Source organism: Lactuca saligna, chromosome 2, assembly GCF_052625555.1.
Source record: "Lactuca saligna cultivar CGN05327 chromosome 2, ASM5262555v1, whole genome shotgun sequence".
In the NCBI taxonomy this organism is placed as follows: Eukaryota; Viridiplantae; Streptophyta; class Magnoliopsida; order Asterales; family Asteraceae; genus Lactuca; species Lactuca saligna.
The window spans coordinates 36653773-36725861 of record NC_136418.1 but is presented as its reverse complement, the minus strand read 5'-3'; the positions used below and the strand labels follow the sequence as shown (position 1 = coordinate 36725861).

General features: G+C 37.0%; 2 protein-coding genes and 1 non-coding gene across 6 annotated transcripts in view; 2 read left to right on the top strand and 1 right to left on the bottom strand.

The window, feature by feature from the left end:
* Positions 1-22351: 22351 nt before the first annotated feature.
* On the bottom strand, positions 22352-22434 carry TRNAL-UAA (transfer RNA leucine (anticodon UAA)). The gene has a single exon. It is a non-coding gene; the product is annotated as a tRNA-Leu (tRNA).
* Positions 22435-22510: 76 nt separating this feature from the next.
* Positions 22511-26713, top strand: LOC145030864 (splicing factor U2af small subunit B-like). Of its 3 annotated transcripts, XM_078979302.1 has the most exons (7): positions 22511-22881; positions 23612-23698; positions 23793-23874; positions 24085-24211; positions 25162-25568; positions 25743-25780; positions 26476-26713. In XM_078979302.1, the coding sequence occupies exons 1-5, from the start codon at positions 22645-22647 to the stop codon at positions 25562-25564; spliced, it is 936 nt and encodes a 311-aa protein (XP_078835428.1). In that variant the 5' UTR covers positions 22511-22644; the 3' UTR covers positions 25565-25568; positions 25743-25780; positions 26476-26713. The 3 variants fall into 3 exon arrangements, with proteins under 3 accessions (XP_078835428.1, XP_078835426.1, XP_078835427.1); XM_078979300.1 differs by lacking the exon at positions 25743-25780; XM_078979301.1 differs by lacking the exon at positions 25743-25780 and having other exon boundaries at positions 26401-26713.
* A 42827-nt stretch (positions 26714-69540) lies between these two features.
* The window catches only part of LOC145030863 (DNA glycosylase/AP lyase ROS1-like), an 11500-nt gene continuing 8951 nt past the window's right edge, over positions 69541-72089 (top strand). Inside the window, exons 1-2 of one of the 2 annotated variants that reach the window (XM_078979298.1) lie at positions 69541-69741; positions 70287-71841. In XM_078979298.1, coding sequence (XP_078835424.1) covers positions 70413-71841 — 1429 coding nt within the window. In that variant the 5' untranslated portion in view covers positions 69541-69741; positions 70287-70412. Of the gene's footprint in view, positions 69761-70286; positions 71842-72089 lie in introns of both variants that reach the window. The other variant, XM_078979299.1, reaches the window with a different exon arrangement.

Here is a 72089-nt window from a genome sequence, read left to right as displayed (position 1 = left end):
TAGGAAAACTGTTAGGGTTGTATTATAAATATATGCATGCATGTATGCGTATAGTAACGGTCATCACTCTCATTGATTATTTGTAAACCCTAAAATCCTCTACAGTTGATGTTCTTTATAGACCTCTTCTGAGGATTGTTTATCAAATCATTCGACACCTTTTGATCCATTTACTTGTTATTAATTGATTATCTAGTTGTTTCTCTACCTGTTTCATAGATCTAATCGATCTTCGAGTTTGTTTTAAACTCATCAACTAAGAGCTTAAAAATTAAGATGTGAGTTTTGGTTGAGTACGCTGAGCGTAAAATCTGGATACGCCTAGCGTAGCCAGGTGAGAACCCGTTTTTTTAGCTTTTGTGCTCTTATGCCCAGCGTAGGGCCTTGGTATGCCACACGTAAGGTCAAAAGCGTTGACCTTTGACTTTTTGACTTTTTGACCAAGTGTGCCTTTTGGTCAACTTGCGAGGGTTTTGGTCTTGGAAGGGGCAAAATGGTATTTTTCCCAAATTATAGATTAGACTTGGTGTGGGACTAGTTGAGTATGAAAAATTTACCTTAATTGTTAATTAGGGTTATTTGGTGCAATTAATAGGTGGAGTTTAGTTCCCACAGTTAAGGTCTTCTGTATAAGGTGAGACTTCTCACTATACTTACATGTGTGGTAGAATATATGTGTTGACCAGTCGGGAGTTATTTTTTGATATTGTGTTATGTGTTACTGTGTGTACTAAGACTTCAGGTAGTCTATAGGGTTAATGATAACCCGCAGGGCGTGTTGTTTGCCCACTGAGACTTCGGATAGTCTCTAGGGTTGCTGATAACCTATAGGGTGTGTTGTTTTCCCACTGAAACTTCGGGTAGTCTCCAGGGTTGCTAATAACCCATAGTTGTTTATTTCTGATGTGTTCTATGTGATATTTTGGGGGAAACTCACTAAGTTTTGTGCTTATGGTTTGTGGTTTAAATGTTTTCAGGTTTTCTTATATTAAAGGAAGGACATGGCTCAATTGCATCGCATCCATGTGAGATTTTTGCACATTATAACTTTTGATGATACCCTGATAAATGTTTTGAGTTAAATGGTTTATCTAAGTTTTTTGTAAATTGTGAAATTGATAATTACTTCATTTTTTAATGAAAAATTTAGGTTGAATTATGTGGCGTTACAACTATTGCTTTATTTCGCTCTTTGTAATCTGTGCACATCCTCATGCTTCCATCCTTATTCTTCACAAATAACATCGGAGCTTCCCAAGATGAATAACTATGTCTAATGAAAACTTTGTCCAAAAACTTCTGAAGTTGCATCATAAGCTCCTTCATCTTCGTCGGTACTAATAGGTATGGTGCTTTTTAATATCATGACGTTCTTGGTAACAAGTATATTCGAAACTCTACTTTGTCTATCAAGGGAAATCTAGGAAGATCATTGGGAAATACTTCTGGAGAGTCACACGCCACCGGTATCCTCTGCATCTCCTTATTTTCATCGATCACGAATTCTAGAGACAATGTACATCCATTGGGCTAACATTTTCTGGCTTTTATCATGGAGATGATTCCACAATTCACTCAGTGTTTGTCCCTGTACACCACAAATGATTTTCTAGGAGGATTCACTCTTACCATCTTCTTTCTACATAATATATCGGCATCGTTAGTACTAAGCCAATCCATTTCTAATACTATGTCAAAACCATTTAACTCAATGGGAAACACTTACTCGTGGAACTTATTCCCATTCAAGTCGATGATGATGTTCTTCATGTATTCGCTAACAGGTACAAATTTTCCACTCGCTACCTCGACTATTAAGGCATTATCTAGTCTATCTACAGACAGTGCTTGTCTTCTATCAAATTTACGAGAGATAAATGAGTAGTTTACTCCAGAATCAAACAAAATATTGACAGGAAGTTCATTTAATAGGAATATACCTGAAGTGACATCTGCTTCTTCATTTGTTACTTCCAGAGTCATCTAGAATGCTCTCGCATTTGGCGTCAACAGTAGATTTAGCTTTGCAACCTCCTTTTTTTTTCGAACAATCCTTCTGAATATGTCCATCTTCTCCACAGTTGTAGCATACTCTTTTGTTGAATGTGTACTCATTGGAGTAATGACCACTCCTCCTACATTTGTAACATGTCACTTCCTTACTGCATCTTCCAGAGTGCTTCTTCTTGCACTTCTCGCACCACTTCACTTCCTTGTTTCCCCCAAACTTCTTGTCATTGGGGCAAGCCTTCGAAAATCGGATCTTATTATTGGATCTTGAAGATCCCTCAAACTTCTTATTCTCTCCTAACTCAACTCTCTCCGGACCCTTCTCTCTTATTTGGGTCTCAACATTCTTATCTGTCTAGATGGCGACTTTCAAAGTGGTTTCCAGCTTCATCGTTGGACCGAAATCCACTAGTAGTCCACTAGCAAACTTGTTGATCTTGGAGAGTTAAATATGAGCGAAATAAGGAACCAACTTCATTTTCTCAATAAAACTTGCAGCATATTCGTTGAAACTCATCTTTCCCTTATTTAGGTTTTGGAATTCATTGTTAATCTCCAGAAGATCCCAATCTGAGTAGTACTGCATTTTCAGTTGCACAAGAAAGTCTACCCAAGACATCTTACTAGCTTCTCCCTCGGGCATGGTATCAGCCAACAACTTCCACCAACTTAAAACTCCATTTTTTAACTGTCTGGTCGCGATAATGGTATTCTTCTTGTTGCTACAGTCGCAACTCTCAAGCACCGTCTCCATCTCGGAGATCCAATCCATGATTTCCACCGGTGTTAGGCTTCCAGAAATACTTGGTGGCTTGGATGCCATGAAATCCTTGTACTTGCATCCACATCCATTGTTTCCTCTGTTGGGTTGGTTTCTTCTAACCACTCTTGGCTCAGCTTGGCTAACAGTTCGGTTGCAGTTTCCCTCCTCATATTGTTCTGCATTAAACTCAGGTTGTACAACAGGTACAATGGGTTCATCCCTATTATCACGTAACGTTTGTCTCATCTCATCCATTTGTTCGGCCATCATATTATGAATAATTGCTTGGATTCCGGTCATCGTGACAGGTTCAACTATTAGCACCACTCTAGGTGCACATTCAACTACACGGGGCTCAAGTTGTTGATTCCCATTACCGTTTCCTAGTCCATTTCGAGTTCTCACCATCTCGATCTATGCACCAAAGCAGGCGTTCAATGTACCGAGATGAGAGTTTATTATAGGAGGTCTTATTTATGTTTAGACGTATAAATTCTCCTTATCTCTCCAAAAAGTTACATGCCGATTCCAATACATAAATTGTTCATTTAGAATCCTAAACACATAAAATTTCCAAATCTAGGTCGGCAATAGACCTTAAATCAAACCAAGTAATATCAACCTAGATAGGCAACCTAATGCATGATATATTTCAAATCATTTAGCACACAACAGCAAACTAGGCATCTTATCCTAAAGTAAGATAATGATAGTGTCAATTCCGATATACTACCTAAATAAAATATAAACTCATCTCACGATCACCGCTTATCATTCTAAGTTTAAGTCTAGAAATCATCAATTATTCCTAGTTTACTTAAACTAATGCTCTGATACCAACTGTGACATCTCCATTTTCACGACCAATTAAAATTTTATTAATGCTTATTTAATTCAGAGTATAAAACTTATTGCATAATTTGTTCTCAAAACATGATAATATCATTATCAAAGCATTTACAAAGAAATGTATCGCATTTATTTTTAAAACCGTGGGATTGTTGGATTTGGTGTCTAAGCTCATATCTATATTTGGTATGTACTTGACCCAGTTGTAGCATGGTCCTTTTGAGTTGCCTTCACCAAAGTAACTTGACTGGATGAATAATGGAGAAAGAGGTTATTATGGTTTATTAATATATTATATGAATAATATATAAAAGGAGAAATCATGTTGTTTAATTAATATTGATCAATAATTAATTCAGAATTAATTTTGTAGTCAAAAGAGATTAATTAAATCAAGGGGATTGATACTGTAAGTATAAGATAGTTACAAGGTTGGGCTTAGGATCCATAAGGAAGCAATGGACGAATTCTATGTGGGAGTCCACATAGAAATCGTCCAAAGGGCTTTCTAGAAGGATCCTTTGGGTTGCTTAAGGACTAAGCAACTGGATTAGGGTTTTGACTGAAACCCTAACTGCTCGGCTATATCAGGAACCCTTGGGATAGCTAAAATCGGCCACTTGAACCCTATGAAGGATAGCTAGCCAATTTTGTGCCTCCTCCCTCTCTCTTTAAGATTATCCAATTGCTTTGGTGTTTGTGGTCTATTAGAGACATCACATGTGAGGTGCTGGGTTCTCAAAAGCTCAAGGCCATCATGCTACAATCAAAGGTAACATTATAGCTTGTTTATTAGATGTTGATTTCGATTTTTGTATGGTAGTATTAGGGTTTGTAAGCTTTGGATGATTATTGCATGTACAATTAGAAAAACCTAGATCCAAAGCTTTAGGGTTTGCATGTGCACCATAGGATTGATGTTTTGCTCAAAACCCAACAGTGGTATCAAAGCCTAGGTTGTTTTTCTTTTGTATTTAATGCATTGCTAATTTATTCAAAGCTGAAAATCAAAAAATTGTGCCTCTGCCTGATGAACTCGTCGAGTCACTTGATGAACTCGACGAGTCAGGGCTACTCGACGAGTCCAATTAGTGACTCGGCGAGTCGGGTCGTCCGTTGGCTGATTTTTCAGGATTTTGATTGAAATTGAATTAGGATAATCAACAAAAACGATTTTGACTGATAAAATTCGATTTTTTCAATATAATATTGATTGTCCTAATGCAATTGAAAGATAATTGTCATAAATAATTAAGATAATTACTTGTTTTATATGATAAAAATTAATTATTTGTATTTTGATTTGAATGATATTGTCAAGAAATAGATTAGGTCAAATTGTGTGATAAAGATTAATAATATGATTATTTAATTATTTTGAAATTTGATCTAAAAGATGTTTTGAAAAGTTTCAAAACTTACCCTCAAATTTTGAAATTTAAAATTTTAACTAAAAGTTTCAATTTTGAAATATTTAAATTCTAAACCCTAGAATTTTACAAGTTTAAAATTCAAACCCTTATATTATTATAATATTATAAGATTAATAATTATATATATGTATAAGATAAGCTAGTCTTACCGTTAGTAGGCTTCATTTACGAAGTCGATCTATAAGGGGGTATAAGGTTACTACCTATAGAATGATGGTTTAATGGGTGTCCACTCTCACCCATCGATTCCTTGATTGGTGGAGGGTCGTTAGCCGAACGGGTATGATAGGGCATCTAATACGTTATTAATAAGTATAATGATCAATAAAGTAACTAATGTTTTTTTATAAATTCTCAATCTTAGTTACTTTAGGAAAAATGATGTTATTCCATGAAATTACACTTTGCACCTTGCCAAGTCATTAGTGGAGCATGTGTGGATAACCGACACACTAATTTGGGACTAACAATGGTGGCAAAGGGTGGCTTGATGTTTATCATAGATCAATGGAGTGTGTATGGTTAACCGACACATTGACCAGGTGGTAAATGACATTGAGAGTACCAAGTACATTTGCATGGTTATTCACACCTTGTTTATGATCCTCGGTATCTGTAACATCCCAAAAATCATAACCAAAAATTTCTTTTTAACACATTAATAAAATCATAAGTATCGATTCATTTCATCCATAAACAAAGGTTTATATACCAAATCACGGTAAAACATCCCAGGCTAAAACTTCTTGGTGTGTGCCATACGATCATCTCGAGCTCTTCCCTCTGCTACCGGAAGTACCTGAAACCAAAACTGAAAACCGTAAGCACGAAGCTTAGTGAGTTCCCCAACCTACCACATACTACATATGCATAACCACATATTGGGCCCCCGCCCCCTGCATCAGGCCGTGCTAGGCATCGGGCCCCGCCCGACATCAGGCCTCACTTGGAATCAGCCCTGCTCGGTATACAGAGCCGTCCCTCTTAGGCCCTGCCTGTCTGTGGGCCTCGCCCGGTGTACACATACATACAATCAAATAGCATACTAGCGCATAAGAGAAAACATACTCTGCTGTACTCCTGTACTAGGCCTCACCTATCTTGGACCCCGCCCCTACTCTGCTACTCATGAGTTGTGGAACCCCGTCCACAGTCCTGCTGTTAGTGAGATACGGCCCCCACCTACACTCACCCATCTCCTATCACGGGCCTCGCCCCTACTATGCTAATATTGAGATATAGAACCCCATCCATACTCAGCTACTGATGAGATACAAGACCTCGCCCATACTCACCTCCCTATCAGGCACATACAAGTATCATAAAGACAACAAGTATAATCTAACATGCACTTATAAATCTTCCTCGAGCTTGCCCCGACATCGAACCCTAGTTTGGAACATTCAACCATATAAACGTACTTCAAGCTTACCCTGACATCGGAGCTTGGTTCGAAACCTAATTTTTCATTTGGGTGTTAAATTGGGGATTCTTATCTAATCTAAACTTTGTCTCTTTTCCTTTTCAAATGTCTACTTAAAACAACGCTTTTGGCTCAACCCCTTCTGGCTCATTCTCACTCATGAACTTGTGTGGGAGGGTGATAGTTGATGGGTCCAATTTTAACGATTGAATCCGCAACATCCGCATGGTCACCTACTACAAGAACAAAGAGTATGTTCTCGACAAGGAGCTGAAGGAGATTAACCACACCATTGCTACTCCTAAGAAAATTGTTGCACATGAAACTCATAAGTGAGATGCTACGAAAGTTCATTGCATCATGCTCGCAACAATGATTGCTGCACTCCAAAAGTCCAATGAGGACTACTATCCATACGAGATGAACCAAGATTTGATGGAAATGTACCATCAAAGTGCTAGGCAGGAAAGGTACGAGATCATCATTACGATGATCGCTACCAAAATGAAGGATGGAGAGTCCATCACGGCCCACTTGCATAAAATGCAAAGATTAGTGGACCGCTTGCTGAAGTTGAATGTCAACCTTGATGAGGAGTTGGCCATAGATATCATTCTACACTCCTTGCCTCCTTGCTACGACCAGTTTCGTATGACCTATCACATGAACAAGGAGGAGGTCACTCTAAGCAAGCTTCAAGGCCTGCTAAGGACTGTTGAGAGTCTGCTAAGGACTGTTGAGAGTAGTCTAAAAGGAAAATCTATTGCATCTACTCTTACTGTTGTTGCCCCTGTTTTGGCTATTGGGCAAGGAAAATGAAAGAAGAGGAAGGCTCCTTCTAAGAGCCACAAGGGAAGTCTCACGATGGTACCTCTTCTAGTGGAACCAAAGGTGGTCCTGCTGCTCCCTCTTCTAACCCAAAGGATACAGAGTGCTTCTACTGCCACGAGAAAGGGCATTGGAAACGAAGCCGCCCAAAGTACCTATAGGACATCAAGGACGGGAAGATAAAGCCTACCTTCGCAGGTATTTATACTTTTCATTCTAATAACTCATCACATGCTATGTCTTGGGTCCTCGATACATAATGTGGTTTTCACATTTGTTCTAATTTACAGGGTCTAAGAAGAAGTAGGGAAGACAAACTTGATCATGGGGAATATGAAAGTGTCGCATGTCACCAAGATTGGCGTTTACTCTTTAGTGCTTAGTAGTGGGTTAGGTTTAGATTTAAATAACTGTTGCAATTCGTAAAAAATGACACGGAATATTATATCTTTTCATGGTTTGTATAAAAAAAAGGTTTTAGATTTTCATCTAATAATGAAATGGGTTCTATTAATGCTTTCTTTAATGGTACTTTCTATTTTGAAGCATTGCCTTGTAATGGAATATGAAACTGTGATGGTTGTATATGATGGGTTTTGAGCATTCTAACACTTCCTAAGTGTACATGCAACCCTAATAACCTTGGATCTATGTTTGTCTAATTTGTCATGCAAAGTTGATTTCCAAGGTTATATTCCTATCTAGCATACATGGGGAACAATTTTAACATAAAGTATAGATAGAATAACTTACCTTGTTGTTGCTTGTGTTCCTTGAAACCTTGTGAGCCTAGCACCCCAAGTGTGATGCCTCAAATGCTTCACACAACACCAAATGCTCTTGGAAGAACTTATGAGAGAATACTCACTTCTCAAAATCGGCCAAGCCCTCTTGTTTCTTAGTGTGTAACCGATTTGGGAGGAGATCATGTTACTTATATAGTGTTGACACATCTAGGGTTAAACCCTAAAGTGTCATGACTCTTCATTTCCATGATCCATGGGTTTGTAACTCCCATGGAGCATCCATGGAGCATCCTATGGGTGGAACCCAACTTGATGATCCATGGAGCCTTTTAGCCCACTATACAAGATATGGATGATTTACTTAATCAACCCATATATTCAATTAGTTATCTTTTGATCACTTAATTAATTCTAAATTAATTCTTGATCAAACTAATCAAATAATATTAATAATATATTAGAACTTATAATATATTAATAATCTCCAAGCGTTATTTCTCTCATTTAGTCTATCCAATTGCATGGTGCCATGCAACCCAAATGGACCATGCCGGGTCGGGTCAAGTACATACCAGAAATAGTTATGGACTTAGACACCTTATCCAACAGTCTCCCACTTGGATAAGTCTAGTAACTATTACTGCAAGTATGACTTCAGGAACCGATCGGCAATCGTAGCTCTTTACAAGGTTTCTCGAAACTTGAGAAGATGATGGTACGCCATTTAAGATAAGTGATCATATAATCCTCTGTTATAGATATCAGTCGGACAAATACATGGAACAATGTCTTACTTATTGTCCAACATTTGTTTCCCGATTTCCGATTTGTTTGACAAAGAACTTAATTGAACACATCAACTTAGTTCTGACCGGGCCCGGTACATAGGTCAAAACAAAATCATCGAGGGGCCCAGATATCAGCTTCTAATCCAAGAAGGAACAGATAAACTTCGACTCATATGTTTGTTCTACTACTTATTGAATTACACACAAGAGCACGATTTTATAACATCGAGTTACCAATGCGTTTTTCGTACAATCAATGCATAACCAACTCGTAAGTAACAAATCATATCTCTAGGTTTAAAGACTTATATGATATTACCGTCTCACGATCACTCGAGATAGAATTCCATGAAGTGATTCCAGTGAGCGTGGGTTGAGTCCAATGCTCAGAACTTATGAGCACTCATGATTGTTGTAGCCTTGTCCCAGACCTCTACAACCAAACATGACAGTCTTGATTCATACCTACTTCCGACATATGACCGACTGTGGAGGTTTGAATAATATGTTATACCAAACAAAATTATTCTGGAAGTCAAAACATGCAAAAGAAATATAGTAAACGATTGACAAGAGATAGCAACACTTTACTCATAAATAAAACACTTTTATTCATCACCAAATGTCAATTACACTTTACAAATTTCGAGATTATCTAACTACTAAATCTAATATCATCCTTCAGCCCTATGCTCCGAGCATGCTGGAGATGCTTAACCCGAGTCAGTCCCTTCGTGAGGGGATCTGCCGGATTCTCATCTGATGATACCCTCTTTGCCACGAGGAGTCCTTCTTCGATCCGATGTCTGATGAAATGGTATTTTCTGTCGATGTGTCTGGATCTCCCGTGATCCCTTGGTTCCTTGGCTAAGGCAACAACACTTTCACTATCACAGAAAATTTCCATCGGTTCTTTAATAGCTGGTACAACTCCAAGGTCTCCAATGAAGTTCCTCAGCCATAAAGCCTCCTTTGCCGCTTCGCTAGCTGCAATATACTCTGATTCACAAGTAGAATCTGCCACTGTCTCTTGCTTGGAACTCTTCCAAGAAATTGCTCCTCCATTTAGGGTAAAGACCCAGCCCGACTGAGAACGGAAGTTATCCCTATCAGTCTGGAAGCTAGCATCACTATACCCTACAACTCTCAAGTCATCACTCCCACCGAGGGTAAGGACCCAGTCCTTAGTCCTTCGTAGGTACTTGAGAATATTCTTTACCGCAATCCAGTGTGCCTTGCCAGGGTTCCCCTGAAACCTGCTAACCATGCTCAAGGCAAAGGCTACATCAGGTCGAGTACACGTCATAGCATACATGATCGATCCTACAGCCGAAGCATAAGGTACCCGACTCATTTCTGCTATCTCAGCCTCAGTGCTAGGGCTTTGTGTCTTACTCAACTTGGCGCTACTCTGGATGGGTAACTCTCCTTTCTTGGAGTCTTGCATTCTGAATCTCTTCAGAATCTTCTCCAAGTAGGTACTTTGACTAAGTCCAATTAGTCTTTTACTCCGATCTCTCAAGATCCTTATCCCCAAAATATAGGCAGCTTCACCAAGGTCCTTCATAGCGAAACACTTTCCAAGCCAGGACTTTACTTCCTGCAGGGTTGGAATGTCGTTTCCTATGAGTAGTATGTCATCCACATACAATACCAAAAAGCTAACTATACTCCCACTAGCCTTGACATATACACAAGATTCATCTTCACTCCTAGAAAAGCCAAATTCCTTGACCTTTTCATCAAAGCAAAGATTCCATCTGCGAGGTGCTTGCTTTAATCCATAAATGGATTTCTCAAGCTTACACACTCTATTAGGGTACTTGTTGCTGACAAAACCCTCTGGCTGACTCATGTAAACATCTTCAGCCAACTTCCCATTAAGGAAAGCGGTTTTGACATCCATTTGCCAAATTTCATAGTCATGAAATGCGGCTATGGCTAACAGAACCCGAATAGACTTAATCTTGGCTACCGGAGAAAAGGTCTCATCATAGTCCACTCCAGGAATTTGAGAGAAACCCTTTGCAACCAGTCTAGCCTTATAAGTGTGTACTTTACCATCCATATCGGTCTTCTTCTTGAAGACCCATTTGCACCCTACAGTCTTTCGACCTGGTACATTCTCAACCAAGTTCCAAACTTGATTGTCATACATGGATTGTATCTCGCTATCCATAGCCTCTTTCCATTTAGCAGACTCGGGGCCTGCCATGGCTTCCTCGTAGCTGTTAGGGTCATCTTGACTTACTAGTGTCTCATCACTAATAAGTGTCTCACCTTCTGCAGTAATATGGAATCCATAGTAATGCTCAGGTGCACTCCTAACTCTCGTGGAACGCCTCAGAGGTACAGATTCGTCAATTGGCTCAACAGGAGTTTCCTCCTCAAGTTGAGGGCTAGAGTTTGAAGTTCCTTCACCACTTGACTCTTGAATTTCTTCAAGATTAACTTGCCTCCCACTGTCTCCTTGGCTTATAAACTCTCTTTCTCAAAAGACTCCTCTTCTTGCTACAAAGACCACATTGTCACTAGGTCTGTAAAAGAGGTAACCAAAGGATTGCTGTGGGTAGCCGATGAAAATACACCTCTCGCTTCGGGGTTCGAGCTTATCGTGAGTCTCGCGTCTCACGAAAGCCTCGCAACCCCAAATCTTGATGTGGTCTAGTTTAGGTACTTTACCAGTCCACATCTCGTGAGGAGTTTTGGCAACTTTCTTTGTAGGGACTAGATTAAGGATATGGGCGGCAGTCTCTAAGGCATACCCCCAGAATGAGATTGGTAGCGAAGCTCGACTCATCATGGAACGAACCATGTCCAACAAGGTTCGATTACGCCTCTCAGCCACACCATTCAACTGCGGTGTCCTGGGAGGTGTCAATTGTGAGACAATCCCACATTCCTTTAGATAGTCGAGGAACTCTGAACTAAGATACTCACCACCTCGATCGGATCGAAGCATCTTAATGTTCCTGCCCAATTGATTCTCGACTTCCTGTTTAAATTCCTTAAACTTCTCGAAAGTCTCTGACTTATGCTTGATTAAGTAGACATATCCATATCTACTGTAATCATCAGTAAAAGTCAAATAATAACGATTAGCATCTCTTGTGGCATGTTTGAATGGTCCACACACATCCGTGTGTATAAGGTCCAACAAACCTTCACCCCTTTTACACGAGCCTGTGAAGGGTGACTTTGTCATTTTTCCAAGTAAGCATGATTCGCAACTATCATTTGACTTTAGGTCAAACGACTCCAAGACTCCATCCTTTTGGAGTTGGCCTATGCGTTTCTTGCTTATATGTCCAAGACGACAGTGCCATAATGATGCTTTATCCAAGTTATTATTATTAGGAGAATCAATACACAAAACATTATTTCCTGAGTTATCTACAATAGATACAGCTTCATACACACCATCACAAGGTAATGCTTTAAAATAAAGTACATTATTAAAGAAAGCATTAATCGAACCAACTTCATTATCAAACGAAAAGGTGAAACCTTGTTTGTACAATGCATGAAAGGAAATAATATTTCTTGCCATTTCTGGCGAATAACAACATTTATTCAAATCTAAATTTAACCCACTACTTAGCGATAAAGTATAAACTCCAATCTTGGTGACAGGTGTAACTTTCCTATTCCCCATGATCAAGTTTATTCTTCCTTGCTCCACATTCTCACTTCTTCCTAGTCCCTGCAAGTCACAACAAATATGAATACCGCAACCGGTATCAAGGACCCAAGATTTAGAATGGGGTGAGTTATTAGAAATGATAGTGTAAATACCTGCATGGTTGGGTTTGACTTTCCCATCCTTCACATCTTGCTGGTACTTTGGGCAGTTTCGCTTCCAATGAGCTTTTTCATGGCAATAGAAGCATTCAGCCTCTTTTGGGTCAGAAGAAGGAGTAATGAAACCTTTCTTGGTTCCACTTGAAGAAGAGCCATCAAGGGTCCGAGCCTTGGTACCCTTTGAAGATCTCTTTCTCTTCCTCCCTCGACTCTGCCCGATTGCCAAGACCGGAGTTGAGTCTGGAGTAGGAGTGATAGCAACCGACTTCCCCTTAAGACCTGTTTCTGCGGTCTTGAGAAGTCCCTGAAGTTTGCTGAGGGTGACCTCTTCCTTGTTCATGTGATATGTCATGCGGAATTGATCATAGCACGATGGTAAGGAGTGCAAAATGATATCTATTGCAAGCTCCTCAGGGAAGTTCACATTGAGCTTCAGCAAACGATCCACATACCTTTGCATTTTCTGCATGTGGCTCGTGACGGACTCTCCGTCCTTCATCATGGTTGTTATCATGGAGCAGATGACTTCGTACCTCTCTTGTCATGCACTTTGATGGTATCTTTCCATCAGATCTTGGTGCATTTCATAAGGGTAGAAATCTTCATAAGACTTTTGGAGTTCAGCTGTCATGGTGGCCAACATGATGCAAGCCACCTTGGTTGCATCTCTTTCATGAGTATGAAAGTCAGCGATCTCCTGGGGAGTTGCAGTGGACTCATCAATTTCCTTAAGCTCCTTGTCAAGGACATATTCTTTGTCCTCGTAGCGGGTAATCATCCTGATGTTTCTGATCCACTTATTGAAGTTGGATCCATCAAAGGTGACTTTCCCACACAAACTCATAAGAGTAAAGGAGCCATTAGGATTCGAGCCAGAAGCATTGTTTGAAGACATCTGAAAGAGAAGAACAAGTTTAGTTTAGATTTAAGAGAGTCCTTAATAAAACACCCAAATGTAATATTAAGGCTAGGATCCAATCACAATATAATATAACTTAGAAGAGGTATGCCGTAATCTAAGCTATACCATATTTGAAAGGTAGGTGAATGACGATTCACCAATTTCCACCACGAAAACCGAAATATTAGATATTTAGTTTTTGTTGGTTTCAGAAATTCCTAGATTCTTTGAGATCCAATGAACTTTTCAAAGGCATGTTTCAATCTCGGGAGTGCCCTCCAGGTTTTGTGACTGGGATGCCGAGGATCACAAAACGAGGTGTGAAGTAACCATGCAAATCATTGGGTACCCTTAAAGTTTATCACTCAATCGATGTGCCGGTAAACCACACACGCTCCACCGATACTATAATAAACCTTAAGTCACCCTTTACCTACCTTGTTAAGTCCAAGTTAGTGTGCCGGTTAACCACACACGCTCCACCAACGACTTAGACAAAGTGTAAAGTGTAATTTCATGGATTAGCACCTTATTCACATTTTTCCTAAAGTAACTAAGATTGGGAATTTAATAAACATTTAGTTACTTTATTATATTCATCATACTTTGAATGAGAATTTATAAGTCCTTGTCTTACCCGTTCGGCTAACGACCCTCCACCAGTCAAGCAAGCGGTGGGTGAGAATATTCACCCATTAAGTCACCATTTTATAGGCAACAACCTTATACCCACCTTATAGACCGGCTTCGTGAATGAGGCGTACTAGCGGTAAGACGACTTTATTCTTATACATATATATATAATTATTAAATTATCATAATATAAGTATAAGGGTTGAATTTTAACTTTTAAAATTCTAGGGGTTGGAACTAAAGTTTTAACTTAACTTTACTTGTTCCAAAACTTGAGGGCAAGTTTTGTAACTTTCAAAACTTTTCATTTCTTGTAACTTATGAGTTTAATAGAGTCATAAAATGAAGACTCTTCATTTTTTATAACTCTTGTGTTTTCTTAATGGTTTTAATTCAAGTGTGACTCTTGGTTTTTCCATAACTTAAGGATAAGTTATGGACTCCATTAAAACACATTATGATCAAGAATTAAACTACCAAATAGGTTACAAATAATTCCTATGATCATCTAAAATATCATAAGAACAAGAACATGAATATGAACACAATCAAAAATTACATAAAACTTTGTAATTTTTGATAACTAGTTGTTGTAAATGAATTAGCAAGACATTACACCACCAAAAACAAGTTTACATTTACTAAAACAGTTTAGGGTAATGTTTCTAATTCATTTTCCAGCAACTGAATCGAAATTCTGCACTCATTCGACCCTACTCGCCGAGTGCATGAACATGACTCGCCGAGTTGGTTGAAGATACACATGGACTCGACGAGTCCCCCCTATAGACTCGACGAGTCCATTCGCAGACAGCAAAATTTCCGATTCTGTTTTCAACTTTTAAGCACAAATAAGAACAAACAAGCCTAGGCTCTGATACCACTGATGGGTTTTGAGCATTCTAACACTTCCTAAGTGTACATGCAACCCTAATAACCTTGGATCTATGTTTGTCTAATTTGTCATGCAAAGTTGATTTCCAAGGTTATATTCCTATCTAGCATACATGGGGAACAATTTTAACATAAAGTATAGATAGAATAACTTACCTTGTTGTTGCTTGTGTTCCTTGAAACCTTGTGAGCCTAGCACCCCAAGTGTGATGCCTCAAATGCTTCACACAACACCAAATGCTCTTGGAAGAACTTATGAGAGAATACTCACTTCTCAAAATCGGCCAAGCCCTCTTGTTTCTTAGTGTGTAACCGATTTAGGAGGAGATCATGTTACTTATATAGTGTTGACACATCTAGGGTTAAACCCTAAAGTGTCATGACTCTTCATTTCCATGATCCATGGGTTTGTAACTCCCATGGAGCATCCTATGGGTGGAACCCAACTTGATGATCCATGGAGCCTTTTAGCCCATCCAATTGCATGGTGCCATGCAACCCAAATGGACCATGCCGGGTCGGGTCAAGTACATACCAGAAATAGTTATGGACTTAGACACCTTATCCAACAGTATACAACCTAGGAAATGATATGTTGCATATCGATTCTTCCAATAGTTTGGATAAAGCGTGCTTGTGGCATTGTTGTCTTGGACATGTCAACAAGAAGCACATAACCCAACTCCAAAATGCTGGAGCGTTGGAGTCATTCGACCTTAGGGATCATGACATGTGCGAGTCTTGTTTACTTGGAAAGATGATCAAGTCACCCTTCACTGGTACTCGTGAAAGGGGTGAGGGTTTATTGGATCTCATACATACCGATGTATGTGGGCCCTTTAGATCCACCACAAGGGATGAGAACTGCTTCTATGTGACTTTCACCGATGATTATAGCAGATATGGGTATATCTACTTAATCAAGCACAAGTCAAAAACCTTTGCAAAGTTCAAAGAGTTTAAGCAAGAAGTGGAGAATCAGTTGGGCAGGAAAATTAAGAAGCTCCGATCCGTTCGAGGAGGTGAGTACCTTAGTATTGAATTCCATAACTACTTAAAGGAATGCAGAATTGTTTCGTAATTGATGCCACCTAGGACACCACAGTTGAATGGTGTGGCTGAGAGGCGCAATCGAAGCTTGTTGGACATGGTTCGTTCCACGATGAGTCGAGCTTCGTTACCTATCTCATTTTGGGGGTATGCCTTAGAGAATGCCACCCATATCCTTAATTTAGTCCCAACTAAGAAGGTTGCCAAAACACATCACGAGATGTGGACAAGAAAGCTCCCTCGTTGGCCCATATCAAGGTTTGGGGTTGCGAGGCTTTCGTAAGATGAGAGACTCACAACAAGATCGAACCTCGTAAAGAGCGGTGTATTTTCATCAGATATCCATAGAGGTTCTTTGGATATCTCTTCTATAGGTCGAGTGACAATGTTGTCTTCGTTGCGAGGATAGGGGTTTTCAGAGAGCGAGAACTCATATGCCAAGAGGATAGTGGGAGGCAAATTGATCTTGAAGTGCTTCAAGAATCAAGTGATGAAGGAACCTCTAAGACTGGCTCTCAACCCGAGGAGGAAACTCCTATTGAACTGATTGATGTGTCCTTACCTTTTAGACGTTCCAGTAGAGTTAGTGTTCCACCCGTATTATATGGTTTCCATATAACTGCTGAGGGTGATACGTTTATTAGTGATAATATACTAATAAATTTGGATGAACCTAACAAATACAAGGAAGCCATGGCATGCCCAGAGTCTGCAGAATGGAAAGAGGCTATGGACAACGAGATTCAATCCATGTATGGCAATCAAGTTTGGAAATTGATTGACAATGTGTCAGGTCGTAAGATGGCGAGGTGTAAGTGGATCTTCAAGAAGAAGACCGACATGGATGGGAAAGTACAAACGTATAAGGCGCGATTGGTTGCGAAGGGCTTTACTCAAACTCCCGAAGTTGACTATGATGAGACCTTCTCACCAGTAGTGAAGATTAAATCTATAAGGGTTATGCTAGCCATAGTTGCGTTTCATGATTATGAAATATGGTAGATGGATTTCAAAACCGCTTTCCTTAATGAGAAGTTGGCTAAGGATGTTTACATGAGTCAGCCAGAGGGTTTTGTCAATGCAGAGCACCCTAATAGAGTTGCAAGCTTGAGAAATCCATTTATGGATTGAAACAAACATCTCGCACTTGGAATCTTTGTTTCGATGAGAAAGTTAAAGAGTTTGGTTTCTCAAGAAGCATGGATGAGTCCTGTGTATATGTCAAAGCTAGTGGGAGTATAATTAGCTTTCTTGTTTTGTATGTGGATGACATACTGCTCATAGGAAACGACGTCCCAACCCTGCAGGAGGTTAAGCCTTATTTTGGGAAGTGCTTCGCTATTAAGGACCTCGGAGAAGCTGCTTGTATTCTTGGGATAAAGATATTGAGAAATAGGAGTAAGAGATTAATAGGACTTAGTCAAAGTACATACTTGGATAAAGTGTTAAAGCGTTTTAGCATGGAGAATTCCAAGAAAGGAGAGTTAACAATCCAAAGCAATACCAAGTTAAGTAAGACTCAAAGCTCGAGTACCGAAGCCGAGATAGCAGAGATGAGCCGAGTACCTTATGCTTTTGCAGTTGGCTCAATCATGTATGCTATGATGTTTACTCGCCCTGATGTGGCCTTCTCTTTGAGCATGGTCAACAAATATTAAGGGAACCCTGGTAGAGCACATTGGACCACAGTAAAGAATATTCTTATGTACCTACGAAGGACTAAGGAATGGTTCCTTATCATCGGTGGGAGTGATGATTTAAGAGTGTGAGGGTATAGTGATGCCAGTTTTCAGACAGACTAAGATAATTTACGCTCTCAATCGGGCTGGGTCTTTACCATGAATGGAGGAGCAATGACTTGGAAAAGTTCCAAGCAGGATACCGTAGCTGATTCAATGTGCGAATCAGAGTACATAGCAGCGAGCGAAGCGTCAAAGGAGGCAATATGGATAAAGAACTTCATTGGAGACCTTGGAGCTGTATCGGCCATAAAGGAGCCTATGGAGATTTTCTACGATAACGAAGGTGCGGTTGCCTTAACCAAGGAATTGAGGGATCATGGCAGATCAAGGCATATCGACAGAAAATATCATTTCATTAGACATCGGGTAGAAGAGGAACTCCTCGTAATAAAGAGGACATCGTTAGAGGAGAACCCAACATATCCCTTACGAAGGGACTAAGTAGGGTTAAGCACTTGTAGCAAGCTAGCATCATTGGGCTGAAGGACGATATTAGTTTTAGTGATTAGATAGCTTTTAGAAGCTTGCAATATATAAATTGTAATTGACATTTTGATGATTAAATAAAGGTGTTTTATTTATAAGTAATGTTACTATCTTGTGTCAATTATTTACTATTTTTTCGCATTGCATGTTTTAACTTCCTAACTAATAAGATTATTTAAACTATCCACAGTTAATCATACGTTGGAAGTAAGTATGAAAGAAGAATGTCATGAATTGGCTTGTAGATTGTGTAAGTGTTTAGACATAAAAAAAGTTTGTTGCAACGTTCATGAGTGCTTATGAAATATGATTTGAGTATTGGATTAGACCCGCTCCCACATGAATCACTTCATGGAATTTAATCACGAGTGATTGTGAGATGATAATATCATATAATCTTTAAACCTAGATATATGAGTTGTTGTTTACGAGTTGGTTGTGCATTGATAATGCATAAACGCATTAGTAACTTGATGTAATAAAACGTATTATTGTGTACGATTTGATGAGTAAATAGTACAAGCATATAAGTCGAAGTTTATCTATTCCATTTATCCTACGAGGGTAAAAGCGATATCTTGGGCCCCTCAATGATTTTGTTTTGACTTATGTGACGGGCCCGGTCAGGACTGAATTGATGTGTTCAGTTAAGTTCTATGTCAGGCAAATCATAGATCGAGAAACAAACTGTTGGACAATAAGTATGCCTATGTTCCATGTAATTGTCCACACGATATCTTGAGAACAGAGGATTATAAGATCCCTTATCTAAAGGATGTGTAAGAGTTCGACAACGACATTTGAGAGCTATGATTGCTAATCGAATTTTGAAGTTGTACTTGCATTTATAGTTATTAGACTTATCCAAGTGGGAGACTGTTGGATTAGGTCTCTAAGCCCATAACTATATTTGGTATGTACTTGACTCGGTTGTAGCATGGTTCTTTTGGGTTGCCTTCACCAAAGTAACTTGACTGGATGAATAATGGAGAAAGAGGTTATTATGGTTTATTAATATATTATATGAATAATATATTAAATGAGAAATCATGTTTTTTAATTAATATTGGTCAATAATTAATTTAGAATTGATTTTGTGGTCAAAAGAGATTAATTAAATCAATAGGACTAATATTGTAATTATAAGATAGTTACAAGGTTGGGCTTAGGATCCATAAGGAAGCAATGGATAGATTCTATGTGGGAGTCCACATAGAAATCGTCCAAAGGGCCTTTTGGAAGGATCATTTGGGCTGCTTAAGGACTAAGCAACTAGATTAGGGTTTTGACTAAAACCCTAACTGCTCAGCTATATAAGGAACCCTTAGGATAGCTAAAATTAGCCACTTGAACCCTAAGAAGGACAACTAGCCGATGTTGAGCCTCCTCCCTCTCTCTCTCTCTCTCTAAGATTCTCCAATTGCTTTGGTGTTTATGATCTATTTGAGGCATCACATTTGAGGTGCTAGGTTCTCAAAAGCTCAAGGTCATTTAGCTACAAATAAAGGTAACATTCTAACTTGTTTATTAGATGTTGATTTCGATTTTTGTATGCTAGTATTATGGTTTGTAAGCTTTGGATGATTATTGCATGTACAATTAGAAAAACCTAGATCCAAAGCTTTAGGGTTAATTTGCATGTGCAATATAGAAGATGTTTTGCTCATAACCTAACAGGGATGTCATCGTCAATACAAATACATAAGTACAAACAAGTCTTAATAGGCCTTACAAAATCTTATTATACTAATGACCTACAAACTCCTCAAATCTCTCATCATCCATGTGCTTTCGTACCACTACCCGTGATACACATAAACTGAGTGGGTCATGTTTGGGAGCCTGGTGAGCATATATGGTTTTCAACGCACATTAATTAAGTTATTTGATTATATATTTCACATCAAATAATTTACCTGGTTACCCATTCTTGTTATTCTCACATATTGATCCTAAAATATTAACCTCAAGGGACCTATCCTAAGGATCATCATCAACAACTGGGAGACAATATTGCTTGGAGGATTCCCTTAGCACTATATGTTAATAAGGCAATCAAGGGGGGATGGAGTACATCAACTGAAAAAATAGTTCATTAACACCTACATGTTGTAAGCTTGATAGCGTTCCACTAGACTGTCTAGAATAGTCTGTGGTCGTCATATGTACTCTGGTAGATGAGTGGTTCATCAAAAGTCAAGGCTTCTCATCATCATCTCATTATTTCATCTTTCATTACCCATCACTACCTGATATATTTTTTATACGAAAATACATATACGATTAAAGTTGGTAAAATCATAATTATATATCATAGATACCAAGTAATGCAGATAATAGGCATACATAACATTTAATCTTCTAGATACTTTATATTTATGTGTAAGCTGAAAGTAACTATGCACTCACATGATAAAATAGATGGTTGTAAATTGGACAATGCTTCGCTTCATCACTTAGCTTTTCCTTGGATGTGACCTAGATTCAATTATCACTAAGTCTTAGTGTAATATTTCTTATGGCTAATTTAATAGTCTAGATTCATCAACAATCTCAATGTCTACATCAAGATCTATCAAGTAAGGAGCAACCATGTAACATCATATCAGAGGTAGGATCCGTTTGATATACATAGTATATTGTTTGAAAATCCCACTTTAAACACCTCACTAAATCTAGCCTAGACATCACCCCCCGTAAGTAGATCAATCAGTATAATGATTTGGAATCACTGATAAATTTTATTTATAAATTCATAACAACGACTATGCATATAAATACAAGTTACACTGAAAACAAAATAATTGTAGCTTAACTTACAAAGATTTTCCTTACATAAGTCCGAAAATTGCACTGACAAAACTCCAACTTGTTAGCTACTAATGTTGGGCACTCCAGGACCTCAGAGCTTCACCAAAATACCCTAAACACTAAGATTTCTCAGGCTAATGAAGAAGAAAATCGAGAGAGAATGATAATTGAGGTGTGAAGAATGCATGAACTAAAAGATGTTATTTATAGACAAAATTTGTCCTAGACGCACCGTGCCTCTTAGAGGTGTGCGTCGTTTTGACAATTGCATTAAAAATGTATCTCTTAGACCGTATAAGCATTTCTACAAATTTGCTTTCTTTTATAAAATTTTAAAACTCTTCAATTTTTTCAATAAAATACATTTGAAAAATCAAAAAAATATTTTTCTAAATTGTTTAGAAAAACACTTTCATAACCATATTATTCTAGTTTTGCTATAATACGTAAATATCATATAAAAATATGTAATAACCATATGTAATTTCAGATCAATTATAAAAATAATAACATGCATTAGAAAATGAATGAACACCAATTATTATATTATGTTTGAATTTACGAAATAAATTAGTGTTTGTAGTTAATTTATCTTCGAGTTTTAAAAATATTGAAGTTAACCTTAGTTGCAATCTAAGAGAAAACCAACATATAAACAATAATTTTGTAGCATTTATATCATGAGAACTATATTAAATATTATCATGCTAAAAGGAGGAGCCGAAGGGACAAAATCAACAACTAAGAGGCCAGAAGACATGTGAAAGTAGAAACCATAGATAGAGCTGAGAAGAGAAGTGATTGAACGAATGTTATTTCACGTTAGTTTCTTAACTCTCGCTTACATATAATCAAGATTAGGACAAAAGATATATCAATAAAAATGTTTCAACTATTTTATCGTTTGCTACTTAGTTTATATTTGACATACTATTTATGACATGTCAAACGTAACATTAATAAAAGTATGTTGATACATTTTGTCATTTGCTATGATATTAAAACCACATAACCACGACAAACAAAATGTTTAATAAAGTCGGAGAAGATATAATTATTTAAACATTAAAATTGTATAAATATGTGTCATTTATATATCTATTTGGCTACTTGTTTATTTTAGATATACTTTAGTTGGATTAATAAAATCAAATTGTTAGTTTGCAAGAAATAAAAATAAGAAAAGATAAGATTGCTGGCTATGGGGTTCGAACCCATGCGCACTTATGTGCAGAAGATCTTAAGTCTTCCCCCTTAACCACTCGGGCAAACCAGCTATTCATGTGAGCATATTCGAAATTAATTTATTTATATTATAATAAGGTACCTATTATAAGTAGCTGCCGTTTCACAAAAGTTTCCTTCTCCCCCAAATTTCCATCGTTGTGGAACAAGTAATTAAGCGAACCTTAATGCTTTCCACATAAACCCTAACCCTAATTGCTACATCTCCAAATAATCAACTCGTATTCAAAGCAACCGAAGAATGGCGGAGCATTTGGCGTCAATTTTCGGTACAGAAAAGGACAGAGTGAATTGTCCCTTCTACTTCAAGATCGGAGCTTGTCGGCATGGCGACAGATGCTCGAGGCTTCACACCAAACCCAGCATCAGCCCCACCCTATTGCTTTCCAACATGTACCAGCGTCCTGATTCCATCACTCCAGGTGTTGATCCGCAGGGTCAACCCCTTGATCCTCGCAAAATCCAAGATCACTTCGAGGTTTTAACCCTAATTTTTATGAATTGTGTCAGTAATGTTGGATTTGTTATGTGTTTATATCATAGATTTCGTGCGTTAGATATTAATTTTTGTTTTAGCTGTCATCTGGCCTGGTTTTGTGAGTTGGTTAGATGAATGGACACGATTAGATGAAAGATACGCACTTTCTTTTGTATGAATAAGGAATACCCGTAGATTTCTCCTAATTCATACTTAAATGGTGTTTTAACTTGTAAGCAGGAACATACGATTTGATTATACATTTATACATTCCATGCTGTTTTACCTTGATGTTAATTTGGTGATAGGTTCATTTGTATCTTTATGACTTGTGAGCTAATTCTACATGTAAATGTGGCTATTATTCTTAGGGAGTTTGCACACATGCATAATGCTACTGGAAGGAATGAAATCTTAATGGGAAGTTGAAGAAATTGTAATCCTTCACATGTTTGGTTGATGGAATGGAACTCAATATTAGAAGTTGAATAATTATAAAGTTTTCACTTATATTAAATATTTTATGTTTCTACATCTCATTAATATAATGATGCTATTATGCTCTTTCAATAAACAAGAGAGAAATGTAATTAAATTCTTTGCCAACTAGTGGATAAACATATTATACTTTCTACCACGGATTTCATACTCCATTTTTCTTCCTTTTTAAGGTTTTAAATATATTTTATTTGTTGTGTTTCCCCACTTTACAACTACTGTTCTAATGCAGGATTTCTATGAAGATTTGTTTGAAGAGCTGAGTAAGTATGGGGAGATTGAAAGCCTAAACATATGTGACAACTTGGCTGACCACATGGTATAATACTATAATATTAACTTACTTGAAATTGATCAATTTCATTATGCTATTTTAAATTCTTGTTAAATCAAGTCTTGTTATTTATCAACAGGTGGGGAATGTGTATGTCCAGTTTAGGGAAGAAGAGCATGCTGCAAATGCTCTTCAAAATCTCACTGGGAGGTTTTATGCAGGTATACACTTTTTCTTATTTAAATTTACAATTACAGCTATATGTTTTGTGTTTCTTCTAAGAGCATTTGAATCAATACAGTCACACATCAAGATTTACTCTAACATAAGATATTACAACTTGAAATCCAATTTATGAATGGTTAATTAATCGAATTTAATAAATAGTTGATCATATAGTGTCTTAACATAAAATAATTTATATTTTTCAGGGCGTCCAATCATTGTGGACTTTTCTCCAGTGACAGATTTTCGTGAAGCTACATGTAGGCAGTATGAAGAAAATGTATGCAATCGTGGTGGTTATTGCAACTTCATGCATTTAAAAAAGATCAGTAGGTCAGTTTTTTTGTTATTTTCTATTCTACTTTAAGTTTTTATTATTTATATATATATTTTGTTAGAGTTAGTTAGTTTGTTTGGATGGAATGGAATGACAAATCAATCGAATTTACAAGATAATGGAATGGAATGAGTTATTACTTTCTATTATCTTGTTTTGTGGGCTTCCAAGAATGGGAATGAATCTTTATAATAATTTTTATAGAATATGTAAATACAATGCTTAAAATAAAGGGTTAATCTTATAAAAGACCTTATATTTTGTGTTTTTTTCCGGATTAAACCTCATCTTTATTTTTTTCATGAAAAATACCATATATTTATTATTTTTTTCTGAAAGAAACCTTCAACTTTTTTTTTTTTTTTTTTTTTTTTTTTTTTTTTTTTTTTACGAAAAACCCTCAACCCTCTAAATGTCTCCAAATAAATTCTCAAGTTTTTTAGTTTTTCCTGAAAAAACCCTCACATTTTACATTTTTTGGGGTTAATATCACAAAAGACCTTATATTTGGTGTTTTTTCCGGATTAAAACTCAACTTTATTTTTTGCCTGAAAAAGACCTTGTATCTTTTCATTTTTCCGAAAAAACCCTCAGCTTTATCTTTTTTTTTTTTTTTTTCTGAAAAAAACCCCTCAACCTTCTAAATGTTTCCAAATAAATCCTCAACTTTTTAGTTTCCTGAAAAAACTCACATTTTACATTTTTTTTCGGAGAAAATGAGTAAAAGAGTCGGATCGGAAAAAATGAAAAAAAATACAAGGTCTTTTCCAGACAAAAAATAAACTTGAGGTTTAATCCAGAAAAAAAAAAACTCAAAATATAAGGTCTTTTATGAGACTAACCCTAAAATAAAACAAAATTTCCTGAAAATCAAACAAAATGGTTGGAATCACATTCCTTCACTTCTATGGAATTAACCATTCCATTCCTTCTTTGATTCCATCAGAGAGTTAAGGAGGCAATTATTTGGAAGAAGTCGAAGAAGAAGAAGCCGAAGCCGAAGCCGAAGCCACAGTCCCCATCGCCACCGTGGCTACGACGAGCGCGGTGGCCGGAGTTCCGGAAGAAGGGCAGCCAGCGGTGATTACACCGACTCCCGCCGCCGCCACCGCAGCCGGAGCCCCGGTCGACGCAGCAGCGGCCGGAGCAGAAGCCCTGGCGGCAAACGGAACCGTAGTCCGGTCAGGGAAGGCAGTGCGGAACGAAGGGCAAAGATTGAACAATGGAATAGGGAAAGAGAACAAGCCAACTCCCGCCCTAAAACCACCACTGATAATAATAGTAATGAACAAAATGGAGATGAGTATTATGATCCACGTCAGCAGCCACATCAGCAATATGATGACTAGATTGGTTTGTTCCTTCATTCTCTTGTTTTCTTTTTTCGTATTATAAATCATGCATCATGCTTGAAAATTTACAGAAAAAAGAAAAAGGAAAAAAAAAAATAAGGTTAAAAGTAGATTGCTATTTCTTGCATTTAGCTTTAAAAAAGATATAGCTTACAACCCACTTTTCACTGTGCAGGAGTACAGGGTACAGGTTCACCAGGACTCCTGAAACATGTGATTGTTTGCATTTCAAGTTCTTGAAAAAAAAAATTATATTTACATTTTTTTTTCTGGATTAAATGCATGGAAAAGAAAAAAATACAACATTCAACAATTCATTTCTTTATAGGAGTCTAATCCAAATACAAAGCAATATGTATATTTTTCAATGTCTAAGGTCATCATTTGAAAAACAATTTGAAACTACAATTCTATAATTAGAAAAAAATATATTTTTTTCAAGTACAATGCCTTATTAAGAAAATATTTAAAGGAAAATATATTGAAACAAAATGAAAAGTAGGATGTCGTGTGGATTAAATTTGCAATAAAAGAGATAGTAAATTAGCCAAGGTCAAGTAACACAAGTCAAATTGGTCAATGTTGGGATAAGGGCGTTTAGGTCATTTTCCTTATTTCTTCATTAGATCGATTTAATAGAAAAGTATAAGTAGAAGTTTAGGGTAAATGTTTGTTTCTCGAAACCTTTGTATTCTTTCATTGGGGTGGTAGGGATGAATTTGTATAATGATGTATAGTTTTTTTTTTATTAAAAAAAATATATATATATTTGATTTTTGTATTGGAATATAAATATGATGAAGAAAGAAATGTGATCTTACATAATATTCTAGTTTTGCAGGTTCAGGTATCCCTGCATGAAGGATGATGCCTTATTAATTGGAGCTTACGATTATTTTTGTATACAGGTTGGTTGACTTTACTAATCTTGGAAGGAACAAGTTGAAGATGACGTGGCATCCTATTTTATTATTTCTTGCAGTATTTGTGTTTTAGTTTCTTCATCACAGATGGTGTTTGAGGTTTGTATCAAGTATCAACAACTTTTTTCTGTGCGCTTTGGTTGTATGGAAAGTTGAAGGATTTAGCATTCATATGATTTGATTTGACATGGAGCATCCATTATAAATATGAGTTTTTTCAATATGTTTTTTCTTTTCCTGCCATGTCATTATTTCACAAAATATGTCTCGTAGACTAAGGATAAAATATTAATCGAATTTTGAACAAAAAAATTTGTTGCATTGAGCTTATAAATTTATAAAGTCAGTTTTCAAATATTTTGATATATATATATATATATATATATATATATATATATATATATATATATATATATATATATATATATATATATATATATATATATATATATATATATAAGGAAAAGTGAATATACCCTTAAGGGTATATAAGCTTAGGTACCCAAACTCACCATAATACGTCATTTTATTTGATATATTTATTATAATGTTCTTCAACTTCAATCCTTAACTTGATTTACTTTCAAGATTTTCAAAATTACATTATTATCTTCCTCTTACATCACATCTTTTTGACGAACATCAATTAGGTTATATATATTATAGTTGAAAATGAAAATTAAGTAAGAGGAAAATAAATGTGAAATTTATAAAAATCTTTGAATGAAATCAAGTTAGAAGTTGAATTATAAGAACATTAGACAATTACAATGTATATATATAATACAAAATGACGTAGTATGGTGAGTTTGGGTACCTAAGCTTATATATCCTTAAAGGTATATTTACTTTTCCCATATATATATATATATATATATATATATATATATATATATATATATATATATATATATATATATATATATAGGTTCATGTGAGACGGCCTAATTTTGTAAGATCGTGAGATGTATTTTTTAATTTTTTTTTTATTTTTTATTTTAATTTTTTTTAGTTAATTCAAGTTCTGAAAATAATATTTAAAAAAAGAATTTTTTTATTTTTCCATTTATTTTGCATTTTAAAATTATTTTTTAGAATATTCAGTGTAATATTCTATTTAGAATATTTCATTTACTTTTCAAAAAAAAAAAAAAACGGGATTTTTATTTATTTATTTTTTTTAGTTAATTCAAGTTCCGAAAATAATAATTAATTTTTTTTTTGGATTTTTTCATTTATTTTACATTTTAAAATTATTTTTAGATTTGGTGTCACGGTCTCACAAAATTAGAATGGTCTCAAATGAACCTGAATGAATATATATATATATATATATATATATATATATATATATATATATATATATATATATATATATATATAAAACTCATGCACTACATAGTTCTCACAAATAATTTAATAAATATTTGTTACAAGTACTATGTTAGTGCAAAAACTCCGATAATAGCGGTGAAAAAATGCAACGGAAACATAACCCTAATTCAATGATTAATCAAAAATTGATTGCAAAATCTTGAAACTATAGTGGGAAAAAGATAGGTTATAAGGAAAGTTCAGGGACTAAAATGCAATAAATCCTAAATACTAACATCATCCAATAAATTATTCTCGTTACTCTTTGTTAAAAAAAATATATGCTAAAAGGGTAACGTCACCACCTAACGGCGACGTGACACGCTTGACACTTGTACACTGACAGCTCAGCTAAACTGGATTGAAGTTGACTCACGTGATTCTTTCCAAGTTTACGAATTACAAAGCCGCCTTGATTTCATATATCTATTTCAAAGTTACAGTTATACCCCTATTCTTTCAACGAATTTACTCCTAGTACCACCAGGCTGTTATTCATCGATAATGATGATAACTGGACGTACATGAGGTTTTGCAGATGACAATATTTTTTTTTGTTCTTTTTTTGTTTTTTTACTGTGCTAACTGTATCATTGGTATCGGAGAGCTATTTGACGACAAAATCTTCATTTCATATTTTCTTATTTCTTATTTCTTTTTCCCTAACAGTTTTGAGAAATAAAATGTTGAAAAAAGTTTAATGAGTAATTGAAAACATCAATAGTCAAACTAAAAAAAGGTAAAAAAACATGTTGACTTATGGGTATAAGTTGTATAAAATGTCTCATAATATATACAATAAGGATACGTATGATATAAACATAAATTTTTATATGTCAAATAACAAAATCTACGAAAAAGGAAGATAACAATGTAGGTAAACCTTCTCGATAAATGACAGTTTCTATCTCTCGTATACAAATTTCACAAAAAAATTGTTGTGATTAGTTATCTCTTGTTTTAATCTGAATAAATCCAAACAGATATATCTGAGCTAAAATGAATTTTATAAAATCACTATAAGATGTATTATATACAACATATAGATGTGTGTGTGCTTTCACAGAGTAAAAGCATTCGTTTTATCTCATATGCCAAAAGTGAAGCACTACTCACCAATATTTTTATTATATATGGAGACCTAACAAAGTTTGAGTAGTTAAAATGTAGGGGTATCAATTCATGACACGACACAATAAAAATACATGATACAAAACAAAATTAAGACGAAACTGAAATTCGAATTCGTGTTCATGTTAAATATAAAAAAAACATGATGGCGTGTCATGTTTGTGTTCAAAATTCGATACAAAATTGACACGATTTAATATTTATTTTTCATGTTTATTGTGTTACGTATTATTAAGTATTAATTAAATAAACTAATTTTTATTTTATTTTATCTTTATCGTGTCGTATCGTGTTTGTTGTTTTTTAATTGATTCGTTTTTGTGTTAGTTAAAAAAACACGACATCGTGTCGTTTCGTGTTCGTGTTATATAAAACATTGTCATGTCGTATTATTTCAGAAAAAAAACACGACATAGTTGTTTGATTTTCCACCCCTAACTAAAGACTATAAGTCATTTGGTTCCGGCGTACACCTTTTTGTACACCCAACATACTCAACTTGGCCCCAAACTATCCAAACTTCAAACGGTCATAACTTTTTCGTTCTAACTCCGTTTTCGACGTTCTTTATATCCACGGAAAGGTATTGAGGAGCTCTACAACCCTATCTAATTACTCTTGAATTAAAACACATCGAACTAAAATCCATAATTCATAAAAGAAGTCCAAAACACTATATTCCCATGTTATTCTTTGACTCCAAAGTGCAAACCGAACTATTGGGTCACATATCCACATTATCCACATCCAAATGGGCATAAATATTACCTTTTAAAGGCCCTAATCCTTATGATGACCGCTCTTCGGGCCATAGCCTCGAATTAGGAATTGATTCGGAACAGGACGTTACACCTCTCCCCCACCTAAATTGGACTTCATCCTCGAAATCATTCACTACCATCCCCAGCATACCAGGCAACCTGAGCAACACCGCCAAAATCCCGTAAATACCACAACCTTCCCAAGGAAACCGAAACCAACCAAACCAGACTCTCTTTAATCCCGAAAAAGGATAAATCCTTCGTCTCATATAGGAAACTACTCCTGCCTCCCCAGATCCTTAGACCTCATATTGGTCTGACTCCTCGACAGACCTCCCACACTGGAACCCTACCGTACAATTCTCCTTCATAGATAACTGATCGAACAACCACTTCTGGTCCTGGTTATCTCAGTGTTACCAATCGAATGAATTCAATTGCCATGTCCAGATGCCGAACGCCCATCTTAACATATAGTCCAAATAATCCTTCGAGTAGAGGATCCATCTCTGCAACGGTTAGACTCAGACGAGAGCTGTACAACAGAGTCAAATCGATTACTTTGAGATTATTTAATCCCACTGCAAGTGGTTTAGCATCTCCCGGTCAACGACTATTCCACATAAGGATCCCAATCACTTCCGCTACTCGAAACACCATATCGCCACTATTGGAAATATCAGATTCCTAACCGGTTGTTGAGTTGCATTCGCCCCACGCGACCTCCAAAGAATACACCGTTTGACAATAACTGCCCTATCTATACCGCAACTCATGTCTCCTTTAATCCTTTTGATCCCTCCGATCATGATAGGCTGACAACTTGTCGTCACTGAATCCGATGTAAAAAGGTGAATGCTACTAGTACCACTGTAGTCTTATATCACGCCTGGTCTCTAACGACCTACTGTTTCCCGAATCCAGTCGTACTATGGCCTACTTACGTTCTTGAGACTGACCCGCCCTGGCCTAAATCATCTGAAGGAATCCGTGAGTGAACCACAAATCTGTCACATTCTCATTGTCGAGTAGTGTGACAATCCGAAATTTCTATATTGTAAAGTCAGTTAGTTCAATCTAATGTCAGACTTGTTTTTGCTATCTTTTAGCATTGTTTAGGGTCTGTTTGAGTGTTCTAAGCCTAGTACATTCATGGTTTGGGTTTATGGATGAGTTAACTAGAGCTCAGTGTGTAGCATACAAGCCGGAAAACTCCAAGTATTGGAGTTTACAGCCGTAAACTAGGGTTTACGACCGTAAACCCTTGGCTGGCCGTGAACTCCTCTCACATATATGACATTCCTTCATTTTTCACCACTTCTCACACTTCCAAGTCTACAAAATTGATTCTCTCTCAAGTATCATCAAGTGTTTTCATCTTAATCTTCCAATATGTAAGTGTTTCTTCCATTGTTTAGTTGATACCTTGCTTAATCTAGTGAAACTCCATGATTTCACCCATGAAATTACCTCTATTGGTTAGATCTTCAAGATCATCAAATTTCACCAAGAACACCAAGAACACACACTAGTTCTTGGTGGCCGTGAACACCCCTTCAAGCTTAAAAACGTAAGTATCCTTTCCATATACTAGTTTCCCATTAGAAGCTTGAATTACACCCTTGAAATCAACCATTTTTGATGGATCATCAAGAGTTTACGACCATGAGCATCTCTTTTGGCCGTAAACCCTTCTCAAGAACACCATGGGCCGTGAACAACATTAACCGAAAACCCTCCCCATGATCTTCTTAGGCCGTAAACTTCATTGGCCGTAAACACCTTGGTCGTAAACTCCATGGGCGTGAACCCCTTTGTGTGGTTGTAAATCCCCTTAATCCAATCACATATGATTGTAACACTTCAATCTAAGTGCTTCCTAGTCCCTAGGGTGGTTTCCTTGCATGATTATCAAACAAACTACTTCAAAACATTTTATCAACCTCTTTTATATGCTAAACTCTTTATCAAATTCTTTCAAACTTATATATTGTCAAAATCATGTGTATACAGATATAGTTATATAAATAAGATTGAAACGGCTTAGGACTGATAACTCACTTTATTTCTTGTTCCTTGTTTGGTTGTGGACTTAGGGTATCGGTTGTTTGTCCAAATGTCATTTGAATCTTAGTTATATATTATGTATATATGGATAGATATAAAAGTTCTTAAATTAGTTCAATGCCTTTGTGTAGCACCTGGTTCCTGGTACGTAAAATTTATCTAAGAATTTGTCATTTTTAGCCTTAGACTCGGCGAGTTGTAGGTCCGACTCGCCGAGTAGGGACGGGGTCCGGGAACACGTTTAAGTTGGCGACTCGGCGAGTCCATATTCTGGACTCGGTGAGTCACTGCTTTCTGTTGAAACCCTAAATTTCAAGGGTTTGCACCCTATTTAAACCCCTCATTCCGCCCCAAGCTCACCCCCATTCGCCCTCAGAGCCCTATACTTCGTTTAAGCTTGTTCCTTGTGAGATTGAAGCATTTTGGTGTGTTTTCTTGAAGATTTGGAGAGGGAAGGAGAGTAGATCAAGAAAAAAAGAAGGAGGCCAGGCTTATTGGTGTTATATCCGTGATTTCGTTGAGGTATAACTCATTTTCCATCTGTTTTTATGCTTGTTGTCCCTTGTAGCTCCATGAAAGTCTTTCTTGAACCTTTTCCAAGCTTGTGCATGAAGTAGAATTCGTAATGGGTTGATTATCCGCTAGATCTAGTCATGTTTGAGCTCTAGAAGCTCAGATCTATAACCTTTCTGGGAGTAAATTGCTTGAATGTCCTAGATCTACCCTTTTGGTGCATTTTGAGCCCTAAAACTCTCATGGATGTTTATTTACACGTAAAGTTGGAAACTTTACGTGTAAACTAGGCCCTAGGAACCCGGATCTATGAATGGCATGGGCTGGATTCAAGCAAAATCGCGTGTATAGTATTTTCATGTGGCAGACTCGGCGACTCGTTCATCTGACTCGGCGAGTCGATTCGCGAGTCCCCGAGTTTTCCCCCTTTTCGTGTTTGCGGGTTGGAGTAGTGAGTCATAGGGTGTGACTCAGTGGGTTGGAAGCCAGACTCACTCATGTAGTAAGTCGGCGAGTCAATGCCATGACTCGGCGAGTTCAGGGCAATCTTCTTGCCTCAAGAACAGACTCGGCGAGTTGTTCATACAGCTCGACGAGTCTCAGCATTGAGTGTTCATCGGATGAAGAAGAACTTGACGAGTTGTTCATACAACTCGGCGAGTAGGATGAAGGACTATTGGCCTTTAGCTTAGAAGGAAAACTCTTCGAGTCAATGCCAAACTCGACGAGTAGAGATGTAACAGCCCGGAGTTTCAAGTATTGTTAAAATTATATTTTAGGGGGGGTGTTTTAAGGGGGGACTCGGCGAGTTGGAGCCAGACTCGCCGAGTAGGATCGCAGACCTGGTCGCGGGTTCGCGACTGGACTCGACGAGTCAGATAGGGACTCGGCGAGTCTGCGCTGTTTAGCGAAAACCCTAGCCGTTTAGGTTTGGGATGTATAAAGGGGACTTATAGGCTGTCATTGTTCGTTTTAGCCTTCTGAGAAGAACTCTAAATCGATTGTGTGCATCTAGATCAAGATTAAAGGCCATTGGTGATTTTGAAGGAGTTGTTGTGCAAAGAAGAGAAGGGCTCGGCTAAGGAACAGCAAGGGGGTCACATTCTGAGGATTGGGGACACAGAGAACACATTATCCAGGTAAGAATTCGTGTATACTCTGCTATGGTGATGTATTTTGAGGATTAGGGTTTATGGAACCCTTTTATGGATAGATTGAATGTTACCCTTGTTCCCCAAACGATTGTAACCCTGTATTAGGACCCTTGGAGGTCCAGAATATCCTATGTCTGTGCATTTCGGGAATTGGTGAAGGTTTTGGATTGAAATCCTTATGCCTTAGGTCAACATGTAAAGTATAAGTTTTGGGGTGTAGCATGAGCACCTAAATGAAGACCTTATGTAATGGACCAGTCGAGGAAGGCCAGACCTATGAATGGTCGGAGCAGTTATGACCTTAGGAAGCAGTTTGCGCGACTGCATGGCATGGACTCGCCGAGTCAGATGAGCAGACTCGGCGAGTAGCTTGAAGAATAACTGGGACTCGTCGAGTTGTTCATCAGACTCGGCGAGTGGAGTCGGGGTGGCCCCGCGATTCTTCCAGGGGTAACTCGTCGGGTCAAGGAGGATACTCGACGAGTAGAAGGGAAAACTTAGAGGATTGGAGGACGACTAGACTCGCCGAGTCGCCTGTGTACTCGCCGAGTCCGGTCGAGTTGACCGTGGACTGTTGACCAGAGTTGACCTATGTGTGATTTCTTAGGGTCAGTTGACTTGAAAGATAAAAGTATTAATAAGAGAATACATTATCCAGGGAGTTTGAAGCTCGGCGGATCAAGCACAAGTGATTTCAGGAGTTGCTAATTTCTAGTATCTACGAGGTGAGTCTTCTCACTATACTGTACCCGGAAGGGTTTGACTGTGTGACCGGAAGGTCGGATATGATATGTGTTATACGTGCTATAAATGGTAAGATAATTGCTATGCGTGCTATGTATGTTTATAAGGGCCGAAAGTTAAGTGTATTATGTGCTGTGTATGTTTATGGGCCGGAAGGCAATATGTTATGGGCCGGAAGGCAATATGTTATGGGCCGGAAGGCAATATGTTATGGGCCGGAAGGCAATACGTTATGGGCCGGAAGGCATTTATCTCATGGGCCGGAAGGCGGGTTGTGTTGTGGACCGGAAGGTCAGGGCCTGGAAAGGCGTATATGTGTAAGTTGTATATTGGGGAACTCACTAAGCTTCGTGCTTACAGTGTTTTGTGTTATGTTGTTTTCAGGTTCTTTCAGTAACACGGGATGGCAACGGCTCGATTGTACACACCAGAGAAAGAGTCAAATTTTGGAGGATCCTGGTTTTCTATTCAAGTGAAAATGAAACTATGCTTTGTAATTCAATTATGAATGAGATTTTAAACAAGTGTTCTAATAAAATGATTATTTTAAATGAAAAATTTTGCTTTGAAATTTACGGTGTTACAAATTGGTATCAGAGCCTTGGTTTGAGGGATTCGGATGCGCCTTCGGGTAAATCTGGACTCAAACTGAGGAAGTAAGAAAAAGTTTTCAAATAAATAGTTTTCTAAAAGCGAATAAGAGTTCAAAATGAAAGCAAGAAAGAGCAGTGTGTACAATCAGCCAGAGCCAAACGGTGATTTCCCAAAATACCCTTACTTTTGTGTTATGAAATATCTATGATGCACTTTATGAGATATTATTGCATGCTAGAGACAGGCTAGGTATTTTATATCTTAGGACTAGAGTGGCCTGATTTGTGATGCCTTAGCCTAGGGTTTGTTGTTATATGTGCGTTATGCTTTTGAGTATGTGATGAGTGAGAGTATCCAGTTAGAACGCACGAGGGGTAGAGTTACAGAGTTCAGGGGTATTTCCGAGGATGAGCCGAGAAGGTGGAGTTATCACAGATAAGAAGTCCTATGTATTCTTCGATGCTCGAATGCTGCTTGCTTTGTGCTTTGTGGAACTCTCGATGATGGGAGTCAGCTACTAAGTGAGTATGACGATATTCAGGAGGTAGATGGCTGACATCATTAGGAGCTCTTCAGCAGCTAATAGCAAAGAAGTGGGAGGACGACGGAAGAGACTAGGGAGTAAACCTAGCCAGATGAGTGCGCTGGTAAAGTAGAGGATTTCGCTGGAGAGCGGGCACGTGCGATGGGATTGGTGAAAGAGCAGGTCGAGCAGCTACTTAGGAGCTCTGGGATGGTCCGTGTGGAAAGTATGGGTAGATGTGGCAGGTAGTATGGGCCCGTACTACTGAAAGCAGAGGACCCATACTTGTTACAGGGAGCATTCTGAAGGTCCTAAGGAACAGATTGAGGAGTGATGTTATGGTTCGAGTACCATACATCGGAGCGGATGGAGGAGTGATGTTATGGTTCGAGTACCATACATCGGAGCAGATTGAGAAGTGATGCTATGGTTCGAGTACCATACATCGAAGCAGATTGAGGAGTGATGTTATGGTTCGAGTACCATACATTGGAACAGATTGAGGAGTGATGTTATGGTTCGAGTACCATACATCGGAGCAGATTGAGAAGTGATGCTATGGTTCGAGTACCATACATCGGAGCAGATTGAGGAGTGATACTATGGTTCGGGTACCATACACCGGAGCAGATTGAGAAGGGATGTCATGGGATGAGTACCATGGTTCGTAGTGAATGATGCTGGTGATTATTTTATTATCCGGTCATGATCGATGAGGTAGAGATCGGACGCTATGGGTTTTAGGTCTGCAGATCATGATTGAGTATGAAGAGGCGTCCCTCGAGAGGAAAGGCGAGTGCCTATCAGAGTATTTTGGTAAGGAGTTAAAGGAAGGAGAAAATTTCGGTATGAGTTGAGCAATCAGTCGATAGAGGAGAGGTCATCTTCTAGGTGGGTGGTGCTATTTTTGTTCGTGTGCAAGACACGGGAGGCCTGATGTTTCAGTTTTGGGTTTGGGGGTCCACCCTACAGGTCGTATCGGTGATGATTTTCCCCAGAGTAGCAGGTGGCAGGTGTGCCGCGAGGCAGTGACTTATCGGGAGCAGACAGTCAGTTGGGACTGAGGTAGTTGAGGACCACACCACACCTAATTGAGAATAGTAGGTTGTGTTATAGTGGTAGTAGTGGGGAGTTCAGTTGAGTTTTGCAGTGCAGGGAGTTTTCGTCTATGTTGGGAGTGGGTCCCTGTCCTTGGGAAAATTCCGGTGTTGGAACATTGGTTGATGAGTTGAGGTGAGAGGAACGATGATTTTGCGGTGCAGTCTATGAGACAGGGCTGTTATTGAGCAGTTGAGATGCTTAGTGTTGGATTGGTATGAGATTTGGAACGATTAGAGGCAGTCGTGATGAGAGGTTCTTGAGGAGTTCATCAGAGGTTCAGAGTATAGGGGGTTGATTGAGTTCCTTAAAAGGGAATTATCGGGCGTGGTGTAGCACTTTACGGGGACAGGTGCGATTTCGCTGGTGGAAAAATAGTCGTGGGTTGGTTGTGTGCTAATTGGTAATGGTTCGAACCCAAAGTGGGGGAGAACCGGGTGCAGTATGTAAAGCAAAGATTTGTCAAGAGTAGTTATAAGTGGAGTATAGAGATATGCTGTAAGAAATCATGAGACTAGAGATGTCGGTGATCGAGGAAAGGGGTCAAAGTGAGTTAATGCGGGAAGTACTTGAGGAGGAGGACGAATGTATCCATGACAGGTGATTGGTGTTGTTGCAAGTAGATAGAGAATGACTGGGCGGCCAACTCCCGGGGTCGGTATGCGTATCCTTGTTTGGATCTTGAGCGTCGGGAAAAAGAGTTTCGGAGAATTATCAGCATATTTCGTAGCGTCAGTGTTTTCTCGTATTCCAATCGAGAAATTATATGCACCGAAGTTGTAATGGGGGAAAATGTAGATCTAATTATGGGGTTCAGAGGGGATGTATTATTGTGTCTATATGATGCTTGGGGTAGGAGATCAGTGGTTGTGGCAGGATCTTGTGATGTTTTGTTGGGGTATTCTTAGATATCCGGGTATGATATCTTCATTTCGGAGTTACTTGTGAATCCTGAATTGAATCGACGTGTGGCATATCAAGTATCTGTGAATCTAGTGGGAGCCCTTCGAGTATGGGCATCCAGGGAGATTTTTTGGGAGAGTGGATTTTCGCAAAGATGGGCATTTGTTATGTTGATTTCCTCCAGAGTCTGTGATGGATATTCGAGCCGTAGTACTCCCTACTCAGAGGGTGTTGTGATGCTGCGTGGAGTTGCAGTACTCACTAGATGGCAAGAGAATTTCGATGTTGGAATGTTTTCGAGCAGTGCATGATGTGGAAAAATTGGGTTTGAGTAGCCCTGATATTGAGTCCTTGGAGCTTGGATGTTGAGTCGGGGGCGAGATGGGGGTCTCCGTCTCTGTCAGGAGATGCGGGGGATACGCAGGGAATACGCGGAGCAGAAACCAGAGATTTGAGTTGAGACGATCCTCGGTTGGATTGTATTTTTCTCGCATGAGGAAAAGAGGATTTCGTGACTTGCGTGTCACTGGGCCGGGATAGTGGTCACGGGGAGGAAGTTAGTGGGACACTTGGATCATGATACGGGTGACGTTGGGGGCTCAGCTGTGGAGCCAAAAGCTGATCTGGTACTCAGTCTTGAAGAGGAATATGAGAAAGGAGATTATCCTGATGACATCTAAGGACACTTTAGAGAGAGTGAACGATTCAGACGCTCGAAGACATGCTTCGGGCATGTGTATTAGATTTTGGAGGAAGCCGCGGTACATATTTATCCTTGGTTGAGTTGTCCCATATCAACAGCCATCATTAGTGCATTGGTATGCCGCCCTTTGAGATGTTGCATAGGAGGTGATATCGGACCCTCATTTGCAGAGGAGAGGTAACGCATAGACCCGAGAGTCCGTGCGAGCAGATCCAGAGCATGTGCGATACATGGAGTAGTGGCAAGGTCGTCAAGCGGATTTCCCTAGGCAAGGGAAGAGAAAGGTATGTTGGGGCTAGTGCAGTATGTGTATGCGAATACAAGAAGGGAACTCGTGAGAGTTGCTCTGAGAGTGCGAATGGGTCCCTCAGTCGTTCCGAAATGTATAAAGTGGGTTTTGGATCGGGGATCCGGTGATTCATGGTTTCCTAACCCTTATGGGTCGAGTGATCGTTGAGATTTGGAGCAGAATTGCATCGTGGGTGATTCTCGGTTACAGGGAGTAGTGGGCAATACAGAGATCGTGCTTCAGTCGACAGAGCAGATTCAGCAGGTTAAACAGAGGTTATTGATCGCCTAGAGCTGACAGAAAAGTTATGCAGACAGACGCCGGTACGAGCTTGAGTTTCAGGTCGGCGACTTCGTACTCCTGAAGGTCTCTCCTGGAAAAGGGGTGATTCGATCCAGGAAGAGGGGCAAGTTGGGGCCCCGGTATGTTGGGCCTTTTCGTGAAATTGTGAGGGTAGGACGGGTGGCCTACCGTTTGGAGTTGCCAGCGGAATTGAGATAGATCCATGACACTTTTCATGTGTCGCAGTTGAAGAAGTGTATAGTCGATGAGTCAGCAGTGGTTCCACTAGAGAACGTTTAGGTGGATGCGAGCCTGAGTTATGCTGAGAGACCAGTGGCCATCTGGGATCAGAAGATCAAGGTTCTGAGGAACAAGGAGGTACCTCTGGTGTTGGTTCAGTGGCAACCCCGGAAGGGATCGGAAATGACTTGGGAGTCGGAACGTGAGATGCGGGAGCAGCATCCGAAACTATTTTCAGAGTGAGACTTCGAGGGCGAAGTCTGATTCTAGTGGGGGAGAATTGTAACAGCCCGGAGTTTCAAGTATTGTTAAAATTATATTTTAGGGGGGGTGTTTTAAGGGGGGACTCGGCGAGTTGGAGCCAGACTCGCCGAGTAGGATCGCAGACCTGGTCGCGGGTTCGCGACTGGACTCGACGAGTCAGATAGGGACTCGGCGAGTCTGCGCTGTTTAGTGAAAACCCTAGCCGTTTAGGTTTGGGATGTATAAAGGGGACTTATAGGCTGTCATTGTTCGTTTTAGCCTTCTGAGAAGAACTCTAAATCGATTGTGTGCATCTAGATCAAGATTAAAGGCCATTGGTGATTTTGAAGGAGTTGTTGTGCAAAGAAGAGAAGGGCTCGGCTAAGGAACAGCAAGGGGGTCACATTCTGAGGATTGGGGACACAGAGAACACATTATCCAGGTAAGAATTCGTGTATACTCTGCTATGGTGATGTATTTTGAGGATTAGGGTTTATGGAACCCTTTTATGGATAGATTGAATGTTACCCTTGTTCCCCAAACGATTGTAACCCTGTATTAGGACCCTTGGAGGTCCAGAATATCCTATGTCTGTGCATTTCGGGAATTGGTGAAGGTTTTGGATTGAAATCCTTATGCCTTAGGTCAACATGTAAAGTATAAGTTTTGGGGTGTAGCATGAGCACCTAAATGAAGACCTTATGTAATGGACCAGTCGAGGAAGGCCAGACCTATGAATGGTCGGAGCAGTTATGACCTTAGGAAGCAGTTTGCGCAACTGCATGGCATGGACTCGCCGAGTCAGATGAGCAGACTCGGCGAGTAGCTTGAAGAATAACTGGGACTCGTCGAGTTGTTCATCAGACTCGGCGAGTGGAGTCGGGGTGGCCCCGCGATTCTTCCAGGGGTAACTCGTCGGATCAAGGAGGATACTCGACGAGTAGAAGGGAAAACTTAGAGGATTGGAGGACGACTAGACTCGCCGAGTCGCCTGTGTACTCGCCGAGTCCGGTCGAGTTGACCGTGGACTGTTGACCAGAGTTGACCTATGTGTGATTTCTTAGGGTCAGTTGACTTGAAAGATAAAAGTATTAATAAGAGAATACATTATCCAGGGAGTTTGAAGCTCGGCGAATCAAGCACAAGTGATTTCAGGAGTTGCTAATTTCTAGTATCCACGAGGTGAGTCTTCTCACTATACTGTACCCGGAAGGGTTTGACTGTGTGACCGGAAGGTCGGATATGATATGTGTTATACGTGCTATAAATGGTAAGATAATTGCTATGCGTGCTATGTATGTTTATAAGGGCCGGAAGTTAAGTGTATTATGTGCTGTGTATGTTTATGGGCCGGAAGGCAATATGTTATGGGCCGGAAGGCAATATGTTATGGGCCGGAAGGCAATATGTTATGGGCCGGAAGGCAATACGTTATGGGCCGGAAGGCATTTATCTCATGGGCCGGAAGGCGGGTTGTGTTGTGGACCGGAAGGTCAGGGCCTGGAAAGGCGTATATGTGTAAGTTGTATATTGGGGAACTCACTAAGCTTCGTGCTTACAGTGTTTTGTGTTATGTTGTTTTCAGGTTCTTTCAGTAACACGGGATGGCAACGGCTCGATTGTACACACCAGAGAAAGAGTCAAATTTTGGAGGATCCTGGTTTTCTATTCAAGTGAAAATGAAACTATGCTTTGTAATTCAATTATGAATGAGATTTTAAACAAGTGTTCTAATAAAATGATTATTTTAAATGAAAAATTTTGCTTTGAAATTTACGGTGTTACAAGAGATGGAATAGTGGTCAGACAAAGGGATAGGGACTCGGCGAGTTGGCAGGCCAACTCTGCGAGTCGGGTCAACTGGATGATGACTTTGACCTTAACTCATGGTTTGGTTAAGGGTAAATGGTCAGTTTACCCTGAGGTCGGTTAGTAGTATTTGACTAAGTGTTTGGTGGGAATTGCAGCCGGAGGATCTCCGGAGCAGCAGCAACAGACAGACCATTCCCACACAGATCAGCAGCTACTACAAGGTGAGTTACCTTCCAGTAGCGGTGGGTCTAAGGCCACAATGCCGACCCATCAGTAGGAGATGTATGATAGATGATTGTCTTTGTGATATCATCTAGGCTTGCTACTACCTGATATGTTATATGCTAGCATGACATGTTGTATGTGATAGTAGTAAAGTTCGGTTGTTAGGACCGAAGGGTAGTCAGACACGTCTGACAGTGTGTGATTATATGTTTGCATGCTGGCTTGTTATATTATATGAGATAGAGGTAGTAGGAGGGGACCAATCCCCGAGTTCGGTTGATAGGACCGAAGGGTAGTTCAGGCACCCCAGATATGTCTGATAATATGTTATGCTATGATATATGTGATAGTAGCAGTAGGGGGTGAAATAGTCCCCGAGGTTCGGTCGTCAGGACCGAAGGGTAGTCAGCACCCCAGAATGGCTTGACATGGGTAGTCAGCACCCCAGAATGGCTTGACACGGGTAGGTCGGCACCCTAGAATGGCCGTACCGGGTAGGTCGGGCACCCCAGAAATGCCTTGCAATATGTATGATATGCGATTGTATGGTATGCGGTATGATGGGGGAACTGTTGGATTAGTGTCTAAGTCCATAACTATTTTGGTATGTATTTGACCCGATGGTGCATGGTCCTTTTGGTTTGCCTTCACCAAAGCAACTTGATTGGAGAAATAAATAAAGAGAGAAAGGTTATTATGATTTATGAATATGTTATAAGAATAATATATTAAAGGAGAAATCATATATGTTTAATTAATATTGGTCAATAATTAATTAGGAATTAATTTTGTGATGAAGTGTAATTAATTAAACTAGAGGGGCTGATTTGTAATTATGTGATAGTTACAAAATAAGGTAAGGATTATCTTAAATATATGGTGAACGAATTTGAGGTGATAAGGCCTTAGAATTCGACTATGATAAGGATTTAAGGATTATCTTATGGGTTGCTTTGTGGATAAGCAACTAGATAAGGATAATGACTGAAACCCTATCTCTACACCTATATAAACACCCCTTGGCTCATGAATTCGTGTATGCCTTCCCAAGGAGTCCTAAGGACGAATTCTAACCTCTCTCCTCTCTCTTTATACCTTCTCCATTTGCTCTTGGTGTTTGTAAGCCATTAGAGGAGTGACACTTGTGACTCTAAGCATTCCAAAGTCATTACAAGGAGATTTGGGATTGTTATTGCTACATAACAATCAAGGTATGATCTTAAACCTAATTACATATTAATATGATTACTTGAATGCTAGAATTAGGGTTTATAGTCTTGGATTCAAAGCATGTACAATAGAGAAACTTAGATCCAAGCATTAGGATTTGTATGAGCACATAGGATGTCTTATGAACAAAACCCATCAGTGGTATCAGAGCCATTGGTTTGGTTTCAATTGTATGAACTTGATATATTAGGGTTTATTGCCAATAAACCCTAGGAGGCTAGGTTTTTTTGAGATTAGGGTTTGCAAACCCTAATTTGCAAGAGTTTGAATAAGATCTTCAAATCCTTTCCTTAAACCCTTAAATTTCGAAATCTAGGGTTTGTTATAATCCCTTGATTTTCGAAATTTGCCTCCTCCCCAAGATAAGATCCTAATTTTTAGGGATTTGGATTATCCCATATCTTGTAATTATTCTTTAATTGTTATATATGGTAATTCAAGATCTTGCATTATCCATCCATATTTTCGAAATCTATATAGATATTTAAGGGATTAAGATAACTTAAATGTATAAATGGTAATTATCCTCATTATTTAGATAATCCCTTATGATTTAATAATTAAATTAATAGTCTAATTCAAGATAATTATTAAATCAAGAGTTTTAATATTTAAAATTTTGATTTAAATGTCATAAATTCGAAATTTTAAGATAGATTAAAACTAAATTATTTTGAAATGTTTCAAAACTTGCCCTCAAATTTTGGAATTTAAAAGTTGATTAAAAAGGTTTAATTAGGAGTGTTAAATTCTAAAACCCTAGTATTGTTTTGAAAAGTTCAAATCACACCCTTATGGTTTTATTAATTAATTAAGGTGTATAATTAAAAGAGATTTAATAAATCCATAAAAGTTTTGGTTTGCAATTTAATTGAATTAAAGGTATCATTATTAAATTTGACCACATAGTATTTTAAAAGTATGAAATGCACCCTATATTATATATATAACATTAAAAGTCTAACATTATATATATATATATATATATATATATATATATATATATATATATATATATATATATATATATATATATATATATGTATGTATGAGTAAAAGTCAGTCTTACCGTTAGTAGGCCTCATTCACGAAGCTGGTCTATAAGGGGTGTTTAAGGAAATTGCCTATAAAATGGCGATTGAATGGGTATCCACTCTTACCCACCGCACTCTTGACTAGTGGAGGGTCGTTAGCCGAACGGGTAGGATAGGACGAAACCTTTCATTATAAGTATAATGAAATACAAAGTAACTAAATGTTTTTCTAATTCCCAATCTTAGTTACTTAGGCAAAAGTGAATTGATGCAATTCCATGAAATTACACTTTGTGCCCTTGCGAAGACGTTAGTGGAGCGTGTGTGGTTTACCGGCACACTAAATGGTTCTAAGCAAAGGTTGCAAAGGGTGACTCAATGTTTGTCATAGTTCGGTGGAGCGTGTGTGGTTTACCGGCACATCGAATGGGTGATTGTAACATGTGAGGGCACCATGTAAGTTTGCATGGTTATTCACACCCGCTTTGTGATCCTCAGCATCCCAGTCACAAACAAGAAGGGCATATCGAGATTTAAACATGCCATTGAAAAGTTCAATGAATCTCAAAGGATCTAGGAGTTTTCATAGATTTAAAACTTAAATTTCTTTTTCGTTTTTTCGTGGTGGAAATTAATGAATCGTCATTCACTTACCTTCAAATGTTCTGCAATTTGGGTTACGGCATCCCTCTCCTGAGTTGTAGAATATTGTGTTGGGTCCTAGCCTTAGTATCTCATTTGGGTGATTTACTAAGGACTCAATCGATCAACTAACTTGAATTTGTTTCTCCCGTTTTGTAGATGTCAAAGTTCGACAACTATGGTCTTCCCAAATCCCGTGGAACAAGCATTCCACATGAAGATGATATTCCACGATTCGATCGAGGAACAAGAAATCATGCTTCACTTCCTCCTCCTCCTCCAATTATTCTCCCTAACCCACAAGTTCAAAGGCTTGAAAAGTTCAAGATCACTCAAGCCCTTTTGGCAAGTGAACATAAAGAAGGAAAGTCGGTGTGTGCACACGTCCTAGGGATGAAGTCACACATTGATAGGTTAAGAATGTTGGGATCCATTGTCTGTGAGGAAATGGCTGTTGATTGGGTTCTTCAGTCACTTCCTAACTCATATAGTGAGTTCGTAAGAGAGTACTATATGATGAACCGTGACGTGACCCTTATGGATCTCACCTATATGCTTATTGCTACTGAATCAACAATGGTTTGGTGCAATAGAAAAGCAAAGTTGATTGGTGAATCTACCTTCGAGACCTCTATGGATATAGACAATGGCAATGAAAGACATGCAATGATCGAAAAGTTTGATCGTAAGAGAAAGGCGATGTCTGAAGTAGTTCCATGTGTTGTTCCAAAAGAGTCAATTTGCTTTTATTGCCAAGAGAAGGGGCATTGGAGACGAAGTTGCCCTATTTACCTAAGAGATCTAAGAGATGGGAGAGTCAAAAGTATGACTACACTTCAGGTAAAATCCACTATATAACTCCGTTAAGTTCCTATTCATTGATTCTTAATACATGATGTGATAAGATTGCATTTGAATGTTTTGAAGGATCGGTGAAAAGAAAGGAAGCTTGATAAGAGAGCAAGATGAATCTAATCACAAGAGATGGATCTCGATTGCATGGACTTGAAGATTGGATTTTGAGCTTAGATAGTTATGATAGAGTTGTTAGAAATTTTCCTTTTACATAGTTTTCAATAGATTTTGCATTGTAAGGACAAATGTTTTTCCGCTGCTTTTATAAACTAAATAAATTTTGATTTGACTTATTTATTTGTTTACTTCCTTGCAATGAAATCGTTATGAAAATTGATGTTTTCATATTTCTACAACGAATGGATATGATTCTTAGTTATGTTATTTATGGAAATGTCGAGAATTTACCAAATAGGGAGAGTTTCTCATCGCCCAAAGTTTCAATTGGACTGAAATTTGGAATCACGCAACTTGGTTGCATGGTGAATGAGAAATTTCATATTTGGAAATTAGACAAATTCGTTGACAAAGTGTCAAGTGAAGGACTAGGAGATCGAGTACACAAAGTTGTGTGTTGATCAAGTTCACCATAAGAGTAACAAAGATATTTGTCATGATTTACTAATGACTTAGTAAATATGATTACACTTACAAGATTAAGTGTAATTCTGAATTGATTAAAGGGTTTAGATCAATAGTAGAACGAACAAGAAGAATCAAGTAGGCAGAAAGATAAAAGTTTCTCCCTTCTAAGAAGAAGGGAGAGTAGCTTTTATGCTTTATAATGGGTCTTAATGATTAAGAACCATGTCTCAATTGATCCTCTAAGTAAGTCTTAGTACAATTGTATGTTTAAGAAGAGGAATCAAGGATTGAAGAAATGGTTAAATCAAGAAGTCTATCATACTTCGTTCCAATAACAAGTCTTAAAGTTAAGATTGTGGCAATGAGTGAAAAGTATTAAAGGTTTATAACATTCATAAAATGTGGAAAGTTGTGATGTCTTGAATAAGAAAAAGACCAACTTGGACCAATTTATGAAGTGTTTTGATAAAAGCTACACTAACTCTTGAATATTTGGTTGTCAACAAATGTTTATTGACAAGAGAATCTTATATGTCAAGGAGTCAGTGGGAGTCTTAATGGTCTTGAAAAGTTTCAAGAACAAATCAAATAAACCTTATCAATCATCACTAGCACACGAGTTGAGTTTTACAACCTATCGTGTTGACGATATTTTGATTCTGTGTTGTTCCAATTGAATTAATTATGCATGTGAGTCCTATGAGTACTCATTCTGAACGCATAAAAGGCAAAGCACCTTGATCAATGAAAGGTACATTGATAGCAAAAGGGTGAGATGCTTAACTACTTGGAAGACGTGGTGGACAGCTGTGCTACCATAAGGCAAGAAATCAAGATTAAAAAAAAGGCTCGGTCCATATGAGTTTGAATTTGTCGTAAACTTTGGTTTTAACAAATTCACATGGATAGGAACAAATACACCATTTAAATCTAAGTGTCATAAGATTTCCTCCTTCATGAAAATGATTGTGAGGAAATGCTTTCACTAAGAAAGATTTTAAGAAGATAGTGATTGTAAAATTGCATTCTCGAATTCGATCATGGTTACGGTATCCCTTTCCATAATTTGAATTGTGAGGTTTGGCAATTAGTCTTAATTGTTGAGACACACATATGAACTATCTAAAGGCAAAGGTGTATAAGTTCAAGAAGCCTTGATAAAAGATTATCAAAGCACTAAGTATTAGAAACATGGACTTAAGAAATTCAATAGGTATTGTCTCTCTGAAAGTTAAGATGTTTATGAATACATGTCGAAGCTAGTGGGAGCATCAGTGTTATGTTTTATAGTAATCATCATGATAGTGGGAGCATAAAATTTATGATTGTATGATTATTATAGAAAGTATTGCAAGTTGGCAATATTAATTATAGAAAAACAAGAGTTATACCTTGCAAAGTCGTAAGGGTTGTAAAGTTGTTTTGCTATAATTAAGGGAGAGAATATTATGCTTCATTTCAAATCTAAAGGATTAGGTTGAGAAATGTTGATAAATTTAGTCAAAGGTACATAGTGTGTTCTTAAAATTTTGATTATGATTACGGCATTCCTCTTCACAATTCGAATTTTGAGAACATAGCAAATAAAACATTATGCGTCGTGTCCCATACGCTTCGGGTATAGGATCGATTGCAAATGCTTTAATGTTTGACCATTCTAAAATTTTCCAAATGTCTAGCGCATTTAGAGGGAAAAAGGGACTAGAATTGGTTTTGACTAAAATAATTAAACAACTATCAAAGGACAATCCAAAGTTCGACGAGGATTGGTCGCTTGTGAGTAGTTGGAAGTATAGTATTGGAAAATATGGAAATGTTTCCATATTGGATGGACCATATCGACATCATTACAAATAGAAAATATTCTATTAAGAATGAGTTGTCATGAGGAAAATATGGAAGCGTGTTCATATTAGGAAGTAAATATTGAAAATCTATATCTAGATTAGAAACTTTTATGCAAAAGGATGTTCAAAGGAATGTACTTTGAGTGAGAGACATCATATCTAAGGAATTGTCTTGTAACAATCTACGCTAGAGGACTTTGTAATATCATTGGCAATAGTCTTTGAGACTTTGGTGCAGTGACATTACAAAAGGATCGTTGCATAAAGTGTTAGAATCAAGTATATTCTATAAGTAACAAGAATTTGATATTCTTACACTTAAGAAAATGGATTTGGAGTTGTAAAATGAGAATGATTGGAAATGTGTTCAATTTGTCTATTTCACAAAAGTAAGAACCATAGGTAAACATTGTGTGCATGCTAGGAGCATGGGACAAGTGTAATAATTCAAGTAAGAAGTTGATTACCCGAAACGACAAATAATGAGTAATCAATATGGTGATAAATAAAACGTGTTTTATTTATGCTCAAAGGGTTGAGGCCATATGGGATTAGTATTATTCTTGTGTTTCACTTTGCATGTTTTGACTTCTAGAATAATTTAGTTTATTAAGAATAATCGAATTATTCAAACGGGCCACAGTCGTTCATATGTTGGAAGTAGATATGAATGAAGACTGTCGTGAATTGGTGTGTGGATTGTCTAAAGAGTATTAGACATAAGCAAATGTTTGCTGCAACATTCATGAGTGCTTATGAATATGAATTTGAGCATTGGATTAAACCCACGCTCACTTGGATCACTCCATGAATTGTATCACGAGTGATTGGTGAGACGATAACATCTTATATTCTTGAAACCGAGATGTGTGAGTTGTATCTTGCTAATCGGTTGCACATTGATAATATGAAAACGCACTAGTAACTTGGTGTTATAAAACATATTGTTGTGTGTGATTTGGTTAGTGAGTGCAAGCAAGCATTGTATCAAAGTTTATCCGTTCCTTTTATCCAAAGAAGGATAAAAGCGATATCTTTGGGCCCCTCGATGGTTTAGTGATGACAAACGTAAATGCTCAGCCGGGCTAGGGCTAAGTTGATTTGTTCAATTAGTCTGTCGTCATAAATCGGAAATCGAGAAGTAGTACAAAGAGAATGATTTGAAATCATATCTCATACGATATCTAGAATGGAGGAATATATGATCCCTTATCTAAGGACACGCGTATCTGATAGGATCAGAGTTGACAGCGGCTTTGGAAAGCTACGATTGCAGATCAGGATCTGAAGTCATACGCAGAATAGTTATTAGACTTATCCAAGTGGGAGACTGTTGGATTAATGTCTAAGTCCATAACTATTTTGGTATGTACTTGACCCGATGGTGCATGGTCCTTTTGGGTTGCCTTCACCAAAGCAACTTGATTGGAGAAATAAATAAAGAGAGAAAGGTTATTATGATTTATTAATATGTTATAAGAATAATATATTAAAGGAGAAATCATATATGTTTAATTAATATTGGTCAATAATTAATTAGGAATTAATTTTGTGATGAAGTGTAATTAATTAAACTAGAGGGGCTGATTTGTAATTATGTGATAGTTACAAAATAAGGTAAGGATTATCTTAAATATATGGTGAACGAATTTGAGGTGATAAGGCCTTAGAATTCGACTATGATAAGGTTTCAAGGATTATCTTATGGGTTGCTTTGTGGATAAGCAACTAGATAAGGATAATGACTGAAACCCTATCTCTACACCTATATAAACACCCCTTGGCTCATGAATTCCTGTATGCCTTCCCAAGGAGTCCTAAGGACGAATTCTAACCTCTCTCCTCTCTCTTTATACCTTCTCCATTTGCTCTTGGTGTTTGTAAGCCATTAGAGGAGTGACACTTGTGACTCTAAGCATTCCAAATTCATTACAAGGAGATTTGGGATTGCTATTGCTACATAACAATCAAGATATGATCTTAAACCTAATTACATATTAATATGATTACTTGAATGCTAGAATTAGGGTTTATAGTCTTGGATTCAAAGCATGTACAATAGAGAAACCTAGATCCAAGCATTAGGGTTTGTATGAGCACATAGGATGTCTTATGAACAAAACCCATCAGGAACTCACTAAGCTTCGTGCTTAGAGTTTTCAGTTTTAGTTTCAGGTACCTCTTCTTCGAAGGGGAAGGAGCTGGCGCGGTAGCGGTACATCACACACCTGCTTGCATTCCGCATTATGATATCTTTCTGGGAAATTGTACTCTGACACTTTTATGATTATGACAATGTTTTTCCGACATGCAACATCTTTTGTGAAATGAAATGATTGTTGAATGATTTATTCCTAAATGTTTTACTAAGTACACGTTTTAAAAACGAAATTTTTGGCTCGTATTTTTGGGTTGTTACACTTTGGGTAACAAAGGTGTACAAACATACTCAGTCATTCGAACAATATTACTAGTAAACTATAATAGGTATAGTTTAGGAGACTACTACTCACTATAATGAGAAACAAGAAGGAACATACTATACTCCATATAAAGAGAACATACTATACACTATAGAAAGAGAACATACAATACACTAGAACATAGAGAACATACTATAAAGATACAAGAATACTATAACATTAGTGTGAGCCACTACTTCATAGCATGACAATATACTGTTGTGTCACGTTTTGTAACCAGAGTCTCCTGGAGGGAGAGTAAGAATTTGTGTATAGATCTATACTGGATTGACCATCCTATACCTTGCTGCTAGCTATAGCGGGACCTGTAGGTCTATGGGTGACGAATGTCATACCATTTCGACGTCTTCGAACGTCATGTTTACTAGTTGATCAAGCATGGTTACAATCATATCACATTTTACCTTAATTAAATGTTGGTTTAAGGTAGTTAGTACAACAGTAGTTACTATATACTGTAGTACATCCCTATTTCTCGTATTGCATTCACATTGTGATCTTCTCACATAAACGGAAATGTAAACTATATTTTGATAATGATAGTTATACTTGGGAAAAATACTCACTTTTACAAACAAATAACATGCAGAACATTCAGGCCTTGGTAGAAGGCTAAATTTATAGTAGAAAATATAGGATTTTCTAGGAGATACAAACATTTACTACAAACACTTACAAGCATTTACAACAAACATTTGCAAACAATTTCATAAAATTTATACAACAAATGACACTAAATTACTTATGAACTCACCAGATTAAATGGTTGATTCTCTCTTTCAAAATAACTTGTATTCTTAGGTCACTAGTAGATAGGTACAGATAGCCATGATTTTTAGAAGACGGAGCACTTTCAAGACTCATCTATATTTTGGCTATTCATTTTTGGTGTCTTATTATTACACACAACACACTTGTATTGAATTCTAATATTAATGCAATGGAGGGTGTTGTTGCTTGTTTACTATTATGCATTGTTATGATACTATACATGACATCCTCCGCACTTGAATGTTTCCGCCAATTCGGTTTGGGGGTGTGACAGATTGGTATCAGAGCATTGTTGTTTATAGTGAATTGAGTATATCAACCGATAAAAGATATACAAACTATAAGCACATCGGGATTAAAATACTCTGAACAAGAGTTTATACTTTTTAAATAATAAAATATTTAAGTAAAGTATACATACCTACATTCATACTAAAATCAGTGTCATACTAGGACATAACAAAAGTATTGTGATTGTTGGACGACACAAGTAGGCTTGGGGACATATAATCAGATCTGAGAATGATATAGCCTGATCAACTATATCTTTCCGAGAAGTTATTAGCAAGTGCCTAAGAATGATTGTGGTGTTGTAGCAAGTCTAAAAACTTACCGACAGTACTACAATGAAAACTTTAGAACATAACATAAACTTAAAATACTATATGAGTATTTTGTGTTACTATAATTACTTATTTGAGAACTAAAAAGGTTTTTACTAGTAGGTCAATAGTTGCTGAGTGGTTACGCTAAGGTTATATGTGACTAAGGTGTCATAGACTTAGAATATGTGATCTTTACTTTGTTTCCTATTCCTTGTTTGGTTGTGGACTTGGAGTTAGGGTCACTTATTTGAAGGTCTATTCTATTTTGGTTACATGTGACTGTCATGCACTATGCAAGTATTGAAGTAACTGGTAAGGATCATTCTATAATTATCTTAAGTAGTATGTCTATTAACTATCTCTTTTATCCCTATTCTCACGTAGATAACATGGCTGGATTCCATCCCCCTGGCGACCCGTACTTTCCCAACCAAGGCAATGGTGAATGGCTCGACACAGAGCCAGAAGAGAATCAGGTAATTCCATTAGATGACGACTTCACAGAGAACTTTCCGGAGGATTCTGTGACAATCGGAATTTTTTTTGCTTTGAAAGCTCAGTCAGTTAACTCAACCCAGTGTCAGACTCATGTAACATCCCCAAAATCACGGCCAGAAAATACCAGTTTCATTTATGCTTTTAAAATAATTTCAGAGTAAATCCTTTTGATTTAAAAGAGTTGCGAAATTTGTTCCCAAAACAAAATATGATAAAATAAAGTTTATCAAAGCATTTCATCAAGAGATGAATTTTCATTATATAACAATATTCGGGATGTCATGTTCCGATAAACAGACTAAAAGCATAAACAACAAAAGCTAGACCATACAACAGTTACATATAACAACTGGTCTAATATCAAAAGATCTTGATAAGTCATCCAACTTATGCTCTCGTACCACTACCTGTAATACAACAAAACTGAGTGGGTCAGGCTTGGGAGCCTGGTAAGCATATAGGGTTTTCAACCCACAATAAATAATTATATTTAATTTCATCAACCAACAATAACCCGATTATCCATTCCCGTTATCCTCACTTTACGTCCCTAAAACAACATCTATTACAAGGGACCTAATCTAGGATTTTCATCGGGACTGACATTACTGCAAGGGGTTTCCTTAGCAATAGGTATCCTAAAGGCAACCAGGAGGGGGATAGAGTAAACCGATGAACACATCGGTCCCAACACCTACAGGTTATGAGCCTGCTAGCGTTCCACAGGACTGTCTAGAAAGCGTCTGTGGTCGTCATCCACACTCCGCTAGATGACTAGGTCAACAACAACAACATCGAGGCATCTCATCAGTTTATCACACATAAACTATCTACCCAAGTTCTATCCAACATTTTGTAGATAACAATATACATATGCAACTTAAAAACTGATAAGATATTCATTTAATACTCGTTCAAAATATACAGATTCATTCCAAGTAACAGATTATATATATATATATATATATATATATCTATTTACACATAGCATGTATTCACTCGGAGATACTTTATATCTATGTGTTAGAAGAAAAGCAATATACACTCACACAAAACATATACTTAATACATTCAAACAATACTTGTATTAAAATCATGTTTATGAAAGGGACTATACACTCACTTGATTAGAAGATGATCAGACAGCACTACGGCTTGCAGAAGTAGTATTCTTCGGTAGATTTGGAAGATTATGACACATCGGACTTCTCGTAGGCAGAGCTTCGGATCGGAAACTCTTTTTTTCTCGGGATCTTCGGGCTTCGGGACTCGCTTCGGGTCTCGGGATGATATCGGGGCTTCAGGGGGGTTAAAATAGCGCTTAGAGAGGGTATCGGGAATGGGAGAGTAAGGGAATAGCAACCAAAATCGGCTGCCATTCGATTTCTATTTATAGGGCTGAAATACTGAATTCACGTTGTGAAATCTCAAAATTCACGTCGTGAGTTCACTCAGGCATTCATCATTGCATTTGTCATCAATCCACTTGCTCTGGAAGGCTCCAGAAGGCGTCAATACTGAGTTCACGTCGTGAACACTGTTTTCACATCGCGAACTCTGACATAGTGTTGGGGTTCGCGCCCCGAACTTCAGAAATTCATAACTTTTGCATACGAGCTCCATTTTCGACGTTATTATTTTTCCATACGTAGGTAAAAACAAGATCTACAAATTTCGTTTAGACTCCGTCGGCTAATTTTGACTTTATTTATATTATATATTTATTATATTATTATATTATTTTTAGTAGGCCGGAACTGGAAAACTCCGTTAGAAAATCATAACTCCTTCGTCTGACGTCCTTTTTTTCTGTCTTTTTACCGTTGGACTACTATCGATGAGACCTTCAATTCTCATTTATATTGTTTCGACGAAAACTCGTTCGATCTTCGGACTGTCTACTACTAAGTCGAAACTTCGGAAAATCATAACTTCCTCATACGAAGTCAGATTTAGACGTTCTTTTTTTGTATGCTCTCGGTTTAACATATTCTACAACTTTCATTTAGATTACTAAGGCTAGATATCTCTCTATCTTAAATTCGTATTTTACGTCATTCAGTGTCGTGTCGGTTTTGTCGCGAAACTTCGACAAGTCATAACTTCTTCGTTATAACTCGGATTTTGGCATTCTTTATATATTCAGAAAGCTCGTTACGACCACTACGTCTCCATGTATCGATATCGGGATTATCTAATATTTTATTTTAACTCATATTTTTATCCTCAATTCATTTAAGTCACACATTTAAGCTCAAAACACATAATACTTAAATAATACATCATTATTATTTCAAGACGGATTACAAAGGTTAACCTAGACTATTACATCGCTATTAATGACAAGCCAGAAACATGGGCGTTACAACTCACTCCTGTTATCCTTCAGCACTATTTGGATCCTGATTGAGTGTTCTGAGCCTAGTAGACTAAAGGAATGAGGGCTAGGAAGTACCAGCTAGAACCAATGAACAATGATCAAACCTAAATCACCAAAACCATGAGTTCACGACCACCACATTGGATTTTACGGATGGAAACTCCATGTAGGCCGTAAACTCACCCTATATATTCAAGTGTTGGCCATTTCTTTTATTTCTTTCTTTCCTTGGCCGATTTCCCCTCATTCTCTCTCAACTATCATCCAACTTTCACCTTAAATCTTCAAAAGTGTAAGTGTTCTATCCCTTGATTAGTTGATACATCTTATTAATTAGCTTCATACATTGATTTCATCCATGAAAATCATGTTTGTTTAGATCTTCAAGTTTCACCAAGAACACACACTAGTGTTCTTGGCCAAGATTGACCATTTCAAGCCTCTATATCATAAGTGCTCTTCCCTACAATTGATATCTAGTTAGGAATCATTCATAGAGACTTGAAAACATCACCAAAATCATCATTTAGAGAGTTTACGTCCCAAGATCTTCCTTGGCTGTAAACTCCATGTTATGGCAAGTTTTGGACCTTAAACACATCTATGCTCTTGCTTAACCTTAGAACACTTGAACCCTTGACACTCCTTACCTTTAAGACCCTAAATGTGACCAATTAGAGAGTTTACGGCCATGAGTATACTCCCTTGGGTCGTAAACACCTCAACACTCTCCAATGAGTGGGTCTTTCTCATCCTTGTGTAGAACAAAAGTCCCTCAAGCTTCCCTAGCCTTCAAACTAACACTTATGCATGTTTGACCATGAGTTTACAGCCGTAGACTCCCTTTGGCCATAAACCCATGGTAGTAAACTCTTGTTAGTACCATTCCACACCCTTTAGGTCAATCACATGTGATTCCAACACTTGGTCTAAGTGCTTCCTAGTCCCGTGAGGTGTTTCCTTGCCTTTGGTTACCTCCAAACCCTATATTTATGTCAATATATGTCATTTAGGACTTGTTAAGTCTCGGCACATCATTCGAGGAGCTCCTCATCCTTACACACGTATTCATTTGATTCACCCACATCAGGTGTTTTCATAACCCGTAATGAATCTTTTAAACTGTTTTAAATGCTTTTAAAGGGGGGGGGGGGATACAATTTGAACACAATTTATAATTGTGTAATTTTTTGTTAAGCATCTTTTAAAGGATTACTTATGTCTTTTTATAAGTAATCAAAACATTTCAAAAGCTCTTTTAAAGTTATGTTACTTTTTAGTTTAACAAAACTCCATTTTAAAGTAAAAGCATAACCTAGTAGTAAAACGAGTCTTTTCAACAACAGTTCAAGTTAAACACTAGTAAACTATAATGGGTATAGTTTAGAAAGTCAGTTCATACTAGATACAATACACGATAACATAAGAGAGCACACAATAAAGGGAAACTGGGAGGAAGATACAATACACGATAACAAAAATAACATATTATAACACAACAAACATAATAAGGTGTTATAACATGGGAAAACTACAGGATCTAATTATACCAATGAATCACTAACGCATTGTACTAAACAAAAGTTGATAGTTATATTGGGTATACATGATCACATAACTTTAATGTGGATATTACGGCCTAGCAATTCATTGTGGAAGCCACTCTTGATTCCCATAATCTCTTGTAGGGAGAACGTATAGTATGAGAATTACTTATCACATTATGACCTTAATAAAACAAATATGTTTTAAGGTAATTAGTATGATCAGTTTGTCATTTATAAGACTACTGAGTACTTATATTTTCCCATTACTTTCAAGTGACAATTCCACTTGAAAGTTAATGCAAACTATTTTCGAGTCAAGGTAGTTATAAACTAGGGAAAACTTACATTTTTACAAGCGACAAACAAGAACAGTCGTGTCTAGTATATTCAGTAGAAAGGGACCATAATGCTAACCTTATGATTCCTTAATGTATACATCAAGAGATATATATTAATAATACCTGATAGGTAATAGGATGTGTGCTTTCTATTTCATTTCCTATTCCTTGTTTGGTTGTGGTCTTAGAGCGGATTCACCTAGCCTATTATCCATTCAACATTAGTTATATATATGTTCTGTATACATTAAGTCATCATAACGGGTACCAGGTATGGGTCAGGTCATAGGACTCTAATCCAATGCATAGTTTTCTAGTACAAAACATACTTTTCAAATCAGAACTTGGGATATACAAAACTAGAAACCTACCAGTAAAGGGTTTAATCCATTTTATTAAACCATCATTTTAAAGGACCTTGAGTAGTTAACTCTACAATACCTTAGTTTATACTTCCAAGGTTATATATAATTAATATCCAATAGGTAGTTGGATGTGTGCCTTCCGCCCCATTCCTTGTTCCTTGTTTGGTTGTGGGCTTAGGGTAAATTCACACAATTAACTATCTGTTCGACATTAGATTATATATAACTAGTATAAACTAAGTGATTATAGAAGGAACCACTGTGGTCACTATTTTATTATAAGAAATAAGGGTTTTGAAATACCCCAACTTTCGTATTTACGAAAGACCCAAACTTTCATACTTTTTCAAAAAAAATTCTTATGTTACTTCCTTAAAACATGCTACATGCATATTTATAAAACAATATTTTATATTGATAAAGTGATTACAAAAGATTGGATACAAACCGACTAATTTTTATCACATTTCATGTCTACCAGGAATCTACTATTCATATACATACATGAACATTAAAATACAGAGAAATAGTATTAATTATTCTAAATCTTTCAGCAGTATAAAACTATATTGGATACTCATCACCTGCAATTGTTAAATATTGAGAGGGATAAGCGATAACGCTTAGTGAATTCAATAAATAGATACAATATAATCTTATGCCTTATATATACCAATATGACAGAAGCAAAAGGGAACAAGAACAACAATAGCATATGCGTATCATATGTCACACTTTTAATATCAACTCAAGATTTGATTCAAAGATTTACGATCAATGAGACATAACAATTTCAATACTTGATATGCATCAATAAAGCTTTGGCCCAAATGGAACAGAAGACATATAATTTATGATTATCAATATGATAGATTTCAGGTTTTCACGCCCTGTTTCGCATTTCGGTAGATTTCAGGTTTTCACGCCCTGTTTAACATTTCAGTAGATTTCAGGTTTTCATGCCATGTTTAACATTTCAGTAGATTTCAAGTTTTCATGCCATGTTTAACATTTCAGTAGATTTCAGGTTTTCATGTCCTGTTTAATGTTCTGCCAATGCCATTTAAATATAAGTCATTCACTTACGGGGAACATGCTCTACATGGCCAGAGGCTTCGTACCATTACCAATGTGAATCTAAGTTTTTTCACTGATCACATGTTCAAAGGTATTACTTTTGCTATTAAAATAGCAAAAAAAAAAACAAATAACACGGAAAAATAACTCGGAATAATAACACTGAGAAGCACATAGCACATATAACACATAACATACAATTGTTCCCATATATTGTACTCACCTTAAAATAATCGGGGGGTTAAAATAGTAATTTGAGTAGCACTTCAGCTCGATAAATAGCTTTCGTCGTTGAAAACCGAGAAATATATTGAAAAATAGGCCTTGCGAGGGTAGAGCTTCAAACCGAAAAGAATAATTTCTCGGGCTCTCCGGGCACTTCGAGGCGTATTCCGGGCTTTAAAAATGTTATCGAGGCTTCGGGGCAATTTAAAATAGTGAAAATATTGAAAAGGGGGCCAAAAATGCCAAATTCTTGAAAAATACTCGGGCTGGTTCGCAGCCTCCCTTTTTATAGAGGCGAATCCGAAGTCGGCCAAAGAAGGAGAGTCAACACCGAGGACACGAGGCAGCAAGAGGAACGAAGCACATGGCGTGGCAGCTGGCTCGGATGCGAGGAGGTGGCAGCCAGATGCGAGGCGTCTTAGGTAGCGTCTTAGATGTCGCCTAGGACGTCAAAAGGCACGCCGAATGCTTACCAGACCGAAGCTCGGTCCAATCAGAAGGCGAAAGGTGTGCGACACGCGGCTACTGTTCATGCGAGGTGATGTGGCTCTTCTGGATAAGGCTTATCCATGCGAGATTCCTCGGAAAATGAGCCCTAATCTTCTAAAATCCATAACTTTCACATGCGGGCTCCGTTTTTTTGTTCTTTATATGCACACGTAGCTAAAATTATGCTCTACAACTTTTGTTTAGACTTCGTCGGCTAATTTTGATTTAATTTTAATATTATGATTTTTAATAGACCGGGACAGGAAAATCCGTTAAAAATCCATAACTTCTTCATCCGACATCCGTTTTCGTCAGACTTTTTACCGTTGTACTAAAAATGAAGAGACCTTCAATTCTCGTTTAGGTTGTGTTGGCTAAAAATCACTCGATCTAAAATTCGAGTTTTTAGCTGTCTACTGCTAAGCTGAAACTTCGAAAAATCATAACTTCTTCATACGAAGTCAGATTTTGGCGTTCTTTTTATCGAACTTCTTGGTTTAACAAATACTAAGACTTTCATTTAGATTAATAAGGCTAAAAAAGTTGTTTATCAAAAACTCACTTTTTACGTCATTCGGCGCCGTGCCGGTTTTGTCGCGGATCTTCGATTGGTCATAACTTCTTCGTTATAACTCGGATTTCGACGTGGTTTTTGCCTAAACACTTCTAGCGAGATTCTATACCACATCAAATAATAAAATTTTACTTATTTCAAATTTTATATTTTCGCTAAATTTTCATTATTTGGCTATTAATTGGAATCTCATAAGACTTCCAATGTCTTATGAGTGATTCTAAATATACTTTTACTTCATTTCTAGTAAAAACTATCTGTTAGAACTCAACACTCAATTTTATTCACTTTTAATAATAACAATACACAATTTCAGAACGTGTATGTTACAAATACCTCCTCCTTTTGAGGATTTCGTCTCCGAAATCATAACTATTAAAACAATTATGGATACTTCACTCTTATTTCATTCTTATTTTTCCCAAGTATAATTTGAGCCTCGATGGTGTTTCTACTTGAAAAGCACCAACTCTACTTATTTATTATGTAGATTAGTCGTTCTTTCATGTACGATCTCTTCTACTTAACTTATTATCCAGTTTCACCTCAGATATTTGAATCATTTCATCATATATGCTTAAACCTTTACACAGATAGCTCACATGAAACACTTCATGAATATCTGTCAAATTTTCAGGCAATTCCAAGCAGTATGCTTGCTTACCAACCGTTCTTTCTTCCAAAGTAGTATAACACCTTTTCATGAAATACCTTCAGTATTACTAAATCATCCACCCGGAATTCTACAGGTCGTCTCCTCTTTTCTGCATAGGACATTTGTCGATCCTGGGCCGCTTTCATTCTTTCTCGAAAAATTTGTATCTTGTCAATGATGTCTTGAATCATTTCAGATCCTCCAAAGATCTTCTGTCCTACGTCATGCCAACATATTTGAGTATGACATTTACGCTCATACAATACTTTATATACCTTCAGTATATTTTCTACTGTTTGGATTGCTCTCTTCTTCTGATCATTTGTCTGAGATTGATAAGTTGTACTAAGAGCAACTCGAGATCCTAATTCATGCTTCATTCTCGCCAAAAAGTGAGAAGTGAAATGAGTATCACAATCGGAAATAATCTTTAGTGGCGCACCATGTATCGCCACAATTTCTTCTAAGTAAACTTGTCTTATTTCGCCATTAGAGCCGTTGGACGTATGGCGAGAAAATATGCACTCGTAGTCAGCTTGTCGACAATTACCCAAATGCTATCATTCTATATAGCAGTCTCTGGTAATTAAAGTAGCACAAGACATAAGGTCAATTCGGAATTCTACTTGCCTATTCGGGGTAGTCCAGGCAATTCGTCGGGAAGATCATCAAGATTTTCATTAATAATGGAAACATCATTTACAATTTTCTTCCCCTCTCTTGACATATCAACTGCATTATCCGGATAAGTAGAATAGCTCTTCGATATAAATTTACGAGTTTTTAAGAAAGAAGTTATTATTTTCAACATAGACATAAATAGAATCCTCTTCTTCGATAAGGATGCATACTATCTTTTCGTAGCACAAGAGTTTTGCTTAGTTCTTTGACAAACAATCCATGCTGCGAATAATATCAAAGTTGGGCAAGGAGATATTAGCAAGGAGATTATAACTTTCAATTCTTATAACATAATCTCTATAAACTTTATCAACAAGTAATGATATACTTCCTATGTTATTTATATGAAATGATTGGACAATTGCGTAACAAGAAATTCGAAAAGAATGGGTGAATTTATATGGCACGAAAGAATCTGAGGCATTGAAATCAAATAAGATGTGAGCAGATCTAGAGTTTACGAGAAAATTACTAGTTACAACATTCGAGTTTTAACTTACTTCCTTTGAGGTAATCTAAAATGTATGATATTTAAGATTTGCCAAACGATTATCAAATTCTTCAAACTTCCTAGTTACTAGCGATGTTCAAACTTTCACCCACTCTTCATTCTCTATTGAACATTTGATCCTAATCTTTGAGTTAAAACTCAATTCTCATTGTAGACTCCTGCTCCTTCTTGGTTTATAGACTAAACCCAAGATAAGGTCTTTACTTTTGCTATAACAACAACTTAAATGGTCATATTCTAATGACCTTTGATTTTATCTCGCACAAGACACATAACGAACCAAACTCTTGTATTAGAATCAGATCGAATAAATCGAGCTGATAGAATAGCGAAAACAAAAAGAGTTTGATCAACACGTGGATGCTTTAGAATAGAAAAAAAAAAAATAGCACCATATATCTCTAATTCATGCTTTCGGATACACACATCTTTTAGCTTTTGGCATCTCCTCCTTTTTAGTTGGAGTACTCTTTGATTGTTGAACAGAAACTTGACTCCCCGCCATTTTACTAGTAAGAGTAGGGAGGAAACATTTCTTGTGGCCAGTAACACCACATAGCAAGTCACATCTCTGGCTAATGATTGCTCAATTCTTTAATGAAGATTGTTATATTTCTATCGACTACCTCGACCATTTACTTCTTCAGTATTCCTACTGAAGTTTCGTCACTATATAAGACATGGTTCTCTGAACCAATCAACTCCTTTCGCGGATTTATACTAATCGGACTCGATTCTTTATGACATTAAGAGTTGAATAATACTTATCTTCTTAGTCATTACCGAATCGAAGGTAACGACACACATGAATAAAACGAAATCATTTACTAGATTCTTGGTAACCTTGTGACTTTTCTTGATCCAAGTGTGAGTCTTGTGCTTCCAGTAGTATAGGCCTCTATCACTATTCACACCTACTCATACTCGTCCCAAGTATTGTCTCGCAATTCCCGAGTCACCATTCAAAAGTTTTCACAAATCAACTTATCACACATGAATGTGTTCAAACAAATACATACAACAGTTTCTCCTAGACTCAACTAGGGTTTTCACGCTTCTATCAAACATATATTGGATTACCTATACTCGCCTTCTAGGATTCTTCTCATGCATATGCTTGATTTAATATATCCTAATACTTTTCCATAGGTCGATAGAAATTTTACTTCCATTTCTTCATATAAATTCTTTCTCGAGTAGTGTCTACTCTACAAGACACACTATTCCAAAATTTACTCTACCGACATGGAGACAAACAGTCTTCTACTACTTGCATCATCTTCTAACTCATGCAAACCATCATGCACATTTGTTCATTTCATTATTCTTCCTTGAAATCGTTATTCTTGTATCTGAGTAAATCTAAGTCTACTTCATAGGAGTCTATCCTAAAAAGTCTGCATCATAGCTGCATCTTAGCAAGCTCTACTAGCTTCAACTTGGTTCTCTATCATTCCTGACTACAACATCTCTTCTCATACGATACTATGGGTGTATTTCTTCTTCAATTAAGCATTCTACCTTACTTAGACAAGTAAGTTGCTTATCCATTTACCACTAAATGACTCAATTCACCATCCCAATCTTGTATGTTAAAGTCGGCTTAACACACAATGGAACTTCTATAAGGATGGGATAGAAGTCAATCATCACTTAGTATTATTAAATACTAAGTCTGAACATCTTTTATAGGGTTACTACTCGAACTACATACTACATCACAAAGTCTTGGCCTATTAAGTCTGAAAAACTTCATTAGCCTTTCCTTTGATCTTCATTTAATCTTCTAATCTTGTACCACATCAATTGAGATACTATCAAAGTATTGATCGCCATCTTCGGTTCTTCCGACTCTCTAAATAATCATTGCTTCAATCTGAACAAGGGTAGAACAACTTCGTGGATTTGCACCAACACATTTATCTTGCCCAAACGTGTTTCAAATGCACATCTTTCTTCCAAAGATGTTATATATATCAAACATACTTTAAATGTATATTACCACTCTATTGGTATTAATACACTTATTACGATAACAATTCATATTTATTATTTTATGATATCTCGCGATCGTTTATTTATAAACTTATCGATGTCAAATATCATAAGTCTCTTTATCACTTCGAAAAATTCTATTACGAAAATTCTTAGAATTCTGAACATAAAATTTTCTAAACCAAAGTCGGCAACATACCTTAAGCTTTCTCAAATAATAGCAATTATAGATAAGCACCTTAAGGCATGCTATATTCATTTATCATTTAGCACATATTAGAATATAAGGCATATCTCCTCTTAATATTCTAGTGCTTGATTCCATTACGTATTTAACCTAAAATATACCAGATACATATCGTATCATCTTCACTTAACAATTCTTGTTTAAGCTTAGAAATTCTCAAATATCCTAGTTCACTTAAACTAATTTTTCTGAAAATTCTGAAGTAACTTAATATCTTAGAATACTAGGGTTTATCATTACCCAATCCCCCACTTAAATATTTCCTATGGTTTGTATCCATATACTTATTATGAATCAGCTCATATATTGAGCTTCCAACAGTTTAAGTCTAATATCAATCTGTGATATTTAGTTCACTTAAACCATTGCTCTGATACCATGATTGAAAGACCCCAACTTTCGTATTTATGAAAGACCTAAACTTTCATACTATTTCAAAAAAAAATTCTTAAGTTACTTCCTCAAAACATGCTACATGCATATTTATAAAACAATATTTTATATTGATAAAGTGATTACAAAAGATTGGATACAAACCGACTAAGTTTTATTACATTTCATGTCTACCCATGAATCTACTATTCATATACATACATGAACATTAAAATACATAGAAATAGTATTAACTATTCTAAATCTTTCAGCAGTAAAAAACTATATTGGATACTCATCACCTGCAATTGTTAAATATTGAGAGGGATAAGCGATAACGCTTAGTGAATTCAATAAATAGATACAATATAATCTTATGCCTTATATATACCAATATGACAGAAGCAAAAGGGAACAAGAACAACAATAGCATATGCGTATCATATGTCACGCTTTCAATATCAATTCAAGATTTGATTCAAAGATTTACGATCAATGAGACATAACAATTTCAATACTTGATATGCATCAATAAAGCTTTGGCCCAAATGGAACAGAAGACATTTAATTTCTGATTATCAATATGATAGATTTTAGATTTTCACGCCCTGTTTAACATTTCAGTAGATTTCAGGTTTTCATGCCATGTTTAACATTTCAGTAGATTTCAAGTTTTCATGCCCTGTTTAACATTTCAGTAGATTTCAGGTTTTCACGTCCTGTTTAATGTTCTGCCAATGCCATTTAAATATAAGTCATTCACTTACGGGGAACATGCTCTACATGGCCAGAGGCTTCGTACCATTACCAATGTGAATCTAAGTTTTTTCACTGATCACATGTTCAAAGGTATTACTTTTGCTATCAAAATAGCAAAAAAAAACAAATAACACGGAAAAATAACTCGGAATAATAACACTGAGAAGCACATAGCACATATAACACATAACATACAATTGTTCCCATATATTGTACTCACCTTAAAATAATCGGGGGGTTAAAATAGTAATTTGAGTAGCACTTCAGCTCGATAAATAGTTTTCGTCGTTGAAAACCGAGAAATATATTGAAAAATAGGCCTTGCGAGGGTAGAGCTTCAAACCGAAAAGAATAATTTCTCGGGCTCTCCGGGCACTTCGGGGCGTATTCCGGGCTTTAAAAATGTTATCGAGGCTTCGGGGCAATTTAAAATAGTGAAAATATTGAAAAGGGGGCCAAAAATGCCAAATTCTTGAAAAATACTCGGGCTGGTTCGCAGCCTCCCTTTTTATAGAGGCGAATCCGAAGTCGGCCAAAGAAGGAGGGTCAACACCGAGGACACGAGGCAGCAGGAGGAACGAAGCACATGGCGTGGCAGCTGGCTCGGATGCGAGGAGGTGGCAGCCAGATGCGAGGCGTCTTAGGTAGCGTCTTAGACGTCGCCTAGGACGTCAAAAGGCACGCCGAATGCTTACCAGACCGAAGCTCGGTCCAATCAGAAGGCGAAAGGTGTGCGACACACGGCTACTGTTCATGCGAGGTGACGTGGCTCTTCCGGATAAGGCTTATCCATGCGAGATTCCTCGGAAAATGAGCCCTAATCTTCTAAAATCCATAACTTTCACATGCGAGCTCCGTTTTTTTGTTCTTTATATGCACACGTAGCTAAAATTATGCTCTACAACTTTTGTTTAGACTTCGTCGGCTAATTTTGATTTAATTTTAATATTATGATTTTTAACAGACAGGAAAATCCGTTAAAAAGCCATAACTTCTTCATCCGAAATCCGTTTTCGTCAGACTTTTTACCGTTGTACTAAAAATGAAGAGACCTTCAATTCTCATTTAGGTTGTGTTGGATAAAAATCACTCGATCTAAAATTCGAGTTTTTAGCTGTCTACTACTAAGCTGAAACTTCGAAAAATCATAACTTCTTCATACGAAGTCAGATTTTGGCGTTCTTTTTATCGAACTTCTCGGTTTAACGAATACTACGACTTTCATTTAGATTAATAAGGCTAAAAAAGTTGTTTATCAAAAACTCACTTTTTACGTCATTCGGCGTCGTGCCGGTTTTGTCGCGGATCTTCGATTGGTCATAACTTCTTCGTTATAACTCGGATTTCGACGAGGTTTTCGCTTAAACACTTCTAGCGAGATTCTCTACAACATAAAATAATAAAATTTTACTTATTTCAAATTTTATATTCTCGCTAAATTTTCATTATTTGGCTATTAATTGGAATCTCATAAGACTTCCAATATTTTATGAGTGATTCTAAACATAGTTTTACTTCATTTCTAGTAAAAACTATCTGTTAGAATTCAACACTCAATTTTATTCACCTTTAATAATAACAATACACAATTTCAGAACGTGTATGTTACAGGTTTTCTTAAAGAATCTTTTCATAATTTATAAAGGAACTATTTCAGTTAACTCCATGAGTACCAGGGGAATACACCAGGGTTATATACAACCAATGAGATGTGTGTCATCCGCCTCATTCCTTGTTCCTTGTTTGGTTGTAGGCTTAGGGCAGAAATGCACAATTGATTGCTTGTTTACTCTGAGTTTTATATAACTTGTATCCATTCAGTACTCATAGAAAGGATTGTAGAGCCATTGTTACTTATCTTTCACCAAAGTAGGAAATATAGGATTTTCTGGAGGAACAGGCGAACTTTTCTAAACATAACTTACACTTTACATAACTTATAACTTACTACATTTTACAACAACTTTCTACAACTTACTTACATCACTAAAATCTTATGAACTCACCAGCTTAATTGTTGATAAACTCTTTCAAATAACTTGTATTCTCAGGAAACTAGTAGACAGGTACTTGCGCTGGGAATTCAGAAGATGGAGCAATATAGCTCCTAGTCTTGTTTTGTTATTTGCTTATGTATTCTATGTTTTGTGATCACACACATTGTAAACACTTTCTTTCTAATGAAATGGTTGTTCATTACTTTGCTTACTATGATGCATGTCTTGTGATACTAAACATGACGTCCTCCACCCCCGAACGTTTCTGTCCTTCCGGTTTTGGGGTGTGACAGATTCTGACTCCGATCCAGAAGTCAATAATCTACCCCTGGTGGCTCCTATCCAAAATCCTAACCCTCCTTACACCCTATTTAATGGGCTTAACTCCTAGGGTTGGCCTCCTTACCAACCTCCTTGCCCAGAGAAAACCCTAGACTTGCCTTCCTCTTTGTTCATTGAGTTTTGTGAGTGTTTGAGTGATTGTTTGAGATCTTTAAAGGAGGTTTTGAATAGTGAAGTATCAAGCTTGGAGGAGTGAACTTGGATCCAAAAACTCTACATCAAAGGCTACATCTCTGAGGTATAAAGTCATAACCTTGACATGTAGCTTATTAGATCTCATATCTTGTAGTTTTGGCTTAGTTTTGGTACTTCGTCTTGAGTTTCTCAAATAAAAGAGGTTTTCAGGGGTTGAGGGTGTTGATCTAGCCTCTACATGACATCTAGAGGAATAAAGTTGCAAACTTTAATAGCCCTCATGTCCCATTCATGCAATATGTTCATTTTTAGCCTAAAATGGACATTAGAAAGTGTTTCAAGCATGCATGTATGTAAAGTTAGAAACTTTACATGCTTTTTCCACCTTTGGGCATCTGATCTGTGATTTGGAACATTGTAGTAAGGATTTAGGGGCTTAATGAGTCAAGACCCTCCTTAAAGGAACTAGGGTTTGGGTTTAGAGCTTATTGGATGAACTTTGGAGGTAAAGTTAGAAACTTTACCCTTCTAGACATCTCTATGGATAGGGATCTGAAGTTTGGAACCTTTGGATTCAAGAAAAAAGGGGTTAGTGCATTAAGTGGGTTGACAGACTAAAGAACTCGACGAGTTCACATGGGAACTCAACGAGTTGGTTTGGGGTTACCCAAATTCTATTGGAAAATGGAGAAACTCGACAAGTTATAGGAAAACTTGACGAGTTAGGTCTCGATATCGCGATTCTGAATTTGGGATGGACTCGACGAGTTAGGTCAACTCGGAGCATTGACTTTGACTTTGACCTTGACTAGGATTGACTTTTAAGGGTTTTAAGGGTTGAGTTGTATCTAAGGAGTTGTTTATAATTAGGGAGGTAGCATAGTTGATACTCGGAGTTTGGACCGACTCAGTTACGGTTCGCATTTAAGGTGAGTCTCCTTACCATAATAATGGGTCGAAGGCACCAAGGCCAACCCATTACATGTTATGTGCTATGCTAGTTGATACTTGCATGGAAGACCCATTACGTGTTATGTGGTACACGATATGCTAGTTGTCATTGTGATACTTGCATGGAAGACCCCGGAGGAGCTTATGGCACTTGGATATCAGACCATGTGGGGGTGCCCATGGCATTCCAGGTAAAGACCATGGGGGATGTCCATGGCAATTGGTTATCAGACCATGTGGGGGTGCCCATGGCATTCCAAGTAAGACCATGGGGGTGCCCATGACACATAGGTGTAAGACCCTGGGGGGAGCCCACGACATCCGTATATGTTTATATGCATGGCTTATATGGTTGATATGATTATGTGGATTATGTAGGGTATGTTATGGGGAACTCACTAAGCGTTAACTTATAATTTGTTGGTTGTTTCAGGTACTTTGGGATCTAAGGGGCAAGAGCCCGACGTGATGGCACGACATGCACTCTCTGACGTTTTATTGGGAACACTCTGATATCATGAATAAATTGTTTGATGTTTATGGATTTTGAAAATAAATGTGATTGGAATTTTATATTTTATGGAAATTATCTCGTTACTTAAAAATGAAAAATTTTATTGGTAATTTAGGTTTTTACACATTCAATTATGTTAAATACTAAAAAAATTAAAAAATTTTACCTCTATGAATTCTGACCTCAATATCCACTTATCTGCTATCAATTCTGAGTTCACCCTACTGCTTTTTCCTCAATTGGTTCGTCCCCCAACTACGTCGAACCTCTCTTCTTCGAATTGAACAGATTTTGGTCTTCAAACAGGTAAGTTTATCTATCATTCTTTTTGCTTGTCTGATTATAAGGAAGAGTATGGAATATATTAGTTCTGCTCTCTATCACCCACGACATTAGATGTATGACTGAGGATTATAGACTGAATCGTACTGTAAAATTACGTTTCCGATTGATTTCAACTTTTTAGGTCCTAATAAGGTAGACGTACCCTTCTATTTAATATGTATTTCACGGTGAGAATTGAACGTAAATCAAATGTCTGGAAACAATTTTCGCCATCGATGGGTAGATCAGTTTCTTTTCTTTTCTGATATGTCGTGAAATCTCTTCTAGGGTTACAGACACTTTGTTTTTTTATTTTTCAATAATTGTAATAACTTTATTATTTATTAATTATTAAGTTTATTAAAGCTTATAAAATATAAATAGTGGATATCCATTATTTGTTTAAACGTAAAACTCATTAGCTTAGTTATTTTATAGAAAATGTTACAACTAGAAATATAAAATAAATATATATTTTTTCTTGAATATTTTTCAATTTACTTTTTACACAGTTAAATATTTCGCCATAAAAATATAGATCAACGTAAATAAATATATATACATTTATTGAGATGTTATAAAAAATAGAAAAAATTAATTATTTATTATATCAATGTTATTAGTACTTATTGTCCATATTCAAACAAGAATGTATACTACCTTGACCGAAGCTAATAAGCATAGAAAAGTAAAAAATATATACACTTAAATAATAGAAAAATGAATATTTATAGCAATATATAGTATATAATTTAATTTTAAAACAAAAATATAAACTTATTTACAAAACTTAATCTTTTTAAATTAATAATTTCTTTTTTTAAATGTACTTACCTGTCTACCTATCTAATAAATTTTTTTTTTTGTCACGTGACATATTTATTTTAAAACAAATTTTTAATCTTATTACCAAAAATATTATCTTTGTAAATTAATATATGGTTTCAAATTATCTTATTACTCATTAGGATTTCAATTTATTAATAGTGTCTTTTTTTTTTGTTTATTATTCGTTTTTTTATTTTTCTTATATATAAGTGGATAATAAATTATTAAACTTTAGTAATTAAGTATAAATTATTTTTCTATTACTTATTAAATACTTACAAATAACAAGGTTAATAAAAAAAAATACAATATTATTATTCATGAGTTTTTCTAAACTAGGATATACAATCAAATATAATTCTATTTATTAGTTATTAATATAAACCTAGTTATTAATTGTATGCAAAAGTAATATTTCGATTCCTAGAATTCATAAACCTCGAGACTCATTATCAGAACGCCACGTACGTTATTTAATATCCTTGCCCCTAATCATATTAAAATAAGAACTTTGCTATTAAAAGAATTTGCTGTTAAAAGATTACTGCGAAAAAGAAGCCATGAATAAAAAAGCCACTTCTCTTCTACTGTGTTTTCTTCTTGCTTCTAATCTTCTCCCACTCTCTCTTCTTCCATGTACACTCTGCTTCCATTTTCATGGCTTATTTTTTCGCCGCCGATCACCGACTGAATTAGATCTCCGGCAACAAAACCTACTTCAGCGACGACTCCGATCAACGTTAGCAGCTTTTTTCACCGTACTTCGTTTTTTCCAGCATTCGTTCAGATTTTCACACAAACTGTGTGTAAACTATGTGTTTTCGTTCTCGAATTTGTGTTTCTTTCAATTTATTAAACGGTCGGATTTCTGCAACTAAGTTTCATACTGTATGCGCGTTTTTTGGGAGATCTGTTGGTTGAAGGAGCTATTTTCGTGTGAAGTAAATGAATTTGACCAACACTTCCTCCCTAACTGAAATTTACTTCCGATTTTACAAATTCAAGCTTTCACATGATATTTTCCTAATTTTTCTCCCTGTTTTCTACTGAAGATTCTTTAGTTTTGAAGCTAAAACTTAAAATGTATAGAAAAAAATAGAAAAGGCAAACACAAATTTCGATGACCAGATAATCATGCACTTCTGTCGTTGAAAACTTCAATTTCATTTGTATCGTTTTCATGGATTTCACCAAAATAATTGCGTAAACGTAGTCACATCAGTTCTATTCTCTTTCTGTCCAACTTTTATCTTATTTCTATAAATATAATTTCTGTTTCTGTAGATAATGTTGCAAAAAGGATTCGAATAATTGAAGTTACGGCACTGTAAAAGCTGAAGATGCTTTTTCCCCATTCTATTTTCATGAATTCTTCATAAAAATAGTTGGGGAAGAAGAACTGGTTTGATAATGGATATAGGGAGAGAGAGTTCATATGAAGGCTACCCGGTTAATGTTTGTTGGACTCCAACCACCCCTGCAAATCCAGATGTTTCAGACCCAAAATCAAACTGCAAAAATGGATCTGAAGAACAGCTTGATATGAATGCTGCCATGTATAATACGTTTTTGATCGATAATGTCTGGAAGAGCATTCCTTGTAGTGATCTGCTTGCACTTGCAGATGCTGCCATCACCACAAAAGTTTCCGGTGGTGGATGTGGCGGCATTGGTGGCGGTGACACCGGATTAATCATGCAATTTGGGAATCAAGATACTGTAAGCAGCAGCAGCAGCTTCACACAACAATGGCAGCCTGATGGAACCAGGTACTTATTTGATCTAAATTCACCTCCAATTGCAACAGAACAAGAAGAATTAATCACAAGCATTTCCACTCAAGTAACACCAGTGACACCAAAGCAAACCATTAGAACAGATGAAGATAAAGAAAAACAAGATGAAATGAGGTTTGATGTTGAACAATTACAGGATGATGGTTGGGAATTGGAGGTAAATGAGGAGTTTGAAGAGGGGTCAAGTGACGATTTTAACCTCAAGAAAACGCCACAACCGAAACAAAAAAGAAGAAAGCATAGACCAAAAGTGGTCACAGAAGGTCGGCCAAAAATTACAAAAAAGCCATTGGCTTCCTCCACAAAGAGGAAATACATCAGGAAGATTGTAAATGAAACTATTACAGTTCCAAAAACTAGGAATACATGTAGGAGAAAGATCAGCTTTGAGGAAGAGGAGGATTTGCATACAGGAGTTTGGTCAACCGGGCAGTTGACCGGAGACACAATACATGGAACTCAAACCCTGGGCCCCATTACCCCAAACAAGTCAGAGAAACCCGAAAAGGGTATCAAGCACACATGGTCAAGAGCAAAACGACATATCAGTTTTTCACAAAAAGATGCTAGAAATGACACCGATGCATGTTTTAGCAATGGTGAAGAAGAAAGGGGAACAAAACGAGAATTTGAGTCTTTGGAAGCATATTTACACTTTCCTGAAAGTTACAAGAAAAAGAGAACCACAAAGTGTCGGAGCTCCATCACATCAAGGGCAATTTCGTCCATTTGGTTTCCAAAAAACGATAGTTTCAGCTTTCAAGCTCTTCGGTTTAAGGCTCGTGAAAGATCAACAGTTTACAAGCACATGTGGGGATTTGGTCATGTGGGGAGTGTGAGAAAGAAGAGAAGTAAGGGTGTAAAACGGATGCGTGATTTGGCTTCATTTGGTGGAATATGGTTGAATCATAAGAGAGCATTAACATGCATGGAAGCTCTTTCTGCTGATTTTGGTGTTAATATATCAACAAAGAAACGAACAAAGAGAAACTCTATTGTGTCATCTTCATATCATAACCACTACTTCCTCACAAACCATCTAGGTACTAATCAATGTCTTCTTTTAATGGTATCAATCTTTTATGCCCCTCCTAAAAAGATGGCAAAAGACATGAATGCCCTTTTCATCCTCATCATTGGAAGTAGCCTAGCAACATGATTTGGATTAGGAGTGATGTCAATGGGGCAAATTTTGCATTTTTTTGTCCCACCTAAAAAGGTGGAATGCAGACTCCCTCTCGATCTCTCGTTTGTGCAAAAGACGTAAATGCCCTTATTGCCCTAATTATGA

What these genes read in the sequence shown, in the direction of transcription:
- LOC145030864 (XM_078979300.1), top strand. Translation starts at nt 22,645, where the DNA reads ATGGCGGAGCATTTGGCGTCAATTTTCGGTACAGAAAAGGACAGAGTG. An exon ending in AAATCCAAGATCACTTCGAG is followed by an intron (nt 22,882 to 23,611) that starts GTTTTAACCCTA and finishes GTTCTAATGCAG; the next exon opens with GATTTCTATGAAGATTTGTT. An exon ending in CACTGGGAGGTTTTATGCAG is followed by an intron (nt 23,875 to 24,084) that starts GTATACACTTTT and finishes TATATTTTTCAG; the next exon opens with GGCGTCCAATCATTGTGGAC.